The sequence below is a fragment of the Nicotiana tabacum genome, chromosome 16 (genome assembly GCF_000715075.1).
Source record: "Nicotiana tabacum cultivar K326 chromosome 16, ASM71507v2, whole genome shotgun sequence".
In the NCBI taxonomy this organism is placed as follows: Eukaryota; Viridiplantae; Streptophyta; class Magnoliopsida; order Solanales; family Solanaceae; genus Nicotiana; species Nicotiana tabacum.
Window position 1 is genome coordinate 140291664 of NC_134095.1, and position 72089 is coordinate 140363752.

Below are 72089 nucleotides of genomic sequence, written 5' to 3' on the forward strand. Positions count from 1 at the left end.
CATTGTTTGGATTTGATTAACATTGTTGAACACTGAAGATTGAAGATGAAGACACAACCAAAATTTGTTACTGAGAGAGAATTAAAGATGTGGAATTTTGCCAAGGTGGAGATTTGTTGAATATGACAATATCCCACATCGGTTGGGAAGTAAACTTGGTGGGAACTTTTTCTTATAAAAGAAGGCCTAATGTTTAGGATTTATACATACCTCTCATTTGCCTTCTCATCTGTTTAAGGCATTTGTATCTTCTCTCTTTAGTATTATTTCACTTGTATTTTTGGAGTGGAATAAAATATTGGTTGTGTCCGAGGAGTAGGCAAAGTTGGCCGAACCTCGTAAATTCTGGTGTTCCTTTTATTGTTGCTTTATTGTCTTATTTATTATTTGGTGGTTGTCATAATTTTTGGTATAGTAGTTGTGACTTATTCACACTATATACATTTGGCTTCCGCAACAATTGGTATCAGAGCCAAGATACTGTCTAAGTATGCTCTGTGGTTGCAGCATAGTCTGATCTTCCACATCAGAAATGATTTATCTTGGTAACTGAGTCAAGGTTCTGTCTGAGTATGCTCTGTGGTTGCAGCTTAGTCTGATCTTCTACATCAGAAAGGAAATAATCTTGATTTGTGTCGTCAGCTATTAAATAATATTTGTGTCAATGATGACGTATTGTTGACACTTGATGTAGATTCTTCTTGTTTATTGTCTCCCATATTTGACACAAATATTATTTAATAGCTGACGACACAAATCAAGATTATTTCCTTTCTGATGTAGAAGATCAGACTAAGCTGCAACCACAGAGCATACTCAGACAGAACCTTGACTCAGTTACCAAGATAAATCTTTTCTGATGTGGAAGATCAGACTATGCTGCAACCACAGAGCATACTTAGACAGTATCTTGGCTCTGATACCAATTGTTGCGGAAGCCAAATGTATATAGTGTGAATAAGTCACAACTACTATACCAAAAATTATGACAGCCACCAAATAATAAATAAGACAATAAAGCAACAATATATACAATAAGTCGATGAATTGTGAATCAACGGGATAATTCTTGATTCTCTTGCATTACGTGTTGTGATACTAAGCCGGTTATTCTTGTGATTAATTGTTGCTTAGAGTCAAAATCCACAATGATATTAATAAATACTAAACCCTAAACTTAGAATTCCATTTACACTAATATTAATTAAATAGGTCTACTTAGACTAACAGATTTTGTTAGGTGTCCATGGTTCAAAGTTGAGGACACCTAGTCGTGTAAAAGGGCGAGCAAACTGAGCCTACCACGGTATGAAGAAGTGAAGATTCTGAACGACAAGGTTCTCATTGCATAAAAGGTTGAAAAGATTAATTGTAAAGAGAGAAAATTTCATCTTTTACCTCAAGAGTAAATAATAAAGTTGTTTTTAGCATTGTTATGTCTCTTTTTCGAGTGGTTGGTATAACATGACGTGGTTGAGATTGTTGGCCGAGGAGACAATAAGAGTGAAAAATGACATTCCATATTTGCTCCATATGTTTTATATATAGATCACTGGGTTTTTATTGGCTTGAACTATATACATATAATAAATAATTTATATATGCATAACGGATGGCGGGATGATGTAGATGGGCGAGAGAGAAGGACTGACAAGTTATTTATAGGCTGGTAATAATGTAATATAGAAAGAATTTCTTCCACATTAGATGGATAGCAAAGGATATGAACGTTAACATTACCAAAAAACGATAGAAGAAATAAAGGATCGATGGCCTCATTCAATAATGTCTTTTACGTATTTATGTTGTGAGTTGTGAGATTTTTGTCTTTGCTTCAATGTAAAGGTGGCTAATGGGTCGGGCTGGACCGGAACCGGCCCGGACCAGATCGGTTTAAACCGGAACCGGACCGGCCCAGTTCATAGGGGGCTGGGTGGGCTGGGTAGGGGGTTAGGCCGGGGACGAAGGGGTTCATTTGGGCAAGCGGTTAACCGGACCCGGGTAACCTGGTTGGCATGAACTGTGCCCAAACCGGACCGGTTAACTGTCAGAATTTTTTTTATTATCTTTTTTGTACTTTCCTACAGTGTGGGGCCCACTATCCGTTGGAAAATCAGATTTTTCATCACATATCCGTTGGCCAACGGATTTGTTGCATAAATGGCCATTTTTTTTTAATTTTTTGTATTTAATACTTTACAAAATTAACCATTTTGAAAATCTATAAATACCCCCCCCCCCTCTTCATTTTTTCACTCAAAATTCTTATCTCAATCTCAATTCTCAATTTCTCTCTTCCCTTCAATTTGCAAGATTTCATCTTCTAATTTTATAATTTTTATTTGGCTCTCTTTTCTTGAATTTAATTTATCGGAAGTTGTCATTCGGAAATTTGAAGTTTGAAGTTCAAAATTGATATACTTGCTTGACGTTTGTTCGTGGTAACACCGGAATTGCGTAATCAAGTGCTCAATTTATTGTCAAATTCGGTGCACTCCCTCCAACTCTTTCTCTTATTTAATATTTTTATTGCATATTTAATTTTAGCTTATACTTTAATTTTTACAATATGTTTAGTGCTGCTAAAAGAGCGTGTAGAAAAGTTACTGGTAGGGGTGGAAATAAAAAAAGAGGTAGTCCTAGAGCTTCTGATAATAATAGTAATGACCCATTAACACATGTTTCTGAATCATCGCCTAATGATAATGTAGATATAGATTATGAACAATTACAAGAAGATTTTGGAATAGAAGATAATGAAATTGGAATAGAAGATGAGATACTACCTACACCTACTAGTGGTGGAGTTGGTAGTATTGGAGTTGGAGTTGCTAGTGCTACAAGGGGTGGTGGTCGTGGCACCACTCCTAGTAGACCACCTGTGGCTTCGACTTCTACTCATAGAAAAAGAAGTAAGGTTTGGAATTTTTTTGAAATAGTAGAAGGTACTGATAGAGTTAGGTGCAAAATTTGTAACGCTACTTTTAAACATTTGACTGGAGGAAATTTAGGTGGGACTGGGATGCTTAGTAGACATATGAGAGTTGACCATCCCATAGAATGGGGCACTGATGGGGATGGAAATCAAACAATTATTAACCCTACTACTGGAGGTCTAGTAAAATATGATAAAATGAGGGATCGTGAGGAATTAGCAAAAATGATTGCTTTGGGTTGTCTACCTTTTTCTTTTACTTCTTCATCGTATCTTATTATGTATATTCAAAGGATTTACAATCCTTTATTTAAAGGTATCCCTAGAAGTATTTGTAGAGCAGATATTTTTAGACTTCATGGACAATATCAAACATGCATACGTTATTTGTTTAGCCACCTTCCTTCTAGAGTATGTCTAACTTCTGATATTGGCCATGCTGTTAATGGAAATGATTATTTGACAATTACATGACATGGGATAGATGATAGTACTTGTATGCAAAAACGTATTATCGCTTTTAAATATGATGAAGATCAGAGTCATACTGCTGCGTTTATAAGTAGTACTATTGTTGAAGTTGTTGATTGGAGATTGGAGAAACTGAAACCCCAAATTTATATGTTTCTATGAACAAGCTAAATGAATATTTACAACAACTATATAATTATTATGCAAATGAATGTGATAATGCTGCTCGTGCTTCTGGCAATGTTAATCCCGCTATGCAATGTAGCACTTCTGCTACTGTGGATGATGAAGAAGGCCTTGATAGTTTTAATATTTTTTCTACATTTTCTAACACTCAAACCAGTAGCAGGAATATTGATGAACTTCAATTCTACTTGCAGAAGCAAAATGAGCCTCACACAAAGGAATTTTCACCGTTGGGATGGTGGCATGAAAATGGAAAGCAATTTCCTGTTCTTTTCGCTATGGCTCGGGACGTGCTGAATGTGCCAATTTCTACTGTTGCATCGGAGAGTGCATTTATCCAAGCAAGACAACAACTTGGAGACACCCGCCGTTCATTGGGAAGCAATGCTTTGGAAGTTTTAGTATTTTTCAGAGATTGGATTAGATCGGAACGAAGAAATCAAGGAAAGGAAGATGTTGATAGCCCAGAAGACGAGGAACTTGGAGATATATTAACACATGGAAACCCATCCGAATTTAACACGCCAGAAGAAGGTCAATCGGTTCATATTGATTATGATAAACTTGCTAGGGCGATGCAAAACATTTGAAATTACTACTTTACTAGTTTACTTGTTGAAAAAAATGTAAACATTTCATTTTGTAAGTTTGAAAGTTGAAACTTGAAATTAAGAAATAAAGTAGCACTTGCAATAAGTGCAATTTTTTCCCATCTTACTTATATTTTTTAATTAATACAAAGTATTAATATAACTTACAATAGTTATACAAAATTCCAAAAAAAAAAATTAAAAATACACTAATCCCGGCCCGGCCCGGCCCCCTCAACCCGTAACCCTTATGGTTCAATTTTTACCCGGATTAACCCAGCCCGCTAAACCCGTTACTGTACCAACCCGGAACCGGCCCGGCCCAAAACCCAGATGGGTAAAAAAAAATGGACCCGGCCCTGCCCGACCCACCCGTTTAACAGCTTTACTTCAATGCATGCCCACAGTGTTTTTTAGGTGAACAAAAAAATATTATTAATCATCCTAACAATGACTATATGAGGTATACACAATCTGTACAGACGATGAAAGCTAGGTATTGCTACCTATAATCTTTCCATAGTCGCAAAACTGGCATATGTATTCTTTTGTGTTATGATCTTTGCGTATACAAATCTTCTATCCACTCCTTGTTCCTTCTACTTCCTTTCTTACTACCTATTCTATCATTCTTTATTTTGCATTCCTGCTGAATTTGAGTACATATTGTCCTAGGATTAGGAACTCTTTGATGCCATAATGCTTCATTTTGTGCCTTCCGTATAGCATATACCAGTGTTGCTAATGCTGTTTTTACTAATGTTCTGCAATTTTCTCCTTTGAACCCTCTTGTTAGCCTTCTCCATATGCCTTGTAATGTGGTATTTTGTATTCCAAGCTTCAACCATTTTAGCACTTCCTGTAAACACGCTTTTGAGAACTGGCATTCAAAGAACAGGTGTTCTATCATCTCTGGTGCATTGTCGCATATCTTACATTTTGTATCTTGAGTTATTCCCTTTTTATGCAATCTCACTCTTGTTAATTATTAGACCGTGTCCTTCCCAGTCGGATAAGGGATAGGTTTTAGCTATTCTTAACTTGTTTCCTAGTGTAATTGTATCTCTCAATCCTTATCAAATTATATAGCCTTATTGTATATATTTGCATCCAAAGATTCTGTATCAAATGAAGAGAGAAACAATAGCAAAACCAGTGCTTTGACTTCTCTGTTTCTGGTGCTTTTACATGGTATTAGAGCCATGACGATCTCTTCTTCCGCCTCGAGTACTTCTTCTGCCACTACCCAGTCTACCTCTCTTTTCTCTTCTCCGACTTCACTTAGCCATGCTCACCACTTTATCTCCATAAAATTAACTACCACAAATTATCTTTTTTGGCGCACACAATTGTTGTCGTTTCTCCGTGGTCAAAATCTTCATGAATTTATCGATGGTAGTCACCCTTGCCCACCATCCCATGTCTCAGTTGCTAACGCCATAGGTGATGGATCCCAAACAACAACTATTAACCCTGATTATGCAGTATGGATCTAGCAAGATCAATTAATCTTGAGTCTACTCATATCCTCCCTATCGGAAGAGACACTTCCCATTGCCATCGGACTAAACACTTCGAAAGCAGTTTGGGACGCGCTTGAGGCTGCGCTGTCTTCTCCCTCCAACACTCAAATTTTGAGCCTTCATATGCAACTTCAAAACCTGAAGCAAGATGATCTAACTGTCACACAATATCTACACAAGGCAAAACTGATTTCGGATGAGTTGACTGCTGCTGGACACCCCTTATGTCTCGCAAACCAGAGCATCTACGTATTCAGAGGATTGCGTTCAGAATTTAAAGATATTATCACTACCTTATCGGCATGACCTCAACCAGTTACTTTTGCCGAATTGCATAGTCTTCTTCTGAACCATGAGTTCATCAATGGCTCATCACTTTCCAACCTCTCAATTTCTACGCCGCAACAACCAGACTCAATCCAACATCCTTCAGCAAACTTGGCCCACAAGAATGCACAACCTGATCGTTCATACAACAATAATACTAACAGAGGTCGTGGAAGGTCCAATCGGGGTCGTGGTAGCAGAGGTGGTCGCTTTAATTCTAGAAATTATTCCACCTATAGTCAACCTTGGAAGTCCACCGGCCAGCGACAAAAATGCCAAATTTGCAATGGCCATAACCACACTGCTCCGAATTGCTTTCAACGTTACAGCCAAGTGACTAATCCAGCGGCTTATCTATCGCATTCTACTCCAAACGCACCTTCTCAGCAGTGGTTCCCAGACACCGGGGCGACGCATCACATCACTCCTAATCTCACCGCGTTTCACTAGATTGAGGATTATAAAGGAACAGATCAAGTTCATGTTGGCAATGGTAATAGTGTCCCTATTCATCACACTGGTAATGCCATTCTTCCCTCTCCCTTTAGACTCTTTCGTCTAAATAATATTCTTCATGTTCCCGCTATCACTAAACGTTTACTCTCTGTCCAACGTTTTGCTCGTGATAATAATGTTTTCTTTGAATTTCATCCCTATCATTTTGTTGTGAAGGATCGAGCTTCCAAGACATCACTTCTTTCAGGCAAGAGTGACGGGGGACTCTATACTCCACGGTCATCTTCTACTCCCAAGTCTACTTCACCCTCGGCTCTTTACTCTATCAAGGCATCTCCATCTTATTGGCACCTTCGACTAGGACATCCTCATGAACAAATTCTTCGCCAAGTTATTAGGACACATAAATTGCCTTGTACTAGTTCTAGTTTTAATTTTATTTGTAGTGCTTGTCAACTCGGCAAGTCGCACAAATTGTCTTTACCTTTGAGCATCAATAAAAGTTCTTCCATTTTACAATTGTTATATGTCGATGTCTGGGGTCCAGCACCCACTCTTTCATCTCAAGGACACATATATTTTCTAGTATTTGTTGATGATTACACGAGCTATTCTTGGGGGTATCCTCTTTCTCGCAAATCTGATGTGTTGCCAATATTTAATCTATTTCGTACCCTCGTTGAAAGACAATTTAATACCAAAATTAAAGCAATTCAATCCGATTGGGGTGGGGAATTTCGATCCTTATCACCTGTGCTTAGTCAACTTGGCATTGCTCATGAAGTATCTTGTCCTCATACTCATAAGCAACAAGGCAAAGTTGAACGAAAACATCGCCATGTGGTTGAAATCGGCCTTAGCCTTCTTGCCCACAGTTCAATTCCCTTTCGCTATTGGCAATACGCACTTGAGTCTGCTATTTTTCTCATTAATCGCCTTCCCTCAGTTACAACTCGTGGTATCTCTCTGTATGAACTGGTCCATTATTCCAAACCTGACTATTCTTTTCTTAAGGTCTTCGGTTGCTTATGTTTTCCCTACCTCCGACCTTATAATAAACATAAGTTTGATTTTCGAAGCAAACCTTGTGTTTTTCTTGGCTACAACTCAACTCACCTCGGGTATTGCTGTTTGGATCAATCCACTGGACGAGTCTATGTTGCTCGACATGTTCGCTTTGATGAACATACCTTTCCATTCGCTAAACCATTGATCCTTGGCCCTGCACCCAATCAGTCTCCGTCTACTGCACCTTGGGCTTCCCTTCTAGTTTTCGTGTCTCCATCAATGGTTGTTCACCAATCCTCTCCCATTGGAGTTCTTCCTCCAGTGTTGCCTAAACCTTCTCAATCACCTCCTCCTTCACTAGTTCATGCTACCATTAATTCAGGAGACTCTTCTTCCTCCTCCTTAAATCCCGATCATACTCCTAGTCCATTCCCCATATTTAGTCCCACATCTTCTTCACATTCTCCCACTCCACAACCAACTTCCCTCCAAGGTGTTCCCAACACGTTATCCCCCGGATTACCTCTTGTTGTCGACTTAAGCAGCTATGATATGTTCCCAGATTCTTCCCCAGCTTCACTGCCCCTTCCAACCCATACCAATAGGCTCAAAGCCCTTCCTAAATGCTCACATCATATGGTACTTAGGAACATGCCCCCGTCCTCTAATTTGGCGACTACCTTATATTCATTACCCCTCCAGTATATGAGCTGTCTAGTTTCACTGAAGCTTCCAAATATAAAGAATGGTGGGCTGCTATGTCATCTGAAATAGATGCATTACTACGGAATGATACTTGGTCATTGGTTCCTTATGATCCCTTAATGAATGTTCTTGGGTGCAAATGGGTATTTCGCGTCAAAAGAAATTCTTCTGGTGCGATAGAGGGCTATAAGGCTCGCTTAGTCGCGAAGGGGTTTCACCAACTTGAGGGCCATGACTACTACGAAACGTTCAGTCCTGTTGTTAAGCCGGCTACCATTCGCATTGTTCTTACCTTGGCAGCATCTTACAATTGGGTTTTGCATCAATTAGATGTGTAAAATGTCTTTCTCCATAGTGAGCTTCAATACAAGTCTTTATGTAACAACCTTCTTGCTTCATACATCCTCAGTATCCGAATCATGTCTGTAAATTTAAGAAATCCCTCTATTGTCTCAAACAGGCACCTCGAGCATGGTACATGCGTCTCCTTAAGTTCCTTCTCACTGCTGGGTTCACTACTTCAAAATTAGATACATCCTTGTTTATTTATCGAACTCATGGTGTAGTGGCTTATATTTTGGCCTATGTAGATGATATTATTATCACTGGAAACAAATCATCCTTTCTAGAAAGCATGCTCTCAAAACTTGGTGCAGAGTTTTCAATTCGTGACCTTGGTCCCTTAAGTTTTTTCCTTGGAATTCAAGTCTCTCATAGATCTGCCGGTATCACCCTCTCTCAGGAGCAGTACATTACTTCTCTTCTCAAAAATGCAAATATGCAAAGCTGTAAACCACTTTCCATACCTATGGCAGTGAACTCGAAGCTCCACGTTGGTGACAGTCCCCTATTCCATGATGCCACTTTGTATCGGAAATTGTTGGAACCTTACAATATGTCACACTCACTCATCCTGACATTGCCTTTGTTGTCAACAAAGCTTGCCAATATATGCATAATCCCACAGTCAATCAATGGACTACAGTTAAGCATATTCTACGCTATTTAAAGAACGCTCAACATTTCTATTTTCACATTCCACGCTCTTCCACATTGTTTCTTCAGGCTTTCACTGACTCAGATTGGGCAGGGTCCCTAGATGATCGTAAGTCGACTGGAGGATATACCATCTTCCTTGGTGATGCTCTTGTTTCATGGTCTTTGAAGAAACAATGGACTGTGGCTCGATCCTCCACTGAGTCAAAATACATGGCACTCGCTGATGCTGCGGCATAGCTAACTTGGATTCAGTCTATCCTTAATGAGCTTGGGTTGCACCTTCCCAAAGCTCCTATCTTGTGGTGTGATAACATTGGTGCAGCCTACCTCTCCATTAATCCAGTCTTTCATGCTCGCACAAAGCATGTCGAGATAGATTTTCATTTTGTTCGGGATAGGGTCGCTAAGAAAGATCTCCTGGTACAATTCTTGTCGTCAAAAGATCAATTGGCTGATGTCTTGACAAAGCCGCTTTCAGCTGCGCGCTTTGAGTTTCTACGTTCCAAACTGAACGTGTCTTCGCCTCCTTCAGTTTGCAAGAGGAGTATTAGATTGTGTCCTTCCTAGTCGGATAAGGAATAGGTTTTAGCTATTCTTAACTTGTATCATAGGGTAACTGTATCTCTCAATCCTTATCAAATTGTATAGCCTTATTGTATATATTTGCATCCAAAGATTCTGTATCAAATAAAGAGAGAAACAATAGCAAAACCAGTGCTTCGACTTCTCTGTTTCTGGTACTTTTACATTAATATTCTCTCATGTCCAGCATATGAAGTTGTGTTTGGGAACATTTCCTTTGTTCCATACCCAGTGAGTCCAAGGCCAATTCTCCATGTTTCCTAGTCTCCAGAGGTAACCATTTTTAATGGTATACCTTCCATTCCTTGCTAGCTATCCTTGTTCAACATACCCCTCTGCAAACCTGTCCCTAATCGAGCATATTTTCCTCCAATACCAGCAACAATCATTAGGAGGTTTGTATTGCCACCAAGAGAGTATATGTGATATATCCATTTTACCCATAAACCATCTACCTTGCAAGCAATATTTCATACATACTTGGCTATTGCAGCCTCATTCCATACCACCCATTAGTGATTCCCAGGCCTCCCATTTTTTTGGTCTACATACCAAGTCTCATGCTACCAGTGGTGCTTTGTTGCTCACCTTCTTCCCTTCCCATAGAAAATTCCTACAAATTATTGTAATCTGTTTCATCACTGCTTTAGGTAAGAGGAAAATGGAAGCCCAATACGTGTGAACATGTATTAGTACTGAGTTGATAAGTTGCACTCGACCTGCATATGATAGGTGCATTGATCCCCATGTTTTAATTTTTGTTGTCATCTTGTCTACCAATATCTCACATTCTATGCCTATGAGCTTTTCAGTTGACATTGGGATACCCAAATACTTGAATGGTAAAGACCCCTTTTGGTATCCTGTTATGTCACATAAATCCACCAGGCATTGTTGTTCCATATTGGCACTGAAAATGCAAGACTTCCCTGCATTTGTGCATAGTCCTGAAGCCCTTGAGATAACTGAAGTCCTCTTAGCATCTGCAAAACTGACTGGTAGGTTCCTTTGCAGAATAGCAGAACATCATCCGCAAAACATAAGTGATTCAGCTTCAGCCCTTTACATTTTGTATGATACTCGAATCCTGACATACTTGGTACCCCTCTTCATTATTTTGGAAAAATATTCTATGCATATGACAAAGATAAGTGGAGATATTGGATCCCCCTGCCTCGGTCCACGTTTGCCCTGAATATTTCCAAACAATTCCCCATTCAATGCTATATTGTGTTGTAGTTATGCAGCTCATCACCCATTTAATAAACTTCATAGGAAAGTTCATAGCATATAGCATTTCCTCCACAAACCCCCATTCTACTGTATCATATGCTTTCTTGAGATCAATTTTAATCAAGCAACTCTTGGTGGTGGCTTTCCTGTTGTATAATCTTACTATATCTTGAGAGATAAGAATGTTCTGCACAATACTTCTCCTAACTACAAATGCACTTTGATTGTCAGATATTAGATCTGGGAGGACTAGTTTGAGAATGTGACAAAGCATCTTTGGTATGATCTTGTATATTGTATTGTAATATGTATTGGCTTGTAATCCCCTACACTAGATGTATGTGCACTTTTTGGTATCAGTGTTATTACTGTGTTATTCATGCTTTAAACATTTTCCCCTTCCTAAAGAATTCTAACACCGCATTTACCACATCCTTCCCTACAATTTTCCATCTATCTTTAAAGAACTGACTTCCAAAGCCATCTGGCCCTGGTGACTTGTCTCCAGCAATAGCCCACAATGCTTCTTTTACTTCATTCTTAGTAAATTGTTCTTATAGTTGTGTTCTTTGCATAGCAGAAACAGTAGGCCCTTGTCTTATCAAGCTGCTACATACATGTTCCCTATCCATTAGATTGGTTCCCAATAGACTTTCATAGAAGGTATAAAAGCCTTAGCTATCCCCTCTAGACCATTTATGTGTTGTCCATCTGCATTGTCAATAGAGAATATTCTATTGGAGTTCCTTCTTGCTTTCATCATACTATGGAAATTTTTTGCGTTCATGTCTCCTTGAGTCAACCACCGTATTTTGCATTTTTGCCTCAAGAACTGTTCTCTAGAATTATTCTATGTTTTGCATTCCTGGGACAAGATAGCTTGACATGTAGTATTCTGCCAGTCAATGCACAATTCTCAACACATTTCTTAAAGTTTCTTATCTCTGCAATTGTGACAGGACTTCCCATTCTTTCTTCCTTGTGTAGAACACATTTAAAATCCCTCATTATCGCCTAGGGGCCTTTCATCTGAACATGATTTCTTTGATTGCCTGCCATAGATATCTTCTAAGTGCAGCATAATTGAATGCATAAATCATAGTGACATGTAGTATTCTATCAGTTGGATGTTGCTTGGATCCCTTTGCATTCTTTCCTGGCAATTTTGAAGTTACTGCATTGCCTCATATGCCTTCCTCTCAACCTCACTAAATCAATCTTTGTTCAGCTCTTGTAATGTATGTTTTATTTTGTGTAGTTTCCCCCACAAGGTCATACATTTTAGTGCCCTTCCTATCAGTCCTCCATCCTGACTTTAGTTTATCCTTGAAGCCTGGGGCCAAGCTCCACATATTGAAGTATCTGAACATTTTATTCTTCGGTTGCCTGCCCTTGTCCCAACTCATAATGGCTGGAAAATGATCAAACAACCATACATTCTTGTAATGTACTACTGATGTATGTAGGTTAAGACCCCACTCATCATTCACCATTACTCTATCAATTCTACTGAGTACTCAATCCCCCTTCCCCCTCCATTTTTCTTGTTTGTCCATGTGAAGAATGCTCCAGTAGATTTAAGGTCCATCGATGCACAATCCTTAACACATTTCTTAAAGTCTCTTATCTCTGTCATTGTGACAGGACTTCTCACTCTTTCTTCCTTGTATAGAACACAGTTAAAATCCCCCATTCGCCTAGGGGCCTTTCATCTGAGCATGAATTTCTTTGATTGCCTGCCATAGATCTCTTCTGAGTGCAGTCATAGTCACATGTAGTATTGTACCACCCCGTAATATTACGATGATGTTACGTCCTGCAATATTATATTACGATGATGTTACGCCTTGCAGTACAATATTACGATGTTGTTACGCTTCACAGTATTAAGTTACGACAATATTGCACCCTGCAGTATTACATTACGGTGATGTTATGCTTCGCAGTATTAAGTTACGATGATGTTGCACCCTGTAGTATTGTACGTTGAATTTGTCGTAAGGTAATTGACACCAATCCAAGTAAAAGATTATTTGAAGATTATAAGGATTATGCTATTTCACAAGTGATGAGTAAATTCGTGAAGGTGAAAGGGGAAACAAGTCAAAGAAAATGAATTTTCGTCAAAGTTGGGAATTTTGGGGTAAAATACGGCCCGAGCTAAAATATCTGGTATTTATGGACTAGTACCATACAAGGTACCACATGACCATGATAGTAAGGTATGTGAAAAGTGAGTGATATTTTAAGTAAGTGGAAATAATTTTAGTTATACGGATAATTGGTTAATTACCGGATAATGGGACATTACCCAATTAACGAAAAAGTGGATAAAAATTTATAACCCCCCCCCCCAAAAAAATACGTGGCAGCCATGCCACTTTTCAAATAAACGACTCTTAGTCATTTTAGAGTATGTGGCAACCTAGTATGTTGGTTACAAGACATCTCATGCCTAACATTTTCATTTCCCAACAACACTTTAAATTCTAAGACTTTTAACAAAAGCTTCCATAACTCTAGTAAATCATTTCTAACGTTTTTATTAAGAATAAGCTCTTCAAACTTCACCAAGACTTTTCTAACTCTTTTAATAGTTAAGGATACATTTTAATGTTATAGCTACTTAAGGAAAAATTGGGCCCAGATGGTCTTTGCATAAGAAACATTATTGCTTCAAGCTTTCATACATCTTGTTCCACATTTTGTCGCAATTAACGGGTGTTAAAGGATTGTCAAGAGAATCGACAGGTATGTTAAGGCTATCCCTTATTTCTTTTGGCATGTTCTTTACGATACAAACAAAACGAGCAAATGCACAAATTCCATAAATGACTCTATTCATAGAAGTATTAGAGATATCTATGTTCTTGAATTTCCATGTGTCATAATATTCTATCATTTGTTCATGGGTCTCAGGAAAAAAAATATGAAAGTTGAAAAGAGTTTACTTTATGATATTACTCAATGGCAAAATGGTCTTATGACATTCTGAAAGATTTTATTAACGTAATTTTCATGCGGAGAAAGCGTACGATAGGGTTCCTAGGGAGGTCTTATGGAGCTGCTTAGAGGATAAAGGGGTCCCGGTTGACTATATTAGGGTGATTAAAGACATGTATGCTGGAGCTAAGACTCGGGTTAGGACAGTAGGAGGCGACTCTGAACACTTTCCAGTTATTACGGGGTTGCACCAAGGGTCTGCGCTCAGCCCATTCCTATTTGCCCTGGTGATGGATGCACTAACTCATCATATTCAAGGGGAGGTGCCATGGTGCATGCTATTTGCTGATGACATTATTCTAATTGACGAGACACGAGGCAGCGTTAACGAGAGGCTAGAGATTTGGAGACATGCTCTTGAGTCTAAAGGTTTCAAGTTAAGCAGGACGAAGACGGAATACCTCGAGTGCAAATTTGGAGTTGAGCCGACGTAAGCGGGAGTTGAAGTGAGGCTTGACTCTCAAGTCATTCCTAAGAGGGGTAGTTTTAAGTACCTTGGATCGGTTATTCAGGGGATGGAGGAGATTGACGAGGATGTCACACACCGTATAGGGGTGGGGTGGATGAAGTGGAGGTTAGCGTCGGGAGTCTTGTGTGACAAGAAAGTGCCACCGTTATTAAAAGGTAAATTTTATAGAGCAGTGGTTAGGCCTGCCATGTTATATGGAACTGAATGTTGGCCGGTAAAGAACTCACACATCCAGAAGATGAAAGTAGCAGAGATGAGGATGTTGAGGTGGATGTGCGGGCATACAAGGATGGATAAGATTAGGAATGAAGATATTCGAGAGAAGGTGGGCGTGGCCCCCATGGAGGATAAGATGCGGGAAGCAAGACTCAGATGGTTCAAGCATATTCAGAGGAGGAGCACTGAGGCACCGGTGAGGAGGTGTGAACGACTGGCTGTGGTGGGCATGCGGAAAGGTAGAGGGCGACCTAAGAAGTATTGGGGAGAGGTGATCAGACAGGACATGGCGCGACTTAGGATTACTGAGTACATGGCCCTTGACAGGGAATTATGGAGGTCGAGCATTAAGGTTGTAGGTTAGGGGAAAGTGTGAATATTTCTACAGCACAATAGAGTGAGACTAGCCAGTTAGGAGTTAGACTAAGAATGTCATTGGTCGTTTATTGATGCAGGGCTTTACCTGCTAGTTGTACTATACCAGCCATCTATTTCGTATTTCGTATTCTGTATTTCATATCTCTTATATTGCTGTTATTTTATTATGCATTTTTATGGTACTAATATATCGGCTCCTGTTTCTTTTTTGAGCCGAGGGTCTCCTGGAAACAGCCTCTCTACCCTTCGGGGTAGGGGTAAGGTCTGCGTATATATTACCCTCCCCAGACCCCACTTGTGGGATTATACTGGGTCGTTGTTGTTGTTGTTGTTGTATTTATTTGGTATATATGTATGTATTCAAACGACGTTATATACGCGTATATATGTATGTATATATATGCATATGGGATATGGAAAAGGTTATGGCATTATATAGGCAGCACCACCTGATCAACTGGTATACGTTGATGATTTTGCCCACAATGGCCGAGATGATATGATGGGATGCCCTCAGAGACTGATGATGTTATGAAACATGTACCTATGCATGACATGACATTTATACGCATATGCATGAAACTATAAGTATTTTATGATTTACAAAGTTTTTCAGACTTACACGTTGAGTCAATTACTCTATATTTCTTCCATGTCTGTTATGTACTTATTTATGTGCCTTACATACTCGGTATATTTTTTATACATACTCGGTACATTATTCGTACTGACATCCCTTTTGCTTGGGGACGCTGCGTTTCATGCCCGCAGGTCCCAATAGACAAGCCGAGAGCCCTCCAAGTAGGCTATCGGCTCAGTGGAAGATGTCGGTGCGCTCCATTTGGTTCAGAGTTGCTTGTTTGGTTAGTATGAGTTAGATGTGCATTGTTTGGTACGGCGGGACTCTGCCCCGACCTTTATGAAAATGATATATTTTTAGAGGCTTGTAGACAGATGTCATGTACGTAAAAGATTGTATGGACTTGTCGGCCTATGTTCAGTGTTCAAGTTGTTATTTTGGTCTTAGAGTCCCATATGTCTTATGTATAAGTTGGCATTACCTGTTGTATTCTACCTATTTCACGGCAGCCTCTCCGGCTCAGTTATTTATAATAGTATGACATAAAAAGATACGTTATGTTGGTACTCGGTTGAGTAAGGTGACGGGTGCCTATCGCGGCCCATCAATTTGGGTCGTGACAAAAGTGGTATCAAAGAAGTTCTATCCTTGGGAGTCTACAAGCCGTGTCTAGTATAGTCTTGTTTATGGGTGTGTCATGCACCACATTTATAAGCAAGAGGCTACAGGGAATTTAGGACTGTCACTCTTTCTTGTTACTCTAGATCATGTGGTAGAGCTCACTTATAAGAATTCAAATTCCAAAATTCTATTTTATTCGTAATAAGACGATACCTACATCCAGAAAGAAGGTTGGAAAGAGAGATAGTTGCGGAAGAGCTGAGTCAGTGGAATTCGATTTTTGTATGATGCCTATGATAAGTAAATGTGAGGTCTTTAGCAGATCATAGGTGTACTGAAAGGTGTAATCTTTCTGATAAGAAGCCTTAAGGCAAGAATGCCTATCCACCCTTATGGTGAAAGACAATGAGAGATTAAGAAGATAAATACAAGTTTTAACAAGCAAAAGAAGCAAGATGAAGAAGGGTACGAGGTGCCTAGTTAATGAAGGTTAACAGTGTTTATAATTCAGGCAGGGGAACATAAGCTTTTTGAGTTATATTCAACAGTAACAAAGGTATGTACAATTGGTCACACCCATTTTAGCTATGCCTTGTGGGGGCTAACAGGTATAGTTAAGAGAAGGACGAGATATCAGGATCTAGCTGGGGTTAGGATAACCCAAATTGATGAATGGATTGCTTGTATTAGTTGACATTACTGAAGGATATTGCAAATGTTCTAATAGATCACCTTGTGGACACCCAGCTGGTGCACTCTAAAATATTACAATTAGATGTGAATACTAGCATGATAAAAAAAATCAGATGATAAGCACTGAAAGCCTGGAAGAGATAAATACTCGTCCCTATTGGAGCGAGGACGTTGAGCAACCCGAAGAGCCGATGAATAAATCAAGGAGAGCTAAAAGCGAAAGAATATCGTGTTGAAGTTTTCACAAGAAAAGGGATATGCAGAAATATTAGCAGAGTAATGAGAAGAGAGATAAGGAATCATTATGAATAAGGTGTGATACAAGGATAACGACGGTAGGAAAAAAAGAAAAAGAAGAAGAAGAAGAAGAAATGACAGTATTACAGAGTCCAGTCAAGTGAATAAAGAGACGAGAGGTGACAGGCCTTAGGACAACAAAAGAGTATATGCCATAAAGTCATATCCTCATCTCAAGGAATAAGTTCGTGACTCTAACGTGATTACTAGAAGGGAGAATTAAACCCCAAAATAATAGAAATCGGTATGGGCTGGTGAACAAGATAAGCTAAACATGAATTTAGGGACTGAGTTATTTGATAACAATCGGCATCATGAGAATTTCATATTGCTTTCTGGCGATAATAGAATGGACAATGGAATAAGATTCATGAGAAATTTAGAGAATGGTCATTCAGGAAGACGCTTCCCTAAAGCAAGCAATGCGAGCAAAGTTAAGCTTAAACGACTGTATATGCTAGTTATACTAAATGTCACCATCGCGAGTAAGGAATTTTGTTATCCTTGGTACAAAAGGATTATCACAAGTGAGTAAAGATCATCGATGATGTGAAAGGACGCCAAAAATGAAGAGGAAAAATATCTATAGGCAGGTTGTCATAGCTCCAAGTCTTAGTACTCCCCTAAAGGGGGGAATATGGAATGATAAAGGAAGAATGAGATGAAAATAAGAAAGGGATGAGATTGCACCTATCCAGATGTTACAGATATGCTATGATTCCAGAACGTTATGTAAGCACGACGTCAAGAAAAAAAAAGTAAGGGTTCTTGCCCGAGATGTTATTGATAGATAAGGAGCCAGTACGTGAGGTAAGTTAAGACAAGGAAGTAACCCAAGAAAGATTACACGGAATATGGACATGAGAATGGGCTGATGAGCAGTTAGTAGTTGATTCAGGAAGAGCCTAATCATGACTAGACAAGAACTTACAGACAAATCAGTAGATCATAAAATATAAATGTCGTAAATCCCAACATGGAGAATTTAGTCTCGTAGTAATGTCATTATAATACTTGAGATATATTCAAATAGGAGTTGGGGTAGTTAAAGGTACTGTATAAGTGTTACGGGGATAAAAGAAAGTGCCACTAGAAAGGCAGTCAAAATATCAGTTCAAAAGCAACCCTATAAGAACAAGGGCATGGAGATAAGTAACTACTGATAAGTATAGGCAAGAAAGGACATCAGAAGGTCAGTCGAGTATACAATGTAGTAGGCTCACAACTTTACAAGAGTCAAAGAGTCTTCCCTAAGTACTACGACGAAAGACTAGCTGAGGAAATAAGGAAGAAGGCTTCAACCTCGGCACAATGACCTAAAGAGGAAATGGTCGTGTGATAATAGTCTCAAAACAACATTGTATGCACTCCCTAAGAAAGTGGCACCTACAGTGGATAATGAATAGGGAGTAAAATCAGAAGTGATATTCAGGATCATATGAGTTGTATGGAATTTCAAATATGTGGGCACTAAGATAAGCTAAGTATGGATGCAACAAGGGTGCAGAAAGATCAGGAAAAGTAATAGCTTACGTTTAAAGAAAGCTAAGATGAAAAAACTGGATTATTCGATCAATGATTTAGAGTTGGTTAAGTTATGAACGCGCGTAAGGGTTCAGAGTTTTATACATACAGCATATACAGCCATAGAAGATTCTGGTATATGTTAAAAGAAAGAAATGAGCCTAGGTTACAGACGAAGGATTAAGTTGTTAAATGATTGTATCATGCATATCCCATAGTGCCATGAAGGGCTAAAAGTAATAACTAACACCATGTGCCGCAGATCGAAAGATAGCTTAAAGCCTACATAAAGGTTGACCAGAGGAAAGAGAAAACTAAAGAGTTACATTAACTAAGTAAATCAGGAGTTTGATTATTGAACACAAAAAATTATGGACATAGTGATTGAGAACATAGTAGAATCACTCTTAATATTGAGGTGCAAAAGAGATAGCACAACAACCATATTCTATAACGACTCTACGATAAAGCCGATTAGAAAATACTAGCCTCATAAAAATTCAGTATGGAACTCCCATCGGATTGTATAGGCACCAGAGGTACAAGTATTATAATAGAGTTTTAAATTGTGGATATGAATTCTACCTATATGGAAGGAAGGTCATAAAGGAGATAGAAGACGTGATACGAAACTTTAAAGTACGTAAGGTAAAGGTAAACGACGTACGAGATGCAAAAGGTTATGAATAGTCCATACTTCGTGTCGCGCCCCCTTTTTTCCTCCGTGGATAAAGTCCGGGTTCCGATGTTCATGTGGGTAATAACTCATTTCCTTTTGGGATTTGGGTATTTGAAGAGTCGTCACCTAACGAATTATGGTGCGTTAGGGCACCTAGAGCACTTAACTCTTAGACTAGTTTGCATTACCAGAGATATAGGGTAAGGGCTTGAAATAACCATGAGGGGAAGGTGTTAGGCACCCCTATCGGTCCACAACGATGGGTCCCGACCGAACTTATACTTATGAATTAGTCATTTTAACACACAAACAGTTTTAACACGTACTTGCAAGTAAAGGCATGTTTTGACATTCTAAGCACATATATGATTTAAGTAATGGAACAGGGAAAAAGTTTGAACAAGTTGCACATATATAAAGAAAAGTAAATTTATTTAAACAATGGGAGTTGGGAAAGAGGGGTCCTAGGTTGGTTAGCCTATAGGATCATACCCACACAATGCCCGGTAAACACTCCTCAATGAGGGGCTACACATGACATTAGTGTGTAGTCATCATATCCCTTACTACCCAATCCCCTCCCCTTGGTCATAGCCTAAAGCGTTCTAGCAACCTTGAAAGATACCATATGCGTGCACTACACGTCCCTTCCTTGTGGCCCTGGAGGTATTTAAGATTTCTAATTTAGGTGGTTCTAGACCATCCTAAGGTATTTAAAGAAGAAAAGTCTAAGCGTCAATCAAAACAATTAGGACTGCATTCAAGAGAACAAGTAAAGGCTCACATTTACCTCTACAAACATAACAGATAACTGCACGTCTTCAAACAACAGTCTCAAATATTTAAGAGAAAACCTTAGAACAAGATATCTAGGTGAGCAGAGATTATGCAGTATTGAATTAGAACCAGAGTGTCAAAGACCTGTTTAGTTGCCTACTGATTTTAGATAGTGATTATGAGCAGTTACAGATAACGGAACACAGTTTTACAGTTGCAGGATTTTTAATCATCCTATAGGCTTGCCTAGGTGCATAACAATGATGTCCTATGAACATGATATCTATATTGATTAGGAGTGCAGTAAAATGATTTTTAAACGGCAATTTGGATCCTATAGACATGATTTCTAACAATGTTAATTAAGGCAACGTTGAAACTTATTAAAGAAGTGGACAAATTAGTTAATTAAACCAATTCAGAATAAAATTAAACTATTTTTCTAACTAAACTGGTTTAAGTCCTATATGCATGATTTCTAATTGAGCATAAGTTAAAATAAACAGCATTCATTCAACCAATGTGAGACCCCTATAGGCATGATTTCTGTAGAGGTGATTTTAAGCCAATAGGCATGATCTCTATTATTAAAGCCATTTTAGATCCTATAAGCATGGTTTCTAATTGTGTGGAAATAAAGCAAACATAACAAATACATTTGAATCAACATGGACCCTATAGGCATGATACCTACCCAATTTGCCCAATATACATAACTACCCTCTCCTTTTCACTAATTACCCCACTGTTTGTTTACAAATAATTATTACAAGCCAAGAATTGAATGAATTACATAAATAGAATAGAAATTAAACAATATGGAGCCTGAAATAGGCTCAAGGTGATTTCTAAGCCTCCAGTAGTCTCAAATATCCAAAGTTCCATAGCAAAATTCATGTCTAGGTATGTCAGAGTTCCCTAAGGACCTCAAGGATCCCGGGTAGTGCTCACACCTAGACCTTTCTCAAATGACAGCTGATTATTGTGCAGTGTGGAAATGCCAGCCCTGATATGCCAGAGTTCAAAGAGATCTCAAGGTTCTCAAGGTAGTACACATATCAGAGGGGCAGAACCTAGTATTCTAAGAGTAAGTGGAAATGCATAACAGTTTGAAAGAGTTTAATAGAAAGGTCTTAAGACTGAAAAAGAGCTTCTGAAAACCATTAGTACTAAAACAGTTTGAGGGAAAGTGTAAAGAAACCAATTTGCAATCAGAGCACAAGTCATAGAACAAGTTTTAGGAACAACTTTCACACAAGGGGATGAGGGTTGGGAACATAAAGGGTACGCTTTAATGAAGCAGACAAACAACAAAATATAGAGAGTTTTGAGGGGGTTCTACAGATGCAGCAAAGATCACAGCAAAACATGCTGAAGACATCTAAACCACACAACTAGAATCATTTTGAAGAGATTGACTGACTTAGTAGGAGTGAAACAGAACAGGCAAGGACTTAAATGAGCATATTGGGCAAGTATTAACAATGAAGGCATGCTAATCATATAGAAGCAGAGTTTAGGAAAGACAGTAGTTAGTCCCAACATGCTGAAGTTGCATATGTAGATATGTTAAACAAGACAGCAAACAAGCAAGCATAGTAGAAACATGTTGATCACAAATTTGAGTAGGCAGGATTTGTCATGCTAGTTAAGCAGTAAATAGAAACAAGAATGGACATCAGGCCACATGAACTAAAGCAGTAAGTAACACATAGGTTTTGATTCTTAAAAATTAATCCGAAGCATACCTAGTTAAAGAATAAAAAATACAAGATGTGAGAAAGGCAGTGTGCAACTTCCATCCTTGGCTTGCAGTCGGCTAGAATGGCAAAGATCACAAATAGCAAAGAGAGAAGAAAGAGAGCCTTTTTTTAGTGAAAAAAGTAGTAGTTTTTGAACTATTGTATGTTCCTCAGAGGTTAAAATAAGAGGTAGCTTATATAGTAATCAAAAGCTTAACCAAATAAGGTAAGAGATTAATTAAGTAGCAATCAGGAAAATTCATGGAATCAATCACACATGTAAATCGATAAGTCTTCCCTTTAGTCAAGGGATAACCAATTAACGGTAAAAGCCTGATAGATATTTAGGGAAAAGAATCAAGTAAGGTTTGGGGTACAAAGTAGGTAATTAGGGGTAAATGAATAGAAGTTTCAATTAAGGAAACAATCAATAAGAATCACCAAATAGCAAATAAGGCAAGGGAAAACTAATTAAGGAAAGAAATTTAATCAAACCGAGTAAGGAGGTAAGAATAAAAATTTTCGTTAAGGAAAAGAGTTCAAATCAACCCCGGAAATAAGAACTTCAGAATAGTCAAGGGTTCAATCAAAGAGAAAATCACGCAAAGAGTCAGCAAGTCTCGCTGCCAACATAAATAAATCAAGAAAGAATAGTCAGAATAAACATAAGTATATAGAATCAATGAAAAAGTTGAACCAAGAACTCAGTAGAGGCATATTAGGGTAAGAAAATCACGAGACATCTAGATGGCTAAAGAAAAATTATAAAACCAAGGCAATAACACAGTCAGTACACGAGTACTTAGAAACCAAACAAAGAACGTCAAAAAATTAGGGCTTTTAGTGGAAACGAGTTGAAATTAGAGCAAACCTAACGAAATCGATTAAAACATACCCTAAACAGAAGATTAAACACCCAAATCATCAAATATTTTTTGGAAAAAGAGATTCCGGAAACCCTAATTTAGAGAAAGATGAAAAATCATTCGAAAATCAGACGATCCTTGTAAAGAATCAAAAGGTTATTGTAAAAAATTATATGAAATAGGTCAAAATATCTCAGATATGTACATATCTAAGAAGTTTAGAAGAAAGAAAATAGGGTTTCAAGAAAAACAATCACAGAGATGGAGAATCAAACGTAGAAACCCAGATATAGGAATATCTCACTCGGAATCAAACCAGGACAGCATGAAACAGGCGAGAAATGGCCATAGATGCAAGCAAACTAACCATGGTCCCTTGAGGACCCTGAAGATGGTGATACCAGTACAAGAGAGGCTACTAGAGGCCTGGGGTGGTGAGGAACACCATGGAAGGCAACAGACGACCGACGATGTGGGTAGATTAGGGTTAGGTTTGAGATAATTTGAGAGAGGAGAGGGATTTCAGGGCGGCGGACGGTGGGAAATGAAAGGGTTTTTTTGAGGGGGGGGGGGGTCGTTTGGTTTATTTTAGGCAAGGGTCAATCTGGACCGTTGATCACAATGATAAATGGCCAGGATTTGCCTGGGTTATTGGGTTGGGGCAGATGGGTATTGGGTTGGGTATATTAAATTGGGATTGGCCTGGTATTATATTGAATTAGGGCTAGAATTGAAATAAAAATAGGCCAGGTTTTAAATAGCTACTTTTATTAACTAAATAATTTATAAAAATAATAAGCGGGTACCAAAAACTTTGTTTGTGTACTGAAATGATTAAAAATAGTTATTTAATATTTTAAAAATATAAAATATCATTTTATGCATAAATAATGTAATTATACATTAGTATGGACTATTATTACAAAGATGTGCAATTTAGCCTAAAAATGTAAATGTAATTACAAAAAATACACTAAAAATATTTAAACACTATGTTGGTATAAATAATGAATTTAAATGGTTAAATCACCCTAAAAGTAATATGAAGGATAATTATTGGATATTTTATAAATAAAAAGAGAAGAAATAAATTGATTTGGAGCTTTTAAAATTACAGAAAAATTATAAAAATGCTTATGCATGCTCATAATTGCATATGTGCTATTTTGAAAGTATATATATACATATATATATATATATATATATATATATATATATATATATATATATATATATATATATTAAAAATATATGAGAAAAAATTGGGTATCAACAGCTGTCCCTCTTTATCCGAGAAGGATGAAAGAGTTTTCGGGTACAGAAATGATGGCCAATTTTGACCGGATGGGATGTTTTGAGAGACAGAGGCCGGACTCCAGTCTTGAGTTGCCTACATATCCCTAGTTTTACAGGACAGGCCATGTGTAGTTCGAGATTCATTGACGGAATATACCAGTGAAGTCATTGCAAGAACGGGCACTAGATGCAAGAGCGGTTATGGTGAGCGGTTAAGTTTGAGATAATTTGAAAGAACTGGAGCGAGGTCGCTCCTGCTAGGTTAGCGGTTTCTTGTTTTTCACTTGCAAATGAAAGGACACTACCGACATGTATTTGCACGAAAATTTAAACATGATGCAGATTCCCTTTGGACTATAAAGGTTGTATTTGGACGGTTAAAGATGACGTCTTTGGACCATGATGTCCTGGGCCATGAATTGTTTAGTGAGGGATTCGCAGGCTATGAAATGGTGTTCTCGGGCCATGCAGATGGTGCCTCCGAACCATGACGCCTTTGAATAATGATATGCAAATTTAAGGGATCCTCAGGCCATAACATGGTGTCTTCCGGCAATGAGGATGATGCCTTTTAGACTATGACGTCTTCGAATAGATTGGAGATATTTCAGCCCATGATATGTGATAATATGATGTTAACAAGATAAGGCTTAGTCTTGTGAAATGGAGGGAAGAGCTTAGCCCGATTAAAAAGCAAATAGATAGTACTAGAAATAGAGCAATATTTGTGCAAGGAGGGACAATGCTTAGTCTCATGCGAATGTGGAGGCAGGGATTAGCCTCATGCAGATATGGAGGCAAGGATTAGCCTCATGCAGATATGGAGGCAAGGATTAGCCTTATGCAAATATGAAGGCAAAGATTAGCCTCATGCAAATAGGGAGGCAGAGATTAGCCTTATGCAAATATGGGAGGCAAGTATTAGCCTCATGCAAGTGTGGAGACAAGGATTAGCCTCATGCAAGTGTGGAGACAGGAATTAGCCTCATGCAAATATGAAGGCAAGGATTAGCCTCATTCAGATATGGAGGAAGGGATTAGCCTCATGCAGATATGGAGGAAGGGATTAGTCTCATGCAGATGTGGAGGCAAGGATTAGCCTCATGCAAATGTGGAGGTAGGGATTAGCCTTATGCAAATATAGAGTCAAGGATTAGCCTCATGAAAATATGGAGGCAAGGATCAGCCTCATGCAAATAGAGAGGCAAGGAGTAGCCTCATGCAAATGTGGAGGCAAGGATTAGCCTCATGCAGGTGGGGAGGCAAGGATTAGCCTCACGCACGTATGGAGGCAAGGATTAGCCTCATACAGATATGGAGGCAAGGATTAGCCTCATGCAGGTGTGGAGGCAGGGATTAGCCTCATGGAAGATATGGAGGCAAGGATTAGCCTCATGCAAGTATGCGGGACAGGGCTTAGTCCCATAGAAAGAGCGAGTATCAAATAAGAGCAGTGTACTTCTTAGCTGGAGATATGTTCGGTATCTGATATCCGGATTGATAGTAATCTTGCTATGTGCATATATTTGCGGATGTTATTGTTACGTCAGATGTGCCTGCGTTCAAAGAAAAATTGTAAGTTTTGTCCTGCGTTCAAAGAAAAATTGTAAGTTTTGTGGAGGGAAGTTGGTCCGTGCCTTCGTCCGCTGGCCTTGCTTTGCTCCGTTCTGGAGGCCTTTTTGAGTTTCCCTAGGTAACACCTGATTGTCACAGAAATAGAGTTTTCAAAAATATGCAATTATTGATAAAAATAGAGACATTTTAGAAGCATATTGATACATCAAGTGGTTTTTTAGATGAACTAGTGACTGTAGCACATTTCAAAGACATTGCATTTTCTTATGTTAGAATTTTGAGGGTCTGTCCTAGTTTGGTAGATGATCCTTCGACCGTTTGCGGGTAATGAGGCTTGTTGACCCTTCTTCGAAATTTTGAGAATCCTTCTCAAAATTCTGCCACAGTTTCTTAATCGATTTTTGACCGTCTGACATGTGTTGGCGTTGGCTGGACTTGCTCCGAAATTTTGAGGGTCCTCCTCAAAATTCTGCCCCAGTTTCTGATCTTAGGGGAAAATGAAAATTTTATTATGATATGACCGAACCCATAAGGCTGCCTACTTATCCCCTCTTAAATGGGAATCAGGTCAAGCATAGTTCAATTACATCAGATGATGAAATGTAAATAGTTTAAGCATAGTATCTTTTGACTGCGTCTGAATTGATCGGTTTTGGCTAGATTTCATCATCCATGTATGAAAGTATGAGTGCCACTACCACAAAAATAGCTTTTAGTAATAATTATTTAGCGGCAATAAACTAATTGTCCCTAATTTTTTTCACTACGCTAAACTACACCGATAAATGTGGAATGGCCAGTAAAAAATACTTTTTAGGGGCAATTAGATAAAATGGCAGAACCAAACTTTTACTTTTATCCTCCCTCCAAAAACAAATTCTATATTTTCAATTCCCTCTCTTTCTCTATCTCATCCCGCCTATGGCATCTCTCTCTACATACTAGGAGTAATCAATTTTCTATTGTTGTTGTCGCTTAATCTATCCAGCCGAAAGAGACAATCTCGTCAATTTAAAGAAACCAAGGATTAACCTTTCAATATTCCATGAATTTGAAGATAGGGGATTTGAACAAACTCCAGTTTGAAGGTAACCGGCTTACTGAATGTTTAGGAGAAGTTTTTTTTTTTTGGTAAAAAGATCAAAGTATGCCTCTTTTTACATACTTTTAATTTCATTTGCAAATGAATATGTATCTAATTTCCTCAAGCCCCTTCGAAATGCATACATCTATATATAAACCGTTCATTAAGTAAATTTTGCTCATTCTTTATCTTTTAAATTTACTATATGTTGAATTTTTTGTTTGGTGATTAATTTGTATCATTTTGTAATTATTTAAGTTTGTGAGTTGTTTGCTTATACTAATTTTATTTGTAGTGTATGCTCTTGGGGATAAGTTAAGAAGCCTATTTGGTGTTCGATAAAAATGTCATAACAAAGATATGTCACTTGAGCAATAATGATTAGTGGGGGTATGAGGTTTTTACAAGTAATTCTTTAAATCTTTGAATCTGTTATAAAATATAACCCAAAATAACAATATAGAACAAACAAAAACAAACTAAGAGATATAGAGAAAAAGAGAGGAAGAGAGATTCTTATTTCTTCTTCAATTGTGTGTATTTTCTTATCTATTACAAGGCTTTTATATAGGCATAAAAAGTGAAGAAAATATGTCATGGAATATGTCATTGAACATACAAAAAATATCATTGAATATGTCATTAAGCATTTCAGATGAAGATCATGGAAGAAGAGTAGACATCCACCATAATGTCATATTTATCATAACACACCCCCTTGGATGTTCAAAGATAATGTGCCTCGTTAAAACCTTACTAGGAAAAAACCCTATGGGAAAAAAAAATCCTAGTGAAGGAAAAAGAGTACACATGATTAGAAATACGCCTTTTTATTGCCTCGTTAAAAACCTTGCAAGGAAAACTCAGTGGGACAAAACCTTGTAAGGGAAAAAGAGTACAACGCGTAATAACTCCCCCTGATGAGAGCATCAACTCACATCCTTGAGCCTTCGCATCCCAATTTTGTACACCAGTTTCTTGAAGGTTGATATTGGTAGAGATTTGGTGAACAAATCAGCCATATTATTACTTGAACGAATCTATTGTACATTGATATCACCATTCTTTTGAAGATCATGTGTAAAAAATAACTTTGGTGAAATGTGCTTTGTTCTATCTCCTTTTATGAATCCTCCCTTCAATTGGGCTATGCATGCTGCATTGTCTTCATACAAAATTGTGGGTAGTTTTTCACACTTCAAACCACATTTGTCTCGGATAAGATGTATTATAGACCTCAACCAAATACATTCTCGACTTGCTTCATGAATGACAATTATCTCATCATGATTAGAAGAAGTAGCCACGATTGATTGCTTAGTCGATCGCCAAGATATGACAGTGCCACCACATGTAAACACATAACTTGTTTGAGATCGAGTCTTATGCGGGTCAGATAAATACCCAGCATCGGCATAACCAACAAGATCGGGATTGCAATCATTGCTATAAAATAAACCCATATCGGTAGTCCTTTTTAGATATCACAATATATGTTTGATCCCATTCCAGTGTCTCCTTGTAGGAGCAGAGCTATATCTTGCTAAGACATTAACCGAAAAAGTTATGTCAGGCCTTGTAGTGTTAGCAAGATACATTAGTGCACCAATTGCACTAAGATATGGTACTTCAGGACCAAGAAGCTCTTCATTCTTTTCTTGAGGTCGAAACGGGTCCTTATTCACATCAAGTGATCGAACAATCATCGGAGTACTTAATGGATGTGCTCCATCCATGTAAAACCGTTTCAATACCTTTTTAATGTAGGCAGATTGATGAACAAAAATCCCATTTGTCAAATGTTCAATTTGCAAACCGAGACATAATTTTGTCTTTCCAAGATCTTTCATCTCGAATTCCTTCTTTAAATAATCAACTGCCTTTTGGAGTTCTATAGGAGTTCCAATAAGGTTTATGTCATCGACATATACGGCAAGTACAACAAATTCCGATGTTGTTTTCTTTATAAAAACACAAGGACAAATGGCTTCATTTATATAGTCTTCCTTTAATAAATACTCACTAAGACGGTTATACCACATTCTTCCTGATTGCTTTAGACCATACAAAGATCTTTGCAATTTGATTGAAAATATTTCCCGAGACTTTGAATTCTGTGCGTTAGGCATTTTAAATCCCTCGAAAATTTTCATGTATATCTCATTATCAAGTGAGCCGTAAAGGTAGGCTGTAACTATATCCATTAAATGCATGTCAAGCTTTTCATGGACAGCAAAACTAATGAGATAACAGAATGTTATAGCATCCATAACAGGAGAATATGTCTCTTCATAATCGACACCAGGCCTTTGTGAAAATCCTTGTGCAACAAGGCGTGCCTTATATCTTTGTGCCTCATTTTTCTCATTCCTTTTGTGAACAAAGACCCATTTATAGCCAACAGGCTTAACACCATTAGGTGTTTAGACTACAGGCCCAAAAACTTCACGTTTTGCAAGTGAACTTAACTATAATTGGATTGCTTCTTGCCATTTTGGCCAATCAAGTCTTTGTCGACATTCTCCAACAGATTAAGGTTCAAGATCCTCACTTTCTTGCATAATGCTAGATGCAACATTATATGCAAAGATGTAATCCACCACTATATCCATTCGATTCAAATTTGTCTCAATATCGATTGGATTTATTGATAGTTCCTTATTTTCTTGAGTCTTAGGCTCATTGATTTCCTCATGAATCTCAGGATTGGTTAAATCGTGAATTTCATTATGAGACTCTTTCGTAGTGTCATCTTGATCATTTGTTTTCCTTTTTCTAGGATTTTGATCCTTAGAACCTAATGGTCTGCCATGTTTTAGGCGTGCTTTTGACTCATTAGCTATGACACTAGAAGATTGTCCAATAGGGACATCAATACGGATTGGAATATTTTCTGCAGGGATATGTGATTTTGTTATCCTTTTCAGATCCGTAAATGCATCTGGCATTTGATTTGCTTTTTTCTGCAAATGGATAATCTTTTGCACCTCTGTGTCACAAATAGAGGCACGTGGATCAAGATGAGATAATGATGTATTTTTCCACAAAATTTCACGTTTGGTTTCACTAATTTCTCCCCCTAATTTTGGGAAAAAATGCCTCATCGAATCGACAATCTGCAAAATGAGCAGTGACCAAATCTCTCGTTAATGTTTCAAGGTAGCGAATAATGGAGGGCGATTCAAACCCAACATATGTTCCTAACCTTCTTTGGGGACCCATCTTAGTGCGATATAGGGGTGCTACAGGCACATATACAGCGCATCCAAAAATTCTTAAATGAGATATATTAGGTTCATGACCCAAAACTAATTGCAACGGGGAATATTTGTGATAATTTGTCGGTATGAGGCGAATTAGCATTGCTGCATGCAAAATGACATGAACCCAAACAGAAGTGGGCAACTTCGTTTTCATGAGTAACGGTCTTGCTATCAATTGCAGACGTTTAATTAAAGACTCTGCAATGCCATTTTGAGTGTGAACATGAGCTACAGGATGCACTTTTATCCCAATTGATAAGCAATAATCATTAAATGTTTGGGATGAAAACTCAGTAGCATTATCAAGTCTAATAGACTTAATTGGATTATCGGGAAATTGTGCCCGTAATCGGATTATTTGTGCCATTAATTTTGCAAATGCGAGGTTGCGAGATGACAATAGGCATACATGAGACCATCTAGAAGATGTATCTATTAAGACCATAAAATATCTAAACGACCCACTAGGTGGGTGAATAGGTCCACAAATGTACCCTTGTATACGTTCTAAAAACGCAGGGGACTCAATCCCAACCTTTGTTGGTGATGGTCTTATAATTAACTTGCCTTTATAACAAGAAGTGCAAGAAAATTCATTATTTAAAAGAATTTTCAAATTCTTTAATGAATGCCCATTTGAGTTTTCTATGATTCGTCTCATCATAATTGATCCAGGATGTCCCAATCGATCATGCCAAAGTAAAAAAGTATTGGAAGCAGTAACCTTTTGGTTTAAGGTAGAATGTGCCTCAATTGCACTAATTTTTGTCCAATACAGGCCACAAGATAAAGATGAGAACTTCTCAATAATTCTTTTCTGGCCAGAGACATTCTTGGTAACGATGAGATATTCCATATTATTCTCATCTATTGTCTCAATATGAAATCCATTTCTACGGATATCTTTAAAACTCAACAAGTTCCTCTTGGACTTGGAGGAGAACATTGCATTCTCTATGATAATTATTATTCCCATAGGCAGAGTTATAGTAGCTCTTCTAGAGCCTTCAATTAGATTACTACTACCAGAAATTGTAGTAATATCTGCCTTACATATACTTAAATGAGAGAAATATTTCTTCTCTTTGAATATTGTATGTGTCGTACATGAATCAATTAAGCAAATATTTTTACAATTGAACTTTGATCCAAGTTTGCATTGAAAGATATCCATATTTGCTTCCCGTAGTTTGACATACAAAAGAAGTATATGAATAAATATTAGTATTTTTAGAGAAAAATGGAAAAGAAATAAAGTTAAACCAATAATTCAATATCAGCCTTTAATGTATTTTCTGGCAAATTCTAATTATTATACAAATAATTACGCAAAAAATAATACAAGTACACATATGACTAATACATTTTCCTACATATTGTATGAAAAATAATTGTTCCGTGTAAGAAAAGAACATACTCATAAAAAATTGAGGGTGAAGTAACAAAAGTTGTTCTAGAGTGCTTGTAAACCTTTTCTTAAAGAGAATTAAAGCAACGTAAAGGAAAGTTAAAATTGTTAAAAGATCACTGAGACTAGAATACTAATTAATAGGATACTACTCCTTGTTTGTGAAATTTATAAAATTTCGGAAATAAATATATTCTTAAGAACTACATAAGAAAAATTATAAAGTGCAATAAAAATTACTAGATGTTTATTCATTACATACTACGAGTAGGAAAGCATAAAAATTAAATTGCTCAATTATCTCTAACCACAGATCCATCACCAATCAAGTGGTTTATTTTTTCATCAGGGTGCTCAAAAAAATCTGCCACATCCAAGTGGGTGATGTCAAATTCATTGTCATAGACAAGATTGGCTTCAGGGCCTTTATTCTTCAGAGATGCTTGATAAAGCTCAACCAAATATTTTGGTATGCGACAAATTTTTGCCCAATGCCCTTTTCCACCGCAACGATAACATTTCGTTTCTGAACCCTCTGCGTTTCGCTTCTCATCTTTCCCTTTCCATTTTTGGAAGTTATTTTTCGGTGGAGGATGATTAACATCAGGAAATTTTCTTCCTAGAATATGAGCACGACCACGACCACGACTACGAATATGACCACAACCTTTTCCACGATTAGCATAATGAGAATACACCTCATCCTCTTTAGGCAATAGTGTAGACCTAGTGGGTCGATTTTCGTGATTTCTCATAAGCAATTCATTGTTTCGTTCAGCCACAAGTAGAAGAGAAATCAACAGACAGTACTTTGTGAAGCCTTTCTCTCGGTACTGCTGTTGCAAGACCATATTGGAGGCATGAAACGTTGTAAACATTTTTTCAAGCATATCATAGTCACTGATTTATCTCCATAGAGTTTCAATTTAGAAGTAATTCTAAACATAGCAGAATTATATTCAGAAACAGATTTAAAGTCTTGGAGCCTAAGATGAGCCCAATCATATCGTGTTTGTGGAAGAGTGACCAACTTTAAGTTGTCATATCTTTCCTTTAAACTATTCCACAAAACAAGTGGATCTTTCACTGTGAGATATTCAATTTTCAACCCTTCATCAAGGTGATGGCGCAAGAAAATCAAGGCCTTAGCACAATCTTGGATAGATGCTTTATCTTTATCTTTAATGGCGTCTTCAAGACCCATTGCATCTAAATGGATTTCAACTTCCAATACCCATGTCATATAGTTCTTTCTCGAAATTTCAAGGGCAAATAACTTTCTTTTCATAATATCAGACATAATTTAAAAAATACAAATTTGAGAAAAATTATATCTTAATTTTCTCAAAGATCTTCTTGAGATGGTAGAGCCTCATGCTGATAACGTGTTATAAAATATAACCCAAAATAACAATAGAGAACAAGCAAAAACAAACTAAGAGATATAGAGAGAAAGAGAGGAAGAGAGATTTTTATTTCTTCTTCAATTGTGTGTATTTTTCCTATCTATTACAAGGCCTTTATATAGGCATAAAAAGTGAAGAAAATATGTCATGGAATATGTCATTGAACATACAAAATATGTCATTGAATATGTCATTAAGCATTTGAGATGAAGATCGTGGAAGAAGTGTAGACATCCACCATAATGTGATATTTATCATAACAGAATCCTTTTTCTTACGAATATTTTTAATTCTTTTGTTTATGAGTTTGATTGGAGTTGTTTCACATATTAAATTGTAAAGAACAATATAAATATCTTTGGGCTAAATAAGGCTACTAAATTGTGTTGTTATTCATCATCAACATTTTTTATTTGAATATGAAAATATTATTCAAAGAAATAAAGGTTAAACGAAAATTTAAAATGATAAATTATATCAGCAAATTTTCATTGAACTAAGAGAATGAACTTCTTGAAAATTCTGGAGGTGAAAAAATTGGAGAAGATGAGGAGGAAGATAGGAAACTCACTTAAGCTGTGAAGGTACAGAGAGTTTCTTTATATTTTCATTAACAAGAAAAATACATTTTGTTATATTTTCTTGTTTTAGCTTATAGTATATAGTTGTGATGTTTTCTTATTTTCATGTGTTTGAAAAATGTGGTAAATTAAAAACTCCTAGAGTGAGCGAATACATTTTGGGAATCATTATAGTCAAGTTGTTGTAGAGCTAATATTAATCTGGTATAAAGCTATTGAGTATGTTGAACAGATGAGCTTCATCTAAGGTAAAATTCCCAGTCTTTCTTCAGTTCATGGCATGGTATAGCCGTTTAATTTTTCCAACCATCTTCTCCTAATAATTCTCCATTCATCCTCATAATTTCTAATTACAATGATATTTAATGTGTATTAATTTTTGATTATTAAATTGATAATTAATCTTGTGCCTACTGATACTCTATTTTGATAGACTATATATAGATGGTGATGACTGTTGTTCATACTGTAACTTGCTTGCTTTCTCTTGCTTCTCATTATTTTCTTAGAATGGCATACTCTTTTCTTTCAGAGTTGGGTCTTCAGAGGGATGATTGGTTGATAAGGGTTAGAATTTGTAGAATGTGGGATTCTCTTAATCCCAAGAAAAATGGAGAGTTAATTGGCTTGGATATGATCTTTATTGACGAAAAGGTACATATATGATTCTTAATCTTTTATATGTAGATTCTCTTTGTAGCTTTTAACCTCAAAATTCTTAACTCTTTTCTTTTATCAGGAAAATTTGATGCATGCTACAATCAACAAGAAACTATATAACAAGTTTAAGGATAAGTTGACTAAAGGTTCTTTGTCTGTTATCAAGAACTTCAAAGTTGTTGAAAGTAGTGGTGGATATAGGCCTGTTGAAAGTAATTTTAAAATTAATTTCTTACTTAAAACTGCCGTCAAGAGTCTAGAAGAAGATATTGTTAATATTCCTATAAATGGATTTCAGTTTATCACACCAGATATGATCGACTCAAGGGTGAACAATAACACTGTGTTATCAGGTATATTCATTATAATTTTTGCTATCTTTTTTTTTAAATATCCATGTGATTCTTAAATAACTACTTTATGCTCTTCATTTGGACATGTGGTGGGCTGTTTGTGCGGAGTTGGAGACATGGAGACTGTTGGCTCGAGGTGGAAAAAAAGGGACATTCAAATTGTTACTGATTAGTGAATCGTTTTTCATTTTATGTTTGTTTAATTTGTAAATCCTCCAGAACTTTCATTTCTTATTATGTTTCAATGCCTCTTCCTCAATCCATATTTCTGTTGTAGTTCTGTCAAAGCAAAAATTACTTTATGGGAAGAATTTGGTGAGAAATTCGATCCTTATTTGTACAAAAATGATTCTGACCCATATATCGTGATAGTAACCGCTACAACAGTTAAAGAATTCCGTGGTAATTGTTTTAGATTTAATGATTAAAGTTATATACTCTGTTACTTTGAATATTAGAATAAAACTATTCATTATTGCATTCATTATCAATAGGTGAGGTTAGCTTCGCCACCAGCTACGCAAGCAAAATATATGTAAATCTCAATGTAGACTTCATAACTTCTTTGATCCAAAAGTTTGCAACAGTCTCTGTTGGAGTACAAACTATTGAACGTTCTAATGTTAATAGCATTCCGATTAAGGAAGATATGTTTTTTAACAGGATGAACATCAAGGAGTTGTTGGATTGCGACTGGAGTCCTGAATTAGAGGTTCTTTCACTATTTTGCTTCTTGAGTTTTCTGTTTCTCAAAATTGCAATATGCTTCTAATACATAATTTTTTAAATGGTAGGAATACATTGTTACCATGAGGGGAGAGATTACAAATAGACAACCATTTTGGTTGGTACCATATTTCATGCAATGCGTGCTCAAAGAAGATCGAAGCTGAAAATGGTGTCTATAATTGCCATATTTGCAACAAAGAATGCAAGTTTCCTTTGTTGAAGTAAGAAACCAATCTCTAATGTGAATTTGATTCATGTTATTATTTAAACTAACTTATTATGTAAATCAAGGTATAAGATACACCTAAAAGTCAAAGACAAAACTGCGGAGAGCAGTGTTGTCCTATTTAATCCTGTTGCAGAGAAGCTACTTGATACATCAACCCACAAGTTGTTAAACAGGCTGCCATTAGATAACAATGATGTACCTATCCAAATCCAAAGCCTTTGCAAAAAAGAATTTATTTTCAAGCTAAAATTAAACAATTATAATTTGCAAGAGGGGCTTGAAAATTTTACCGTATCAAAGGTTTTCGTTCCAGTTGAGAATTTGGAAATACAATACCAATCGAGGAAAGATAAGAAGGTACTGTGTATATGAAACTTTTAATCCATAATTATATTGGACTTTCATATATATATATATATATATATAAGTTTTTGTTGTTTTTGCAGGGAAAAAGCTTATTGGAGGATGAAAATGAACCAAAGGAGCAGAAAATAAAAAGATTAATTAAAAAAAGGTAAGCTGATTTACAATGTAATATGTATGTGAATAAACTATCCTTTTCAGATTTAAAATTGGACATGTTTAATAGGTATGTGAACTTGTCTTTTTCAAAACCAAACAGGCTGTTGATGTCTCATTCGATAACTTGGAAGACTCTGATGAAGATCAACATGTCAATGATGGTGTTAAGAATAGAGAGTGAAGAAACATAATCATAGACGACGATGAATTTAGTGATGAAAACACCAACAAATGCAAATAGTAGAGTCTTTAGTGTTGGTTATAGCATATTGTGTGTGCTTAAATAAAACTATTTGGTCCTCTTTTTAGCCTTTTGTTTGGTTGTTTGAAAGACTGCGAAGAACCCTGTCAAAGTTGTTGGTCATTCACATCACTTTAGAATATGGAAAGTGCTGGCTTCTTCACTGAAAAACTTGAGCTCGGTTTGTCAACTATGTCCTGAAGTTTGTTTTGATTTGATTTCTACCTCTTTGTTATGGCACTAGAGTAGTTTCTTGCAGATATAATCCATTTATTAGATTGGTAACTTATATTTTCGGTGCAATGACGGTTAAATTGGAAACTCATGGTTTTGGAGCGAATGTTGCCGCTTCTCCTTCAATTTAGGTGTATTGCATTCATCAAGAAAACATAATTACTGTACGTGATGGATAAAGTCTCTTGATGAAACAATCCTTTGACAATTTATTTACTTCGTCTATTTTTTGTCCCAAAGCGAAAAACCAGTTTAAGAGTTGAACAATTAGTAAAACTTAGTATACTACAACTCTGTCCCCAAAGCTAATAGTCACTTAATTGAAATGCACATTTCAAATTGCATCCATTAACCAAGTCAAAAGAGACACAACAAAACAATGTTGATATTTATATGATTCTGAAATGAGGATTGAATTCTTCAGTAAAATTGATGAGCACCAATTCATAGGCCGGCGAGAAGCTTCTCCCCTGCTCAACCAACAAATAATGTAAATACTATATCATATAAGACAACAACAAGAAGCGTACTTAACAAGTGGAATGACCATAGACTGGAAGGAAAAGTTAGAATTAGCAGAAGAGTAATGGCAGTTGTAAATGCAGCGTTGACGTTGATATCAGAAAATGAAAAAGAATCGAGCTTTAACAGAATTCTGTTTCTTGGTGAAGCAGCCTAGGAATGTACTTTTGGGTAGGCAGTGAAATTTAGTGGATATGGGCTCAGCTGTTGAGGTTGTTGCTATGCATTTGCTCTATCAATTTGCACCCTTTGACTTTAATTAGGCTGCTATTGAAATTGCATTTAACATAAAGGCATAATAACGCAAAAGAAAATAATAATCTATATAGATTTGAACTACACCATATAACAGTCACATGATTCACAATTAAGAAAATATTTATGATACACCACAAAATCCCTCAACCCCCACGCCAACTGTTACTTTTGTACCACCAAATCTTTAACGGTACTCTCCTACTAAATAACAAAAAGACAAATCCCTAATTCTTTTTTTAATTTTCCTTATACCAGATTATACTCATCTTCTTCAAACTCTTCAACCAACCAAACATCCATTCTGTTTTCTCTAGAAGTTCAAGCATTAGCACATCCAAGGAAGGCGTGTATTTTGTTTAAACTATCTTATAAAAATAACACATAAGCAAATTCGTTCACTATACCCCATTTAATTCCAATTCCAATTTCATCACCAGGTTAGTTCACTTTAGATTTGCTCCTCCAATATTCATATCTTCTATATATCATATTATTTTTTCATGAATATTTCCTTTTACATGTTATTTTGATATATTTTACTCTTCCAAAATTTTATAGCAGATTAAATGGAACTGGTATCTGCTACTGTTAAGGAATTTAGTGTGTCAGTGAATATTCCGTTAGAGATTACCCTACTACAGCAGCTTTTGCCAATTTTAGCTCGGCAAGAAAGGATGTTAAAAATAAAATTGAAGAGATTTTCATTAACAGTACAATGCAACCGAAAGAACGAGGAATTAAGTGTAATCAGAAATTGTAGATTCAAGTTTGCGAGACTAAAGCGAAAAGTCTCATTAGTTGAAAGAAATACAAGTATTACTCAATAAAGAAAATAGTTTTGTTTCTATACTTGGTGAGAAGATTCACAAAATTTATGAAGTTAATCAACTTCGAAGGGAGACATGTGCTGCCTCAAAAAAATGGTATGTTATTCTTTACCAAGCTTTATTCCTTAATAATAGTGCCAAAGTTGTTACTTTCAATTTTTGTTGATGTGGGAAGATAGAAAAATCGCATCACAATCTAAGTATAGCATACTTATATTCATATTACAAAATTTGAACTTGACAGGTCATTATGCAACAACTTGAAATTTTGTCCCCCCTACGTACACATGCCAATATTGTGGTGCTATTTTATGGTATGAAGAACGAACAAAAAACGACACAGACATCACACCCTAAATTCTCATTGTGTTGTTCGGAAGGCTGCGTACGGCTATCGTTACTGACTGAACCACCACCCTATCTCAAATATCTTTTGGGAACAGATTCTGGACAACTAGGTATCAACTTTCGAAAAACTATCAGGGCTTATAACTCGATGTTCGCATTCATATCTATAGGGGGGCGAATTGATGGATCTATTAATCGTTCGAAGGGGCCGTATGTTTTCAGGATGAGCGGTCAGAATTACCATCATACAGGCTCTTTGCTACCAGAAATTGGGAAGAAGCCACAGTTTGCTCAGCTTTATATATACGACACTAAAAATGAGATAAGTAACAGAATGAGTTGGCTGTTGCAAGAAGATATTGATCCCAAGGTTGTTCATGAATTATCTCAAATGTTAGATGAGCATAACATTTTGGTAAAAACACTTAGGATGGTTATGGATAGATATAGAGAGCATCCAGAATCTGTGTTCCGTCTATGGCTACTATCTGACAGGACAAGAGATGGTCACCAATACAATATACCCACAGCCTCTGAAGTTGCAGGATTAATCGTTGGTGATCTTACTAAAGAAAACTTCAAACGAGATGTTATTGTAGAACATCAGAAAAAGGGACTTCAAAGAATCACAGATTTACACCCAAGTTTCATGTCTATGACATACCCATTAATACACCCATATGGCGAAGACGGATATAGACTAGGAATTCTTTTGGCAGACGTAAACAACAGAAATTCCAAGCGAAAAAATTAACAATGAGATAATTCTATTGTTTCAGGATACAACAAAGACTTAATGAGGGACAAACTCTTCTACTAGCAGGCAGACTATTGCAACAGTACATCGTTGACGGTTGCATGGCAATAGAAGAAGAGAGATTCCGCTATATTCGAAATAATCAAAAAAACTCAGAGTTGATCTTTCCGCTGGATTAATGGATATTGTTCTTTGAGGTGATTCTGATTGTTCAATGGTAGGAAAAACTATTATACTGCCTTCATCACACACTGGAGGACCCCGATATAGAGCACAAAATTATCAAGATGCCATGGCAATTTGTAGGTGGGCTGGATATCCGAATTTTTTCCTTACTTTCACTTGCAACCCAAAGTGGCCAGAAATAAATGAAATGCTCCACTTAAGTAACCAAGAGGGGGATGATAGCCGAGTTGACATCATATGCAGAGTTTTCCAAATAAAATTGTTCCAGCTAATGCAAGATTTGAAAAGGCAGCAACCCTTTGGGAAAATAATCGCCTGTAAGTTCCTCATCATTACATACTCATTGCAGGCATCACTCATCTATCAATAAATTAGCACGAAATGAGTATTAGTAATATGTCTTTTTTGCAGTTAAATCTGTATCATGAAAACAAATATTATTTTATCCTAAAGGATTTATGTTTTTAGACATTTCACTATGATTAAACCTTCCCTTGCATATATATAATAATATATGGCTATCTTTGACCTTAATAATATGTTTGTTTACTTTTATCTTTAATTTGTTTGCTTTATCCTTATCAAGTATGAAGAAATGTATTCTCAATAGATTCACAACAAAAAACAAAATTAAGGTTTGATTTAGTTAACAGAATTATAAGTCTTCGTAATAAACTATTAATAGGAATTTAAAAGTACTACTTTGATGAATTTTTAAAAAGAAAGTCAGCTTTATGTTCTGAATAAATGATGGTATGATTATTAATTTACTTCCATCCTAACTATCACCATATACCATTAATTCTGTAGGTCTATATACAATTGAGTTTCAGAAAAGAGGACTGCCTCACGCACATATACTGCTCTTCCTGCATCCCACATTAAAGAGCCCCTCCACAGACCATATTGATAAATTAATAGCAGCAGAAATACCTGATCTGGAGGTTGATCCTGACGGTTATAATGCTGTCAAGAACTTCATGATGCACGGACCCTGTGGAGAACTCAATCGCCATTGCCCATGTATGAAGCAGGGAAAGTGTACCAAGCATTTTCCGAAAAAATTCAACGATCGAACAACTTTTGATGCAGATGGATTTCCAATTTATAAGAGAAGGAACACAGGTACTCAGGTCAAGAAAAATGGTGTCTTATTAGACAACAGATATGTCGTACCTTACAATAGGAATTTGATTGTCAAATTTGATGCACATATAAATGTTGAGCTATGCAATTACTCAAGGTCGGTGAAGTACCTGTTCAAATATGTCAATAAAGGATCAGATAGAGCAACAAAAACTGTAGAATATACAGATACCGGTGTAGAAATTGATGAGATTAAAAGATATCTAGACTGCAGATACATATCAGCTACAGAAGCTTGCTGGAGGATCTTTAAATTTGGCATACACCACAGAGAGCCAGCAGTTGAGCGATTACCATTTCATTTAGAGGGACAAAATTCAATAATATTCGAAGAAGAAAGGCGAGCAGAAAGTGTTCTTAGTACACCAGGCATTGAAGTAACAAAATTCACAGAATGGTTTGAGGCAAACAAAAAATACACTGAGGCACGAGAGCTCACATATTCTGATTTTCCTATACATTTTGTCTGGAATTCAAGAGACAAAACTTGGACCAAAAGGAGAAATAGCAACGTAGTTGGTAGAATTTACTTTGCACATCCTGCAAGTGGAGAACGTTTTTACATGAGAATGCTGCTTAATTTTGTCAAATGATGCACTTCATTTGAAAGCATCAGAAGAATAAATGGAGTAACACATGACAATTATAAAGATGCATGCTACGCTTTAGGATTACTAGAAGATGATAAAGAGTGGAATGATTGCTTGGCTGAGGCTGCACTTTGGGAAACAGGAAACGAGTTGAGAAATCTCTTTGTGACGATACTTATTCACTGTCAGGTAACTGATTGTAGAAAAATTTGGAATACCAACTTTGAGATTTTATCAGAAGATATAATATCATTACAGAGAAAGAGATTTCGATTGAAAAATTTATAGTTGACAAAAAAACAACTTGAAGCATATACATTATTTGAGATTGAAAGCATCCTATTGAAGATGGGAAAAAGTTTGAAAGACATAGATGGAATGCCACTCACAGATTCAGCTTTACTAAACAATGCCGGAAATCGTCTTATCAACGAGGAGCTAGAGTATGACAAAGATGCTCTAAAGATAGTGCATGACCAATCATTCGCTCTGTTAAATGCTTGCCAAAAGTCAGCGTATGAAGCAATAATAAATTCAGTTGAGAAGGAAGAAGACCGTTCATTTTTTATAAGTGAACATGGTGGTACTGCGAACACATTTCTATGGAATACAATAATAGCCAAGATAAGATTACAATCAAGAATAGTTCTCCCTGTTGCTATATCTGGAATAGCTGCTTTGTTATTACCAAATGATAGGACATCTCATTCACGGTTTCATATTCCTTTGGATGTTAGCTCAGAGTCAATTTGTGAAATAAAACAAGGCAGTCAATTAGCTGAACTTTTCTTGAAAACTTCCTTGATCATTTGGGATGAAGCGTCAATGGTAAATAAATTTTGTTTTGAAGCCTTAGACAAAACCTTGAGAGAAATCCTTCGAGTGAGGTATGAAAATAGCTCTGATAAACCTTTTGGAGGCCTTACAATTGTATTTGATGATGATTTCCGTCAAATACTACCAGTAATTCCAAAGGGTACACGAGCTGATATTGTTGATGCGTCACTAAACTCCTCTTACTTGTGGCCATTTTTCACAATTTATGAGTTGAAGCAAAATATGCGTCTCTATAGTGGAAGAGTAAGTGATTCTGAGGCTGCTAAAATATCGACTTTCGACAAATGGTTGCAACAAATTGGAGATGGCTCATTTTACGATGATATTAATAAGGAGCTTATTAAATTACCTCCTAATGTATGTATCAAACCATCCAACGATCCAATCGGATCAATTGTCGAGGCAGTTTACCCATCCCTCTTGCAGAAGTACAATGACCCAACATATTTGAAAGAAAGAGCAATATTAACGCCAAAAAATGAAATGGTTCATGAGTTGAATGATACAATTATAAAAATACTACCAGGTGAAGGAAGAACATATTTTAGCTCAGACAATGTGTGTAAAGCAAGTGTGAATACTAATGATGAAGATCTGTTGTACCCAACTGAATTTTTGAACAGCTTACGGTTCTCTGGCATCCCTAATCATGATGTACATTTAAAAGTAGGTACCCCAGCTATGCTTCTCAGAAACCTAAACCAAAGTGAAGGCCTATGCAATGGAACAAGATTGATCGTCATGCATCTCGGTAAATGGTCTGTCAACACAAACATTATTTCTGGAAAAAAACATTGGCTCGAGAGTCACAATCGCAAGAATAATTATGTCACCTAATGATTCAAAGTGGCCATTCAAGCTTAAGAGACGACAACTTCCTTTAGCGCCATGTTTTGCCATGACAATCAATAAAAGTCAAGGACAATCCCTAAACCATGTTGGATTGTACCTTCCGAAACAAGTATTCACCCATGGACAATTATATGTAGCTGTCTCCAGAGTAACAACAAGACAAGGATTAACCATACTGAATGCTGGCAACGACATAGAAGACCTTGTGTTCATTAAAAATATTGTTGACAAAGAAGTTTTCCAAAATATATGTCTTACAGTTGCAATAAACACGAGGTATTTTTTTCTACCATTAAAGACGTTCATAATTGTGTAGTTTTTTTAAAAAAATTAATTAATTATGATAATTTCTCATCTTCTCTGGCAGCTGAAACATCAGGACCAGCCTCACCTTGCGATGGTTGGCTATATTGATTGAGGAAAGGACAGGCTCGAGCACCCAAACTTCCACATTTTAACTAGGCTGGTTATGTTTGATATGATTCTTACTCTTAGCTAATGAATTTCTACTTACCTCTTTGATGTTACTTATAACAATTTGTTATGCATAATACTATGAGCTACACTTCAATTCTCTCAAAAATTTACTACACACTCTCTCTACTCTGTCTTAGTTTGCTTCTAAATTTGTTCATTACACTAATCTAATTTTTGAGAAAACAAGAAGTAAAAATACCAATAGCTATGGAGATGAGGAGAGAATCCAGGCAGAAGAAGCAACAACAGACCTTACTCTCCTCAACTAAGGCAAAACATACTGATGGTAGTTTAGTTAAAATAATGACATTGTCTATCTTTTCACATCTCAATTTGTTGATTTTTTTTTGTTTATTATATTCTTTTGGGATGATCCAACTGCTACTAATGGAAAAGAGGTTAAAATCAAAAGTTAAAGACAGATTATACAGTAAATTTGACTGCACAATTGAAATGGTAAGTTTTGCTGGTAATGCTCCCTGCTTAGGTGTTAATAACTATTCCATTTCCTTGGTTATCTGAAATAATTCCTTTATCACTCACCCGTCATTTCTGTTGCCTCAGTCCTAACTATTTGTGACTTGATGTGCAGTGTTCACATCTAACGGTTGTTCCACAATAGTGGAAAGCATACACAAGTCTGATTACCACGCAATATATTCTACTATTGGTGCTATTTTTACTGTTAATTAATATAGAAAGACATAACTGTGTAAGAGGTTTGTAGGTTAGAAATATGTTGTTGATTATCTTATGTCGGTAGCCCTTTGGTTTAAAGTGCACATTCATTTACTATAACCTTAGTAAACAAAATCATCTATTTTGGTATAAGTGAAGTCAAAAGTAGAGAACAACGCCACATAATACATTTGAGTTTAATTTTTCAGTACTACTTTTATAGGCCCTACTCCTTTACTAATCTCCCAGTTTAATTAAAAAATGTCAAAAACATAAAAAAAATACGATTATTTATGCCTGTATTAACATAATACGAATATAAGATGCAGTTATATATGTTTATTTTTATAGGGTATAATAAGCATTTGAATACCATATTAAGCCTTGTGAAATGGAATTCTCCACCTCGATAATGGAATACTATGTTTTTTCTATGTGTTTGCATCTACTCAGATTTTTTTTACTTGCCATAGGTGCCCGGGGAGTCCAATATATCCTACATCTGATCTGGCGTGCTATTACAGGGCGCATGAATTCATCTTTACGACTACATAATACACAAATGCAATTCATATGTGGTCAGCTGCTTGCGTTTTCACTGAGGTACTTTTAGTTACAAAATTAACTTTTCTTATATTGGTCCTAATACTTTACTGCTATCTATAATACAAATACAGAACAACAATTGTAACATTAAATAAGTTTTAAAAACAATCGATTGATTGATAAATATTGTCCGGTTATTATGAATTTTAACTGGTAAGATTACAAAAAAGATTTCGCTTTAATGTATGTTATCTTTCTTATTTATTGTTTTTCTTTTTATACACCTATTCACTCATTTTTCTCTTTACCTTCCCATTATATCATTAATCCACCAAATCACTAACGGTTAATTCCAAATAAAAAATAGATCCCTCCTAATTCTCCTATACTCATTCAAATTTTTGATACTCATATTTTTTTTCAAGATCTCCAGACATTCAATTTACCCCTATAAATACAAATAAGACAACATACAAGGAAGATGAGAGGAAGATTCAAAATAACACAAAACATAACTTCATGAAGAGGAGTAATTTTTAAGCATCAGGTTTAATCATAAACTATACATTATTCTCTTATTGTTCTACACAAATCACATTCCTTTGCACAAATAGATATTGTCTCTAAAGTAGCATAACTATTTAAGCATATAAAATAATACATTCTTATAGAGATCTAAATTAAATATACATTAATAATATAATTCAACATATGCTTATTACTGCACAATAAAATTTGTCTTACATTAGGCAGGATTTCTACAATGGATAAACAGATTATAGATCAACGACATCAAACTTCCTTGAATAATTGTCAAGGTAAATTATTTATGCATAATTAAATAATTTAATTAATTTACTATTCTTAGCTATATTAACACTACAATTCGTCTTTTGTTACAGATGTGAAAAAACAACCTGAAGCTTCCTTGGATGAGATGTATACAAGAATCACACAAATGCGAAAAGAATATTTGAAGTATGAACAAAAACAACTTAGAAACGAATTATATAAAGGAGTATTACCAGATACAACATGCAAAGAATGATTATTTATTCGAATATTATGTAATTGCATTTACAAAATTTGAGTTTACATTATTACAAATAAATGTTATTTACATACCATTTATCGACGTTAAAATTAATGAACTTCGTTTTTCATTTACACCATATTAAATATACAACGTGGGAATATAATTACAAAATTATAGCATATTTTAACGATCGCGCGAAGCGCGGTCACGTTCCCTAGTTCACCAATAATCTTTCCATTTTTATCTTATAGATAGCAGATTGTAATTTGATCTATTGGTCCAATGAGTATGATAGTAATATCCAAACAACAATGGAGTAAGTTTATTTATTAAGAGATCCGTTTGGTCCTAGCCCCTTTCTTTATAATTGATCAGGCTATTTAATGGTAAGCTAATGGATTTCTAATTTATTTTTCTATAGGTTATGTGAGGGTGGAGAATTCTTGAATCGCATTTTGGCCAAGTAAGTAGCATGAACCAGGTTTAGTTCATTCATGGGATGTAGTACCTGCTTTAATTATAGGTTATTTCTGGTTAAGAAGAATGCTTATACATGTTATTGATAATTTCTTCTGACAACCATTATACCGAGAAAGATGCAGCAATAGTTGTATGTTAGCTGCTAAAATATGCCGCTCAATGTAATTTACATGTTGGTGCATCGTGATACAAAACCTGAGGCTTGCAAGAAGGTATGTACTTGCTTTAGCTGGTTCTTGGGATTTTATGTTGCTTTTTTTTGCATATCTTTCTTTTTTTGTGGGTTTTTCTCTTTAAATCTCCAAAGGGGGATTTACCATCAAAGGCTATAGATTGTGGTCTTTCAGATTTCATAAGACCAGATGTTTGGATATCCATAGATCTATATAATAATATATTTTAATCTAAACTCATTTTGCTATGGTGAATGATCTTCATTTCTCCATAAAATCTGTTGAAGTCATCACTTAAGTATGTATTGATTTTCCCTCGGAAAATGTAAACGTATGGCTGACTAATTAACTTAGGGAGTAAATTCTAATATATTATTTGCAGCGCATATTAGGTAGTCCTAGACGTATTAAAACGTAGATCAGGACCCCATTATTGAGCATAGAAAACGAAACTGCATGATGAATGAATTATGATATGATAGAGGAATATTTTTACTTCTATTTATTTTATGACACTTAACTATTTGCCTCATTCGAACTGTTCTCCCTAAAATAGTTGCAGCTAAATCCTTAGCTTTAATTAACCAATACCAAGTCTCAAATTTGTTAGTAGGACTAAACACTTCTCTAAAGAGATAAACTAGTCGTGGCCGCATGCTCGGTTCCTTATTTAGCAAATGACACTCTGTTCTTTGATTTTGAAGTGTCATTGTCCTGATATTAATCCATTTGATAAAAAATTTTGTGCTTCAGATGCAAGGCCGGAAACAAGCAAGATATATAATACATTATTACGAGTTTTTAAATGGTATACATTTGCTTATTGTAAAACTAAAACTCCAGTGTTCTCGCCTACTATCTATGTTCGTTTTATCTTTGATGAATGACATTTTGCTCACTTTATTTTATCATTTCAGGTCATCATATGATATGATGTTAAGAGATTTAACATGTGGAAGACTTTATTATGATCAAGAGTTAGAAAAATGTTATAGACTAACTATTATTGCGTATTATGAATATTTGATGACATCAGTTAGTAATCTCAAAATTTCAATAGCTTTTGAATTTAAATTCTATATTTTTTTCTATATATTGAAACTAAAATTATGGATTAGTAGTTTTGTTACAATTGTTTTAATTAAACATGTTATGCTTTCTAGAATGAACATGAGCATATTTTATTAGGAATTTATGTTATTATTTAGGTGCAAATATTATTATATCTAAAAAATTTATTGATCATGTTGATATCACATTAAATGATAAATACGCACAATGTTCCTTGACGTATTTAATTGCAAGAAAAATTCGAATATGGGCATAGTTTTAGTGCCAATACAATGGCTGTTAAACACTCTTTGCTATAGCGGCAATAGAAAATGATATTTTCGGCCATATCAAAAGCCAATAAAATAATATAAAAAGGATGATTCAGGGTAGTATTAGTGGCCATAGTTATTGCCACCAAATAACTGCCGTTATAATTTAGACCTTTAGCGGCAATAGTTTGGACCTTTACCAACACTTCATGTAATTGCCGCTAAAGGCTTTAGCGACGCTGGATATAACGGCAAATAATTAATTACCGGTAAAGGTTTTTGCGGCAATTATTATTGCCGCAAAAGTACATAATTATTGCCGCTAAAAACGTCTTTTCTTGTAGTGTGCTCCTCCTGTCAGCACCCTGTGAACCATGTAAGGGACCTTGTCAGTTGGGAGAGAATTTTCATTTAGCTTTATCTTGATGTGGAAAGATCTTCTTCAGCACCAGCTATTCTGGCGCAAATTGTCTTGGTTTGACGGTTTTGTTGAAAGCTCTGGACATTCTATTCTGATAAAGCTGACCATGACATACTGCGTTCATCCTCTTTCCATCGATATGGGCCAATTGTTTATAGTGACTTCTTATCCATTCTGCATCACTGAGTTCGGCTTTCTATATGATTCTTAAAGAAGGAATCCCTACCTCGGCTGGGATGACAGCTTCGGTACCATAAACCAACATAGAGGGAGTTGCCCCGGTTGATATGCGAACTGTAGTGCGGTATCCCAACAAAGCAAAAAGTAGCTTCTCTTGCCATTATTTGTGGTTTTCTACCATCTTCCTTAGTATCTTCTTGATGTTTTTGTTGGCGGCTTCTACGGCTCCATTCATTTGAGGTCTAGGTTGTGGAATTCTTGTGCTTGATTTTGAAAGTTTCACACATGGCTTTTATCAAATCACTATTGAGGTTAGCAACATTATCAGTAACGATGGACTCGAGAACTCCGAACCGGCAAATGATACGATCTTTGACAAAGCCTGCGATGACTTTTTGGGTGACAGCTTTGTAAGATGCAGTCTCTACCCATTTCGTGAAGTAGTCAATGGCTACCAGAATAAACCTGTGTCCATTTGAAGCAGTGGGCTCGATCGGGCTAATGACATCCATTCCCCAAGCAGCAAATGGCCAAGGTGAGCTTGTTGCATTGAGCTCATTTGGTAGCACTTTTATCATATTGGCATGCATTTGGCACTGGTAGCATTTGCGAACATATTGGATGCAGTCTGTCCCCATAGTCATCAAAAAGTAACCGGCTCTAAGTATCTTCTTATCTGAGACAAATCCATTCATATGCGGGCCGCAGGTCCCAGCGTGTACGTCCTCGAGTAGTTTAGAAACCTTTTTTGCATTGACACATCTTAGCATTCCCAAATCAGGAGTTCTTCTATTCAAGTTTCCCCCGCTGTGGAAAAAGTGATTGGACAATCTCTGAAGTGTGTGTTTCTGAGTGTGGTTTGCATGCTCCGGATATTCTCCTTTTGCCAAATACTCTTTGATGTCATGAAACCAAGGTTTTCCATCTGCTTCTTCTTCAACATAGGCACAATACGCCGGCTGATTATGAATCCTCACCGGGATGGGATTAATGAAATTCTTGTCTGGATGCTGTATCATAGATGACAAGGTGGCCAATGCATCGGCAAAGTCATACTGAATTCTGGGTACGTGCCGAAATTCTATCTTCGTTAACCTCTTTCTCAATTCCTGTACATGGTGCAGATATGGTAATATCTTGGAATTCTCTGTGGCTCACTCTCCTTGTACTTGGTGCACAAGCAAATTTGAATCACCGACTATCAACAGCTCCTGAATATTCATGTCGACCGCCATGTTGAGTCCTAGTATGCAGGCTTGTTGGCCCAAGTTCAGATGAAGTTTTGAAGAATGACAAATAAACTCAGTCATGGACCAGGTTCATCATGTGAGGCATAAATTTTATCAACCTAGACATGTGAGATACACGTGAAGGAGATAAGTCTCAGTAATCAAGCAGCAATATCTCCTGAACTGATCGAAAATGTTGCATATTGGATGAGGAGAGAAAGTCTCCTTATGGGAAGAGGACACAATCACATAATCCAGATAAATGATAGGGTTGGAGTTTGTATTGAACAAGGACTCAACTTCGATGGAAGATCAGCAATTAAGTCTCAATCAAACTCTGATTACTAACTCATTAAATAACAATAGTTGTTCTCTTTTACAGGTGTTGCACATACGCAAAAGTTAAATGTGAATAGGGAGCAAAATAGCAACGTTTTTTGCAAGCAGTTTGCATGAAATTCAAGTGTGCAAACCTGAAGCTACTTGAACGAGATAGAAGAACCAGTTCCGTTGTGTTTATTCTTATTCTAGTTCAATTATAGTAGGTGGTTTAAAGTTGTACCTTTTTAGCTTTCATAGAAGCATTTGTAATAGGTACTTTAAGTGTTCAAGTTATAGGCTAACTTGAAGGTGTCACAACAGTTGAGGTTGTGTGCTACACAGGGATTAGAGTTAATCCTTAGGTTTACAAAGAGTTTTGTAAATGTTGTTTTGGCTCGGTGATTTTAGTGGATGTTTGGGAAAATCCTACTGAGTAGTAGGTTGTGGTTTTTTCACCTTTTGAGCCAAGTGTTTTCCACGTAAAAATCTCTGTGTTCTTTATTTTCTGTACTTTTAATTCCGCAACAGTAGCAGTTAGATGAATTGATTAAGGAATCCAAGAATATTTCTACTCTCAGACTAGATGAACTGATTGGAAATCTTACTGCTTATGAACTAAGAAGGCAAACCATGAAGATGGATACACCCAAGAAGGAGAGAAGCCTAGCTCTCAGAATTGCTGAAGGTTCAGATCTGGAAGATGATGAGATGGCTATGATCACTAGAGAATTCAAAAAGTACCCGATGAGAGGAAAAAGTTCTTCAAGAGGTACAACCTTCAACAAGTCAAGAGCTCCTAAGAAACAGACCAATAAGGGTTGCTACTACAAGTGTGGAAAGACTGATCACATGATCAAAAACTGCCCTCAATGGGAAATTTAGTGGAAGAAAGAAAGGGCTGAACGAAGGAATAGGAAGAAGGAACAGGTTCAACCAAAAAGGAACAAAGGTTCAACCAAGGCTATGGTTGCTGCTTAGGGAGAAACTTCAGATGAAGATTAGGAAGATGAAGCTGAAGAAGAGCAAGCACTGATGGCCATCGGAGAATCAGATGATGAACAAGAGGTAAGTATCCTTCATCTCAAAAATAAGATTAAATTTTTGTCTAAAGAAAAGTTGGCTGAGCTACTACTAGACTTCATTGATGAGTCTGAGATAATTAACAATGAGAAAGAAGTTCTGTCTAGGGAATGTGTGATCCTAAAAGCAAAATGCAAAAGTCTAGAGTGTAGGGCTAATGAGAGTGATAACAAAAATGCTGAGTTGAAGAACCAAGTTCTTGAACTTGATAACAGTGTCCTAGAACTTAGGTCTGAAAACTTAAAACTGAAACTAGGAACAGGAAAGAAGAAATTTGATCACACATATCTCACTCTAGAAGAAAACTTGGGAAAAATGAAAGATGAATCGTATAATAAAGATGAACTCATCAAAGTCCTGAAGGAAGATCTAGGAAAGGTGAAACATGAACTAGACAGAACTTGCAAGTGGAACAAGGCTTCTGATGCACTCTCTTGGCTGCAAGAGCATCACAGTAGCGACAAAAGAGGACTTGGCTATGTGACTCAAGCTCCAAAATGGGACTCTAGAAGCAAGTACCTCACTCTTCCTGAAAATAAAATCTGCACACACTGTGGCAAGGCTGACCAGTACAAAATGAATGTAATGCAAAAGAAAAGGCCAGTCAAAAGAACAAAGTCTTTGTTCAAGAGAAAAACAAGTTGCCTGGGTGGCAAGAAGGAATCTAATTCATCCTTTTGCCTATAGAAAGGGACCCAAACTAGTTTGGGTTCCTAATACTAACCCCTGATATCTTTTTGCAGGTCCAAGTGAAAGGGAAGAGCCAAATATAGTATATGGATAGTGGCTGCTCAAAACATATGACTGGGAACAAGGACCAGTTCCTTTCACTTGAGGACTTAAAAGGAGGTAATGTCTCCTTTGGCAATGGAAAGAAAGGTGAGATAATTGGGGTTGGAAAGGTAGGCAAAACAGATTCTCATTCCATAGAGAATGTCTACCTGATAGATGACTTGAAATATAGCCTAATAAGTGTGTCACAATTGTGTGACAGACATTATCTTGTAGCTTTTACCTCTACCAAATGCTTTGTGATTAACCTTACCACTGACAAGATTGTTTTGCAGGGAAAAAGAGTTAACAATATTTACATTGTAGATTTGTCTACTCTCTCAGAAAATGAACTCACTTGCTTAAGTGTATTAGTTAATGATCCCCTCCTGTGGCACAAAAGACTTGGTCATGCAAGTCTAAATCAGCTAAACAAATTAGTTTCTAAATACTTGGTGATAGGGTTACCTAATATCAAGTTCAAGGAAGACAAAGTTTGTGAGGCATGTGCAAGGGGGAAGCAGGTAAGATCATCCTTCAAAAGCAAGAAAATGGTAAGTACAACCAAGTCGTTGGAACTGGTCCATATGGATCTATGTGGTCCAATGAGAACCATGAGCAGAGGTGGAAAGAAATATGTAATGGTGCTTGTCGATGATTATTCTAGATTTACCTGGGTTTTATTTCTAACCTCCAAAAATGAAGCATTCGACATGTTTATTGCATTTGTTAGAAAAACTCAGAAACAATTAGGAAATCAACTTGCATCCATTAGGTCTGATCATGGAACTGAATTTGAAAATTCCAAGTTTGCTGAATTCTGTGATGAAAATGGTATAGATCATAATTTCTCTGCCCCTAGGACCCCTCAACAAAATGGAGTAGTTGAAAGGAAGAATAGAACTCTGGAGGACATGGCTAGAACCATGCTGCTTTCTAGTAAATTGCCCCACAGCTTTTGGGCAGAGGCCGTAAACACTGCATGTTACATAATCAATAGATGCATGACAAGACCTCTGGTAGAGAAGACTCCCTATGAATTACTTAAAGCGAGAAAACCAAACATATCCCATCTTAGGGCATTTGGTTGCAAGTGCTATGTGCACAATAATGGAAAAGACTCCCTAGGTAAGTTTGATCCCAGAAGTGATGAGGGAGTATTCTTGGGATATTCTTCACATAGCAAAGCATATAAAGTGTTTAATAAAAGAACTCTGTGTGTAGAAGAAAGTGTACATGTATTATTTGATGAAACTAACATACTTTCTGAGAGACAGGAACATGAAGATGAAGCCATTGGATTGGTAAAGGAATTGATTGAATCCCTAGCACAAGTCAAAGTGGAATCAACAGAAGGAACAGGTGATGGAATAGGTCCTTCAAATCAGGGAAACCTGACAGGGGGAACTAATCAAGGAGAAATTGAATCAAACCCCCTAGAGGAACTTGTTCATGAACCTGTTCCTCAGCAACAGAACATGGGAGAGACATCTAGCAGAAACCAGTTGGTTGTGAAACCTCAAAAGTATCAAAGTTCTCATCCCATTGAGAACATTATTACTGATCCAACATCTGGAGTCAAAACTAGATCACAGCTAAAGAATCTGTGTGCTTTTGATGCTTTCCTATCTCTTATTGAACCTAAAATGTTGTTGAGGCTTTGCAGGATGCAGATTGGGTGAATGTAATGCAAGATAAACTCAACCAATTTTAAAAAAGTCAAGTTTGGCATCTAGTTCCGACACCCAAGGACAAATCAATCATTGGTACAAAATGGGTCTTCAGAAACAAACTTGATGAAGATGGAACAGTTACAAGAAATAAAGCAAAACTGGTGGTACAAGGATATAGCCAAGAGGAGGGCATAGACTATGATGAGACATTTGCTCCAGTTGCAAGACTAGAGGCAATCAGACTCCTCATAGCCTTTGCAACACACATGGAATTCACTCTTCATCAGATGGATGTCAAAATTACCTTCCTGAATGGCTACCTAAAGGAAGAAGTGTTTGTGAAACAACCTATAGGGTTTGAGAGCAAGGAATGTCCTGAGTATGTGTACAAGTTAGACAAGGCTCTCTATGGGCTCAAGCAGGCCCCAAGAGCTTGGTATGAACTATCCAAATTCCTATTGGAGCATGGTTACAAAAGAGGTAAAATTGACAGTACCTTATTTTTAAGGGAAAAAGGTAAAGATCTCCTTGTTGTGCAAATATATGTGGATGACATCATATTTGGGGCTACCACTGATAGGCTGAGTAAGGACTTTGCAAAACTAATGGGCAGTGAGTTTGAAATGAGCATGATGGGTGAGCTTAACTTCTTTTTAGGCTTGCAGATCAAACAAAGTCCAAATGGAACCATGATCCATCAGCAGAAGTATACAAAAGAGCTAATCAAAAAGTTTAAAATGGAGGAATCTAAAGAAATAGACACACCCATTGCAACTGCCACCAAATTAGATATTGATGAACCTGGTTCATCAGTCGATCAAAAGTTGTATAGGGGTATGATTGGTTCACTCTTGTATCTTACTGCAAGCAGACCTGACATCGTTTTCAGTGTAGGGCTTTGTGCTCGTTTTCAGGCAAATCCAAAAGAGTCCCACTTGACTGCGGTAAAGAGGATACTGAGATATCTGAAAGGCACCATTGATCTGTGTCTCTGGTATCCTAAAGGTATTAATTTTGATATAGTTGGATATGTTGATGCTGATTATGCAGGTTTCTTAGTGGACAAGAAAAACACCTCTGGTATGGCACACTTCCTTGGTTCATGTCTTGTGTCATGGGCTACCAAAAAGCAAAATTCTGTGGCCCTATCTACTGCTGAAGCTGAGTATGTTGCTGTTGTTTCCTGTTGTGCTCAATTGCTATGGATCAAACAATAGCTGGTAGATTTTGGAATTGAAGTGGGATGTATTCCAATATTCTATGATAACACTAGTGCTATAAGTATGACAAAGAACTCTGTTCATCATAAGAGGACTAAGCACATAGATGTTAGACACCACTTCTTAAGAGATAACTATGAGAAAGGATTGATTTCAATAGAATTTTGTGCTACTAATAAACAAATAGTTGTCATATTCACTAAAGCACTGAGTAGAGAAAACTTTTAGAGGAACAGTTGGAGTTAGGGATGATTAAGATCACCTAATAAGTCCAATTTCGAATGCACAATGAAAAAAAAATATTTTTTTGGTTAGGAGTTCTAACTTTGTGTAAATATCTAGATCAATTCTTACTCAGTTTCATACTTTAATTAGTATACTCCTGTGACATGTGTATGACTCACTGATCTCTTACAAAGTTTCTTCTATTTTGGCATTTGAGGCATGTTCAAGAGAGTTCTATATAAAGAACCTGGTTCATCAGTATGTGTTCATATGAAAAGCTCAGGTATGTTTTCTATACTCTGCACAATTAGAAAGATCATTTTTCCAATCATGAGCAGAAGTCCTACATTCATCAAATTCCCATAAATTCTATCCGTTGAGCATTGAACCCGTTTCGTTCCCCTAGAACTCTAAAAACTAGGATTTTTGCCTAAAATCTAGCGATGCCTAATAATCACTAAGAGACCGGAATTACATCTTGATTAGACTTCTAATTGACCTCTAAAAAGCTATCGTTACTGCATTTAAGTCTAATCATCTTTAAATACATGCCACACCTCTTCTTCATTAGTCCATAACCGTCAAAACTCTTCTCAAGTTCTGATCGCCCTTCTTCTCTCCAAAATTCCCAAATTTTTCTCAAAGAAACAATCCACCATGACTAACCCCCAAGATAATCCTGGCACTCCCCCATCAGTATCCCCTTCGAATACATCCTCATCTACACCCCCTAGTGAAACCCCAAAACCTAGGTTTCGTAGGTAGAAAATGTTGGCCAGAAAAACTGTAGCTTCTGGAGCTCTAAGAAAAGTTCTAAATGAGAAATTGAAGGCTAGACAGAGGAAGGAAAGTCCTGCTCAAGAATCTAACTCAAGCTCTGAGTCTGAAGCTTTTATTTCTGCCAGCGAAGGAGAAGAACATGGGTCTTCTGACACTGCCAAAATTCAAGAAACCCCTGGTGAGGTGAGCTCTTGTGTGGTACTCTCTATTGTGGTTGAAAATGTAGAAAATAGATTTGTCTTGGTTGGTCCTGTCAAAGATGTAAAGGGAGCTGAATCTAGTAGAAGTGGAGGTAAAAAGAAAGAAAAGGAGAGAGAGGGAGCAAGTGGTGATGAGAGGGGAAATGGGAAAGAAAATGTTCTGGTTATCTGTTGAGGTGTTGAAGAAGGTGGCAACAAGTCAGGGGGAAGTGGTTCTGGGGAGGCGGCTGAAAGGCTTGTGCATCTAAGCAAGCAACAAGATGAACCTGGTTCATCTGTTGAGGAAACACTAGCTAATCTTCTGAAGAGGGTTGGGGCCAGTTATGATCCAAAGAAGCGTAAAGCTTCCACAAAAAGGCTCCAACTGCTTCCAAGCCAACAAAGAAAAGCAAAATGTCATCCCCAAAATCTACTGTACCTTCAGTACCTAAGGGAAGAGCCACTAGAAGCAGGGTCAGACAAAGTGAAGCTGAGTTACAGAAAGTTCTGGGAGAAAACAAGAAGAAAATGAAGGAGAAGGGAAAAACAAAGGTTGTGGAGAGTTCTGAGGTTGTAGAAGAAGAAGAAGAGGAGATGGAACTGGTCCATCAAGAAAGGGGAACAACTGTGGAGGTTCCTACACCCAAACCAAAAAGGGCCAAGGCTTCTTCCAAGAAGTCTTCCTCTGAACATGTATTTGCTGAACCCTCTTTAGCCAAAAGAACCAGATCTGCAGTGAAAGGTAAGCAGGTAAAAATTACTGAGGAAGAAGAAGAATAGAGTGGAGAAGAAGAAGAAGAGGAATCTGAAAATGAACAAGATAGGTTTGCCATCTTTGGCAGAAGAAATTTTTTGAAAGGAAGACTGTTGAGAGACCTGGATGAGCCAAGAATAAGAAGACTGGTGGATGCCCTAGTTGTACAAGGTTGGAAGGACATGGTCCTTGAAATGGATAGGAGGTTGGCTAGGAAATAATTGATTGAGTTTATGACCAATGCCACAGTGAAGAATGGGGTAATCACCAGTATAGTGAAAGGAGTAAGGGTGCAGTTTGATGCACTCAAATTGGGTAAGATTCTAGAAATACTTAGTGAGGGGTATGATGATTATACAAGGCAAAGGTGGCCATGTCTAGATTCTCTCCCTACTGCTCTTCAAATCACTAGGAATTTTTATGATGCCGCAACTGCTGAAGATGGGCCTGAAGCCAGATTTGTGCAGAAAAGTGAGATGAGGCTTGAGCACAAGGTCTTGTTTGTATTTGTTAACAAGTGCTTGCTGCCCAGATAGGAGAGGAAGCACATTGTCAACTACATGGACATGGTTCTTATGGAGTGCCTTGTGAGAGGAATGCAGATCAATTGGCCTGCCTTTATTGTCAAATTACTGGACAGGGTCATAAATGGCTCCAAGGCTCATACCACCCCATATGGGTTCATATTGACTACTGTTCTGGATAGGCTGAATGTGCCTTTGAAGAAATGGGAGATGACATCAAGCAAGGAACACTTTGGCGTCAAGACTCTTCTGGCTTGTGACTATCCAGTCAATGCCACCCCAGTTGAACCTGGTTCATCTCTGAAGACACCTGTAAACAGCAAGGTTAGGGCTTTGGTTCAAGAGTGTAGATCTAAGGATGCTGAAATTGCTTGGCTCCAGGCTCGTGTAGCTGAACTGGAAACTGAAAGAGATGGCCTTAGAAATGAGCTAGCAAAAGAAAAGGAGATGAGTGATGGGATGCTTCAGAATATGCTCAACCTTCTCCAAACCCAGCCCTCTAGTTCCTCCAAGCCTTAGGATGTCCAGTTGTTGTCTTCTGAAACAATCTAGTACCCCCGGTGACCCAGATTAGGGACTTTTTCATTTTTTTTGCTCATGCTTTGGAAGTTTTTCTTTCTTTTTGTGGTTTGTTGGTGGAAACATATCTTATCAATGAAGCTGTTGTTTCTCTTGTTCTATGAAGATTTTGCTCTTAATAGTTTGAATATGTTTGTTGATTATTGATGATTTCATCCATGTTTTCACTTGCAGTTGCCCAAGTGGCCATGAGTAATTACTAAAATCTGGGATTCACAATGCATGCAACTTTTCGATGATGCCAAAAGAGGGAAGAGATATTGTGCTTTACTTTTTATTCTGAATAATGTGATATTTATAACCTAATTAAATCTGGTCCTTGATGATAAGTTAAAATTCTAAGTTAATGTGTTGATGGTCAAGCTGAGTTCCTACGGGTTCTTTGATTAGTAAAAACATAGAGTTTGCCATCATCAAAAAGGGGGAATTTGTTGGCCCAAGTTCATGTGAAGTTTTGAAGAATGACAAATGAACTCACTCATGGACTAGGTTCATCATGTGAGGCATAGTATTTATCAACCTAAACATGTGAGATACACGTGAAGGAGATAAGTCTCAGTAATCAAGCAGTAATATCTCCTGAATTGATCGAAAAGGTTGCATATTGGATGAGGAGAGAAAGTCTCCTTATGGGAAGAGGACACAATCACACAATATGGATAAATGATAGGGTTGGAGTTTGTATTGAACAAGGACTCAACTTCGATGGAAGATCAGCAATTGAGTCTCAATCAAACTCTGATTACTAATTCATTAAATAATAGTGATTGTTCTCTTTTACAGGTGTTGCACATACGCAGAAGTTAAACGTGAATAGGGAGCAAAATAGCAATGCTTTTTGCAAGCAGTTCATGTGAAATTCAAGTGTGCAAACCTAAAGCTACTTGAATGAGATAGAAGAACCAGTTCCATTGTATTTATTCTTATTCTAGTTCAATTGTAGTAGGTGGTTTAAAGTTGTACTTTTTTAGCTTTCATAGAAGTATTTGTAATAGGTACTTTGAGTGTTCAAGTTATAGGCTAACTTGAAGGTATCGCAACAGTTGAGGCTGTGTGCTACACAGGGATTAGAGTTAATCCTTAGGTTTACAAAGAGTTTTGTAAATGCTGTTTTGGCTCAGTGATTTTAGTGGATGTTTGGGAAAATTCTACTGAGTAGTAGGTCGTGGTTTTTTCACCATTTGAGCCAGGTGTTTTCCACGTAAAAGTCTTTGTGTTCTTTATTTTCTGTACTTTTAACTCTGCAAGAGTAGCAGTTAGAACACCTAGAAGAACCAGGTTCTTCTAGATCGAAAAATTGAGTACCACACAAATCATCCCCCCTCTTGTGTGGTATTGACGTTTAGAACATCAAGGCTTCATATTCTCCCATGTTGTTGGTGCAGCGAAATCTGAGTTTAGTAGATACCGGATAATGTTGACCAATTTATGATACCAAAACTGCTTCAATGCCCACTCCTTTGAAATTTGCAGCTCCGTCAAAGAGCATCCTCTAACCGTCGTATGCTTCGGTAATGTCTTCCCCTGCGAACGACACTTCTTCATCAGGAAAATACATTTTCAAATGTTTGTATTCTCCTCCCACCGGGTTTTCAGCAAGATCTACCAAGGCTTGTCCTTTGACCGCCTTTTGAGTTATGTAGACGATATCGAACTTAATTAATAGTATCTTCCACTTGGATAACTTTCCAGTTGGCATGAGTTTCTGAAATATATACTTCAAAGGGTCCATCCTGGATATGAGGTATATGGTGTAGGCACAGAAGTAATGCCTTAATTTCTGAGTTGTCCAGGTCAAAGCACATCAAGTACATTCCAGCAGAGAGTACCGTGCTTCGTAAGATGTGAACTTCTTACTCAAGTAATATATGGCTTGCTCCTTCCTTCTTGACTCGTCCTTTGTCCCAGAACACATCCGAAGCTCCATCTAATACAGATAGATAGAGTAGTAAAGGCCGCCCCGGCTCTGGCGGAACCAAAACTGGTGGTGTGGATATGTACTCCTTAATTTTGTCGAAGGTTTTCTGACACTCCTCGGTCCAACTTGTCTCGGCATCTTTTCTCAGCATCTTGAAGATAGGTTCACATATGACTGTGGACTGTGCTATAAAGTGACTGTTATAGTTGAGACGTCCCAGGAAGCACATCATGTCCTTTTTGCTCCTAGGTGGCGGTAACTCTTAAATATCCTTGACTTTAGATGGATCTAACTCGATCCCTCGACGACAGATGATGAATCCCAACAACTTTCTTGCGGGAACCCCGAATGCACATTTTGCAGGGTTCGGCTTCAAATTGTACCTCCTTAACCTGTTGAAGAACTTTCTCAAGTTTGCTATGTGATCTGCGGCCCTCTTGGATTTGATAATAATGTCGTCCACATACACCTCTATCTCCTTGTGTATTATATCATGGAAGATGGTTGTCATGGCTCTCATGTAGGTAGCCCCAGCATTCTTGAGACCAAATAGCATCATCTTGTAGCAGTATACCCTCCATGGTGTAATAAAAGCTATTTTCTTTGCGTCTTCTTCGTCCATCCAGATCTGATGATAACCCCCAAAGAAATCTACAAAAAATTGGAGTTCATGTTTGGCGTAGTTATCGATCAGGATGAGTATGTTTGGCAGTGGAAAGTCATCCTTGGGACTTATTCTGTTTGAATCTCAATAGTCAACACATTCTCTGACTTTCCCATCCTTCTTTGTAACTGGCACAATGTTAGCTAACCAGGTTGGGTACTCGACCAGCCTGAGAACTTTGGCTTTGATATGCTTGGTAACATCCTCCTTGATTTTCAGGCTCATGTCTGGTTTGAACTTTCTGAGTTTCTGCTTCACTGGCAGACACATAGGATTAGTAGGCAACTTGTGAGCCACTATAGACATGCTCAAACTGGTCATGTCATCATATGCCCATGCAAAAATGTCCTCATATTCTTTTAGAAAATGGATGTACTCCTCTTTCTCTGTTGGTGATAAGTGAATGCTGATGCGAGTCTCCTTGACGGTCTCGGCGTCCACCAAGTTTACTTCTTCGGTTTCGTCCAGATTGGACTTAGATTTATTCTCAAAGTTTTCAACTTCCCTGACAACTTCCTCAGGTATCTCATCTTCTTCATCTGAATCACTATTCTCATGTTGCATTTCCTCATTACATATCACAGTCACCGGTTCATCAGGAAAAGTAATAATATCGTTGTAGAAAGAAAAAGTGTAGAAAATAGTAATGAATAATAAAGAGCAAATGCATTTGATTAAAATTAAACAACATCCAGACAAGTGTTCTCGATGAATCGAGCACTTATTTTTGAAACAAGCAAGTCTTTAAATCAAAATTACTGAAAATCTTAAATGCCTAGAATGGCTGTAGAAATAAAAACTGTCAGGCTACTCAGGGACTCGGCGGGCCCAAGGACGGTGTGGCGGTCCAATTCTTGAGAACAGCTCCCTTCTTCATAATCTGAATAGTGAGGCTTTCTTCCTCCTCCTCCTCAATTATGGCATTACAGTCCATGTCTTCATCCTCCAAGAACAGATTCTTTAACCCAGCTAATGCTTTCTCTTCTGCAGTTCCCCATGTTGTATCAACTTGGTGAAAAACTTGATCTAGATGTGGCATTGGTTGCTCGAGAGGGTAATATGATCTGTTCCATGGAGGCGCCCAATGATTGTATTCTTGCCATGTGTACTGATATCCGAACCCAAAGGTAGTGCCATGACCCTTCAGCCGTATTGATTTAGTGATGCCCTAGAGATTCTTCCCCAGCCCTTTGTCGGGATCATACCCAGACCATGCCAATATGCTTTCTATTTTACTGCTCCACCATTTGTCCTTCTCAATGGCATTGACACGCTCAATATGATGATAGGTTTCCCCTCCTAGCCTTCTTCTATGTCTAATAGCCGGGATGGTTTGACTAGTGTAAATAGGGTTACTCCCATCTCCGTGAATGATCACCTCTTGATGATTCCATTCAAACTTTATGGCTTGATGTAGTGTGGAAGCCACGGCCCCAGCGGCATGGATCCATGGTTGGCCCAACAAAATATTATATGAGGTCGTTATGTCAAGCACCTGAAACTCGACATCGAACCAAGTTGGACCCATCAGCAAGCAAAGGTTAATTTCCCCGATCGTGGCCCTTTGAGAGCCGTCGAAAGCTTTCACGTTCATGCTTCCTACCCGTATTTCATGAAAACCTTTGTCTAACCTTTTTCAGAGTGTCTAACGGACAAATATTGAGGCTTGAACCTCCGTCAACTAAAACCCTGGCAATGAATTTGTCTTCAAATTGCACTATAATATGCAATGCTCGGTTGTGATTCAACCCTTCAGGTGGTAGCTCATCTTCGTGGAAGATGATCTTATGACTTTCTAGTACTTGCCCCATCATATTGGCCATCTCTCCACTGGTGATGTTATTGGGTACATAAGTTTCACTCAGAACTTTCATTAAAGCATTTTTATGCGCCTCTGAATTTCGCAACAGTGACAGGATGGATATCTGAGCTGGGTTTTTGTTCTGATGGTCAAATGACGGAATACTCCTTTGCTTGTACTTTCCTCCATAGGTCATCTGGCCCTATTTCAATGACAGGATGCCAGGTAGTGGCATCCTTACTTGGTCCTCCCAAATGTTCAGGTGTATAGACTCTTCCAGTCCTAGTCATTCCTTGTGCAACATCAAATTCCTCCATTTTTGCCTTTCCCTTTTGCTGAGCTTCGACAACGTAATCCTAGGGTATTGCTTTTGAGTCGAAAGGAGGTGTGGTTGATACTGTCACTGTGAAAGGTGTGACCACTTCTACTTCAAATGGAGCGGGGGTGGACGTAGGTGGAGCTACCTCTACCTCAAATGGAATCGGTGCAGCTACCTCAACCTCGATTGGTGACTGAGTCTGTACCACAATAGGAGTAAGTGTGACTGCAACTTTAAAGTCATCGCCTTCTCGAATAAGCCCAATCGACCCCTCAGGGTCCCGTTCTTCGTTCGTCTCTATCACATGTACCCCACCACCTCTATGATTAAGGAGGGGATTGTTGCAGACATTGGGTGCAGCTTCTTTTGCCTATATAACCTTGTTATCAATTAGCGTCTTGATCTTATCCTTAATGTTCGGCACTCATCAGTGGTGTGCCCCTTCATATCGGAGTGGTACGCACAATATTTGTTCGGATTGACCCATTGGGATGGATTCTCTAATGCCACAGCAGGAATGGGGGTGACATAACCAGCGGTTTTCAACCTTTCATACAGTTGGTCGATGGGTTCAGCAATGGCAGTGTATTGTCTGGGTGGCTTGCGGTCGAATTTTGGTCATGGTCTTGGAAAGTTTTGGCGAGTTGGAGGTGATTGGAAATGGGATGGTTTGGAGTTATAGTTGTGATAAATAGTGGATAATTGGGAATATCTGGGAGATAAAGGCTGATATGTAGGCGGTGATGCTTGGTATATGGGCGGAGGTGTTTAATATGTGGGTGGAGGTGTTTGATATATGGGTGGAGGTGTTTGATAGGTAAGTGGAGATTTTGGGCCCTGGGCCACCATTACTGCCCCAACGTCTCTCTTCTTTGATATGTCACCTGATTGTAATGCCTTGTTTGTGGCCTGTAATGCCTTAAAATTTGTTACCAATCCCGCTTTTGATGCCTTTCTCAATTCTTTCACCAAGCTTGATGATATCGGAGAACTTATGGTTTTCAATAACCATTAATCTTTTATAATATTGTGGATTTTGTGCTCTGATGAAGAATTTGTTCATATGTTCCTCGTCCAAAGACGGGTTGACCTTGGCTTCTTCCGACCTCCAATGATTAGCATACTCGTGGAAAGTCTCGGTAGGTTTTTTCTTAAAATTCTGGATGTAGAAAACATCCGGTGCATTCTCTGTATTGAACCTGAACCGGTCTATGAAATCTGATGCCATACTCACCCAATTGGACCATTTCTTGGGGTCTTGGCTGATGTACCAGGACAGAGCATCTCCAGTAAGACTCCTCATAAAGAGTTTCATTCGGATCTTTTCGTCTTTCCCGACCCAGACAAGCTTGTCACAATAGGTCCTCAGATGGACCTTGGGATCATACGTACCGTCAAACATCTCGAACTTGGGAAGTTTGTATCCCTCCGGCAGTTCTACATCTGGTTGTATGCATAGGTCTTCATAGTTCAAACCTTCTATTCCCATGTCGCCTTCGACACCCTGAACTTGACTCATCAATTTCTTGAGTTTTTCAGCCATGTTTTGAATGAACAGGTCCTTCTCGGAGGATTCTTGGGTATAGAAAATTGGTTGGATAGAGTGAGGTACGGTTTCCACATATATGGGGTTGTTTTGGTGATGTCTGGTGCCTGGGTGTGGTGGTGGTCATTAGTAGAGTTTTGAGGATCGGGAATGGGTTGTGGTGTGTTTTGGGGAATGTGATAAGTGGCGGTTGGTGGGTAATGAATTGGTTGATGGTGGTGTTGTGGCGGAGTTGTATTGGTAGGGGATTGAGATTTTGGGGTGGGGTTGCATATTGATGTTGTGCAGAAGGGTTTTGCGGATGCTGGTTTGGTGTGTTTTGGAGAGGTGTTGGGTTCTTTATGTTTTGTTGGTTGATGTCGGGGACATTCAGGGTGAGTGAAAAGTTCTCCAAGTTGCAGTCCTGCTCAAGCTCTCCTTGTAGCTCCAATATCTTTTGTTCTAACCTCAAGACTAGATCATTTGGTGCCGGAGTACTCCGACGATATGAAGTTTCTACATTCTCAACATTCTCCTTTCGGATACCACTTAGGTCGTCCATTTTTGCTTTCCCTTTGCCTTTTGTGTTGCTTGGAGGAGGAGGTGGTGGAGGGCCTCTAGATCTGGTGTGATATGTTGACGATGCCAGTATGAGCGAACCAACCTTAGGGGATGGGAATAAGAAATAAAGAAAAAACAAAAAGGTAAACAAGTCAGTAAGGATTCTGAAATGTTTGCAATATTTAAACACATATTGCGGGAATGTAAATTCATGTCCTAATTTAGGAGCCTCGTTGTTCCCGAGGTAGGCCTAGCGACAAGTAAATTCGGAGACTTTAGATGCCAGTAAATTCTTCATTTCATAATGTAAAAACAGACGAATCTCAAAATGACACTAAGACAATAGAAAAGTAAGTCACTATTGGTACTTGGCCTTATTACTTATAAGAAAGCAAATAAATCTAGCCTACTTGGTCCCAGAAAGACCTTCCCAAATTCGATCTTCTTGACTCCATCGTACAGGTTCCCCAGCTCGCAAAGACCTAGAAGCATGTAGGCTCTAGCCAGATGTCCTCCTTCACTTCCTTCAGCATTCTGGCAATCCTCAATCCTCTTTATGACTTTTCCCTCTAGCTCCACTAATCCTCGCTCCAGATATTCCAACTTTCTGTTGGAAGTGATAGCCATTTCTTTCCACTCGTCGATCCACTTTATATTTCTCTCGTGTATTTCCCGGTGCTAATTCTCAAAGTCGTGGACCCTCTTGTGCAGCATGTTGTACTTGACTAGTGCCTCAGCTTCTTCATCTATGATCCTATTCCCTCGACCAGTTCCTGGCATCACCATCCCTTATATTTATGAATTAGTCATTTTTGTCACACCTCCTTTTTCCTACACCCTGGAAGGGTATAAGGGAATTTTTCTAATTTAAGTGACAATCAAAAAAGGATTATTTATTTAAGATTCAGAGTCGCCACTTGGGATAATTAATGGTATCCCAAGTCACCGGTTTTAAATCCCGAATCGAGGAAAGATTGACTTTGTTTTACAGTCCGCTAACACAGAAATCCGGGTAAGAAATTCTGTTAATCCGGTAGAAGGTGTTAGGCATTCCCGGATTCCGTGGTTTTAGCACGGTCGCTCAACTGTCATTATTGGTCTATTTATTTGATTTTAAAACATCTTTGAAACCTATGTGCATTTTTATTCCTTCTAAACCGCTTTTGATAATCCAATTGTCATACATCTAATTATTTGATTACACGTTGCGAATCATGTCACGAGAACCGTACCCACAACGCATAACGTGTTTATTTTATTAACAAGATTAAATTGTGGTCAGGTCACATAAATGTACCCCCGAATTTAGAAATTAGTCGTCACAACTACGTCACGGGAACCATACCCGTAGCTATGACAATTTATTAATCACGCCTAAAGCAAGCTACGCATTTGAATTATTTGAACTAAACTTTGGGATTATTATGCAACCCAACATGTTTTTTTTTTCTAAAAAAAATCCAAACCAATCCTACAGCCCCTTAAAGCTAACAAATAATAGTCCATTACCAAAAATTCAATTAGCACTATTTTGTTAGATGCAAACCATACGGCCTTTAAAAAGAAAATGAAGATATGGAAACATTGGCAACAAATTGCACACAATCTCAAAGCATATGATACCAAACGATTTCCAACCAAAACCTCTGCCATGATTTTTGTGTAAATAGCAATGTCAAAATTAAAAGACTATACAACTATTGAAATAAGGACTCTCACAATAAACATTTCATACAAAAATTGGTGATAGGACCAAGTCCTTCTTTATTGTGCTTTTTTTCATGTGGACATTTAATGTAATGCTCAAAAGAAGTAAAAAGAAAAGATAGCTACTATGTTCAAACAAGAGGTTGCTAATGGTATTTTAATGACAATAAAGTATTGAAAGCAAATTTTTAAAAGTCTTACCTAGCATGTGTCGACGCCCCCTTTTTCGCTAACCGTGGGGTCAGAAATCGGGTATACGACATTGGAGGGACAACTCTATTCCCTTTCGAGAATTGGTTTTAGAAGTTGAAGAGTCGCCACCTAATGATTATAGTGCATTAGGACACTTTAAGAAGGGTTTGAGATAAAGAGACCAGAGATTAGGGTAAGGGCTAGAAATTATCCCGAGGGGAAGGTGTTAAGCACCCCTCAGGATCCACAAGTGTGGTTCCCGGCCATGTTACAATTGTGACTTTACAAGTAAACAATCAAGGCTCAAATAAGGACTTGCATATAACATTGCAATTAGGTTGAAAACTTTTGAAGGTAAATAGAGAGGGCAGAAATTTATAAAAAAAAAATTTGAATAGTCTTACAAGAAGAGCTGAAAGCAAATAAAAGGGAGGGGGGGTCCTAGGTTTATGATTAATATGGATCACTTCAATGTAATATCCATCAATCACTTCTCAGAAGAGGGGTCGCACGTGATATTAGCACACCGATCATCATATCCATATTTACCCTTCCCACCCCGTTAAGGTACTAAAGCGCGGAATGGTATCGTTACTTATTACATGCTAGTACCCGTCCCAATCCTATCAGTCCCGGAGGCATTGAGAGTACTAATCCTAAAGGGGAGGGAGTTAGGGCTCTTTTAGAGTTTTCAAAAGGACAAAATACTAAAGCGTCAATCACAACACGTAATACAAGTGAAAGTGGAGGCAGATAAACAAGTAAGGCTCAAGCAAAACCTCCTTAAATCAGATAGGCCATAGAGTTTAGCATGTCTTGCATGTACTGGTTTGGTCTTAAAAATAAATTAAGGCAATAAGCGGACTGGTTCAACACAGACTTTTAAACAGGAGTCCGCATTAGGTTCGCTCGAATGTAGTTCCCTAAGACTGATCCAATTGATTAATCAACATTTTGTCTATGTGTTGAATAGAACTACTGATTTCAAAAATAAAATGATAAAGAGTTGCCAGTTTTTTTGAAAGAGTAAAATATGGTTCAGAAAAGGTGCAGATTTAATATAGAAAAACATTTACCAACTTTGAAAAGGTTTATCAGATTTATCAGGAAAGAGTTGGGTTTCAAAAATGCGGACTGATTACAGGAAAGGGTTTGCCAATTTTGTCAAGAAGAAGAGAGTTTTCAGAAAAGGTATGCAGAAGACTACCAGTTTTAGCAAACAAGACGCGTTTCAGAAAAAGGTTTGTGAGTTTCAGAAATCTGATATGGCTTTAAACGAGTGAGACGGTTTATATCCAAGATTTCCTATAGGCATTCTTTCTACAAGTTTTTACTGATTTTAACACCTTTCAAACTTTAATAGGAGTCCTATGAACATGATATCTATGTACAACTTTATTATTAAGCCTAACTGTTTGCCTAATGGCATTACATAGAAATATTGGAATCTATAGGCATGATATCTACGTGCGGAGTTGCAGAAATCAGAAGTAACACCCCTATAGGCATGCTTTCTACCCTTGTGCATAAAAGTAAACACCCCTCCCTTCTTTACTAAATCCCCATGAGTTTAATACAAATTATTACAAACCAGTGAATCAGACTGAAATTAAAAGTACATCAGAAACTAACAGCTGCATCCGAGGAACCTAATTCAGACTTAATGTCTAACAATTGGGGATGAACCACTTCCGAGATCAAGGTTTCCAAAGCCTTCTCTTATCTAGGGTGTCTCAGAGATCCAAGGAATTTCAAAAATTCCAGGCAGTGCTTACACCCGAGATATTAATCAGAAAGAGTTATAGTGCAGTGTGGAAGAGCCAGCCCTCAGGTGTCCAAGTTCAGAGGGAGCTCATGGATCCCAAAGCAAGGCATGCAAGAGGGGGCAGAACTTAATGTTCTAAGAATGAGTGCAAGTGCAATAAAGGGGTTAGAGAGTGACAAGGCAGGCTAGTGGTTATGCCCAACCATATGCTAGGCTGGCACACCCCTGACCAGCCTGTCGGCCAATCAATTATGAGTAAAGACCTATTGAAGGTCAGACTAGGGCCTGGACAGTGATTAGGACACTATCAGACCAAAGTCTCAAACTCGGCATACATGTAAAGGGGAATGGGGATGGGAATTGAAAGAGTTTAGGACTCAAGAGGGTCCAGTTCATGTCCATTGACAATAATATCAAGTATTGCCATGTTTCTGAACCATAACTCAACCACATAGGGGGCTTAGGGTTTGGGATTCATATAAGAGCAGGAACGATAAAATAAACAAACTTGCAGAAAATCACAGCATGTAAACAGTAAGAGATGAACTATAGAATAAACACATAAGGGGAAGAGACATGACTTAAACATAAGAACATACCAGTTGCAGAAAAGTAAGCACAGAAAAGCAGGATTCTTTCAAGCAAAGCCACAATCAAAGAAGAACACTTTATGCTTGTGAGTTCAGAGAACTCAAGCTCTTATGAAAATTCTAAGTGTACTTGAGAGTGAGGAGTGATCAGAATCGATCGTGTCAAATTGATTATCTAAAGTGAAGAAGGGCAGCCCCCTCTTATAGTGTAGAGAAGCAAGCAAGAAAGGTAAGAAAACCTTTTAAAAATCAGTCTCAAATATTCTCCCTTAAGCCAAGGGATTTAATTTCAGACAGAAAAATGTAAACAAGGAAAGGAAATTTGAGTAAAATCTTTCATAGTAGCCTAAGAAGGGAAATTACATGAAGTATATTTAAGGAAAGGTCTCACTAGTACTTGATTTGTAAAGAGAAAGGAAAGGGAATCAATCAGATAGTTAACAAAATCAAAGTAAACAGGTTTGATTTGAATGAACCCAGTCAGAAATAGGGAGAGAAGGGCTCAAACAAAAGGAAATTAAGGGCAATCAATCAAGACCCTATCAAAGGGGTCCAAAATCAATCAAGCAATCGTCAAAAATCTTGAAAGAGGGGTTTCTCACATATAAAGCAAACAATTCAAACAGAATAGTCTAGCATTGAAGGGTTTAGGATCACAAACAAAAGGATACGAGTTCAGTCATAGATTCATGGTGAGTTTGAAAGTTCAGGGTCCCAAAGTGGAACCCTAATCCAATTTATCAAAGAAACCCCCAAAATCTAGGGTTTCAAATTGAATGAAACATAGAAACGAGAAGGCAAGTGAACAGACTCAAGGAGTCTCATGAGGAACAAACAGACCACGATAACAGGTTTGAAACAATCAGAGAAAGAAAATCGATTTGAGAGCATAAAAGGACACGTTTTGGAAACCCGGAGCTCAGACAAGTCCAGAATAGATGAAACATGCTTAACAAGAACAAAAATAGAGTTCAGAAAAGCAAAAGTCAAGAAGCTCGTAGTAAACACACATGGTAGAAGAGTGACGAAAATTTAACACGGATTAATCATGTGAGCACACATATATAAGAAAGAAAAAAAAGACAATACATGCGTAATAGAGAAGGAAAACATACGAGCATAATACAGACGAACATCTAAAAGAAAAGAACAGCAAGAATCAAAAGACCTTCAGAAACCCTAATTTGAAATCGAACGATTTTTGAGAAGGAAATTTTGGGAAAACTCTCAAATCGTCAAGAAAAGCACAGACATAGCACAGATCTAAACAAATAACGGTGAAAAAACCTCGAATGGCTTAGGGTTTCTCTGTTTTAGAGAAACCCTAGAAGTAAGAAAGGCTTGGAAGAACAAGATCAGATCCTGAGTCGAAACGATCAGGAATAGAGCTTCCAACGCTTGAATATGCTGGAGCATGGCTGGAAAACCACAGATCTACGGATTTGAGATGGATCTGAGAGAGGACCATCGAGGTCAAGCCTCCATACTTCGTGCAACTTAGGCTTGGGTGTGAGAGAGGGTGAGTAAAGGCCATCTATGGCAGGAGATGCCATGGATTCCGGTGGAAACGAGGTGAGATAAGGTGGGAGGTGATTAGGGTTTCGGAGGGGTTCGAGAGGATTTGAGGGAGACGAAGAGAGTTAGAGGCGGCGTCTCTATGCAAATGAAGTAGGTTTAGGGGTGTTAGGTGATTAAAAAAGGAAAGCCTAAACTACAGTCGTTGATCAAAACGATCAACGGCTAGGATTTAAAGAAAATTGGATGGGTTTAAAAATTGGGCTAAGGGGTCGGGTCGAAATGGGAATTGAGTCGTTTAATTTGGGGCGGAATTGGGCCAATTGAGGGCCAAAATTTAAATGTAAATAGGCTATAATTGCAATGAAATGAGGCTAAATGTTAAATAGTCAGTTTTCCCTTTTATTTTATAAAAACTAGTAAAAAATATTTTAAAAGCAAATTAAAAGTACTGAGCCAATTAATAATATATAAATATTTGTTTAAAAAATGTTGGGCCTAATTTTACAATCATAAAAGGCTGTTAATCGTAAAGTAGGCTAAAATTGCAATTATATGCAATTTAGCTTTTAACATACCAAATAATTTTGTAAAAATATACAAAAATTATATTAACTATATTTTGGTATAAATATGGGAATGAAATAGATTATTCACCAAAATTGATGATTTTGGGAATAATTATGGGTTTTGCAATGCTGAAATAGACAATAAATTGATTTTAAAAATCTTTAAAAATTAGGGAAAAATACCAAAACTCTTGGGCATACTTATGTATGCACATATATGCTATTTTGGAAGTATTTTGGGTACAAAAATACCTAGGGAAAAATTGGGTATCAACAGCTGCCCCTCTTTATCCGAGGAGGATGAAAGAGTTATCGGGTAAAGATATGATGGCCAATTTTGACCGAAGGAAATGATTTGAAAGGAGTTTTGACTTAGCTCTGGTTTCTGAGCCGCCTACATATCCCTGCTCTTACAGGAATCAGGCCATATGTAGTTCAGGATCCATTGGCGGAATATGCCGATGGAGATTTGAAACGGACGGACGCGATGTTTTAGATTGAGAGAAGCTTTCTAAAAAACCGATAGACTGTGGGAACCGGAGCAGGATCCCTCCTGCTGAGACGGTCGTTGCCAGCCGGTGTACTTGCAAGTGAGCAATACGAGTGCATATTGTGCGTAAATTTAAACGTGATGCAAATTCCCATTGGACCATGAATGTTGTCCTCGGACAGTTAGGATGACGTCCTCGAACCATGATGTCCTAGGCCATGAAGTGTATGGTAAAGGATTCGCCGGCTATGAAATGATATTTTCGGGCTATGAGAATGATGCCTCCGAACTATGATGCCTTTGAATGATGATATGCAAAAGGTAAAATAGGGTCCTCAGGCCATGGCATGGCGTTCTTGGGCTATGCAAATGGTACCTCCGAACAATGATGCCCTTGGACAATTTGGCGATCTTTCAGCCCATGCAATGCAGAAGGTGGTGATCTTTCATCCGATGCAAGACATAAATAAAAGGTGGCGGTATTTCAGCCGATGCAAAATAAAACGGCACTATTTCAGCCATGCAAGAGAGATGAAGTGGCGATATTTCAGCCATGCAGGATGGAGGTAGAGCTTAACCTCGGAAGGCAGAAAGGTAGCCTTATGCAAAATGCAGATGGAGACAGAGCTTAGTCTCGAAAGGCAGATAAGTAGCCTTATGCAGATGATGATGGAGGTAGAGCTTAACCTCGGAGGGCAGAAAAGTAGCCTTATGCAAAATGCAGATGGAGACAGAGCTTAGTCTCGAAAGGCAGATAAGTAGCCCTATGCAGATGATGAGGGAGGTATAGCTTAACCTCGGAAGGCAGAAAAGTAGCCTTATGCAAAATGCAGATGGAGACAGAGCTTAGTCTCGAAAGGTAGATAAGGTAGCCTTATGCAATGCAAAAATGCAGATGGAGGTAGAGCTTAACCTCGGAAGGCAGAAAGGTAGCCTTATGCAAAATGCAGAAAGATGCAGGATGGAGACAATGCTTAGTCTCGGAAGGCAGAAAGGTAGACTTATGCAAAATGCAAATGGATACAGAGCTTAGTCTCGAAAGGCAGAAAGGTAGCCTTATG

The 72089-nt window shown here is 37.5% G+C and overlaps 4 protein-coding genes and 1 long non-coding RNA gene across 5 annotated transcripts; 4 read left to right on the forward strand and 1 right to left on the reverse strand.

The window, feature by feature from the left end:
- Positions 1-9603: 9603 nt before the first annotated feature.
- Positions 9604-11289, reverse strand: LOC142170435 (uncharacterized). Its single transcript, XM_075232342.1, has 3 exons — positions 10886-11289; positions 10371-10788; positions 9604-9726 (listed from the first exon to the last, which is right to left on the reverse strand). The coding sequence occupies exons 1-3, from the start codon at positions 11287-11289 to the stop codon at positions 9604-9606; spliced, it is 945 nt and encodes a 314-aa protein (XP_075088443.1).
- Positions 11290-26596: 15307 nt separating this feature from the next.
- On the forward strand, positions 26597-34921 carry LOC107780593 (uncharacterized). The gene is made up of 3 exons (XM_075232482.1): positions 26597-26819; positions 34006-34127; positions 34213-34921. Exons 1-3 carry the CDS (start codon positions 26777-26779, stop codon positions 34540-34542), a joined length of 495 nt encoding a protein of 164 aa, XP_075088583.1. The 5' UTR covers positions 26597-26776; the 3' UTR covers positions 34543-34921.
- On the forward strand, positions 34571-36147 carry LOC142170436 (uncharacterized). Its single transcript, XM_075232343.1, has 6 exons — positions 34571-34665; positions 34764-34888; positions 34981-35198; positions 35281-35330; positions 35507-35801; positions 36067-36147. Exons 1-6 carry the CDS (start codon positions 34571-34573, stop codon positions 36145-36147), a joined length of 864 nt encoding a protein of 287 aa, XP_075088444.1.
- A 2472-nt stretch (positions 36148-38619) lies between these two features.
- On the forward strand, positions 38620-42749 carry LOC107780595 (uncharacterized). Its single transcript, XM_075232344.1, has 4 exons — positions 38620-39117; positions 40173-41040; positions 41155-41264; positions 41364-42749. The coding sequence occupies exons 1-4, from the start codon at positions 38620-38622 to the stop codon at positions 42747-42749; spliced, it is 2862 nt and encodes a 953-aa protein (XP_075088445.1).
- Positions 42750-43158: 409 nt separating this feature from the next.
- On the forward strand, positions 43159-45646 carry LOC142170583 (uncharacterized). The gene is made up of 3 exons (XR_012699847.1): positions 43159-44522; positions 45215-45283; positions 45368-45646. It is a non-coding gene; the product is annotated as an uncharacterized LOC142170583 (long non-coding RNA).
- Positions 45647-72089: the final 26443 nt, after the last annotated feature.

Excerpts from the sequence above, each read along its gene's own strand:
- LOC142170435 (XM_075232342.1), bottom strand. The coding sequence starts at position 11,289 with ATGCTTTGTCACATTCTCAAACTAGTCCTCCCAGATCTAATATCTGAC. Across the intron at positions 10,789-10,885 it reads TTCCAAAATAATGAAGAGGG|GAACCTACCAGTCAGTTTTG; the intron begins GTACCAAGTATG and ends TATTCTGCAAAG. Across the intron at positions 9,727-10,370 it reads TTCTATGGGAAGGGAAGAAG|GAGGCGAAGACACGTTCAGT; the intron begins GTGAGCAACAAA and ends TGCAAACTGAAG.
- LOC107780593 (XM_075232482.1), top strand. The coding sequence starts at position 26,777 with ATGAATTTGAAGATAGGGGATTTGAACAAACTCCAGTTTGAAG. Across the intron at positions 26,820-34,005 it reads GAACAAACTCCAGTTTGAAG|AGTTGGGTCTTCAGAGGGAT; the intron begins GTAACCGGCTTA and ends CTTTTCTTTCAG. Across the intron at positions 34,128-34,212 it reads TGATCTTTATTGACGAAAAG|GAAAATTTGATGCATGCTAC; the intron begins GTACATATATGA and ends TTCTTTTATCAG.
- LOC142170436 (XM_075232343.1), top strand. The coding sequence starts at position 34,571 with ATGTGGTGGGCTGTTTGTGCGGAGTTGGAGACATGGAGACTGTTGGCT. Across the intron at positions 34,666-34,763 it reads TTGTTACTGATTAGTGAATC|TTCTGTCAAAGCAAAAATTA; the intron begins GTTTTTCATTTT and ends TTTCTGTTGTAG. Across the intron at positions 35,331-35,506 it reads ACAAATAGACAACCATTTTG|GTATAAGATACACCTAAAAG; the intron begins GTTGGTACCATA and ends ATGTAAATCAAG.
- LOC107780595 (XM_075232344.1), top strand. The coding sequence starts at position 38,620 with ATGAGCGGTCAGAATTACCATCATACAGGCTCTTTGCTACCAGAAATT. Across the intron at positions 39,118-40,172 it reads TAGGAATTCTTTTGGCAGAC|AAAAGAGGACTGCCTCACGC; the intron begins GTAAACAACAGA and ends ATTGAGTTTCAG. Across the intron at positions 41,041-41,154 it reads ACATCCTGCAAGTGGAGAAC|GATTACTAGAAGATGATAAA; the intron begins GTTTTTACATGA and ends GCTACGCTTTAG.